The 72,089-nt window shown below is 39.8% G+C and overlaps 1 pseudogene; it reads right to left on the bottom strand.

The window, feature by feature from the left end:
* Positions 1–16,525: 16,525 nt before the first annotated feature.
* On the bottom strand, positions 16,526–31,226 carry LOC107781679 (importin beta-like SAD2; annotated as a pseudogene).
* Positions 31,227–72,089: the final 40,863 nt, after the last annotated feature.

Below are 72,089 nucleotides of genomic sequence, written 5' to 3' on the forward strand. Positions count from 1 at the left end.
AAAATTTTCTAAATGGAAGGAAAATTTTCTGCCCCAGTTTGATAATCTCCCTTGTGGCATGCATTTCCGTCATCAATGCCATTTCCTTTACCTGTTTCAAATCAAACAAAATTTGTTAGTTTAAAGCGCGGTGGTTGGTTGTGATACGTCATCAATGCATTCCCTTCTTTTGTGGCATAGCTCGGAAACTGGCATTTCCCCGACCTTTTAGTCTCGTATGAATTTCCCACACCATGCTCATTGCTCTCTTTGCTTTGTCCATGGGCCTCGGCCTTGAGGTTTATAACCTTTGATTTCGGCAAGGATATCCCTTTTGACACTCGTCAATCCTTTTGTCAATTCCCTTTTGCTGGGGATATCTTTTTTTTTTGACACTGGCCTCGCGCTTGTTCCTTGCTGACTATACCACTTGGATGTACTAGTCAGATCTCATCTTGTATGATTGGAAAGTTGATGGCCTATTTTGAAGTCATTTCTCACTTGTTCTGACCAAACAGACTCTACTGGGGAATTTTCTATGAAAGGAGAAAGATAAAAAGGAACATAATAAAAGACAAAGGAAAAAGATGACTCTTTAACAAAAGAAACTATAAATAAAAACCTATCAAACGGAGATACCGACTCTAATGGTCATGACATGCATATGTGGCCTATCCTCCGCCGTCCAAGATCTTCCCTTGACGATTCCCCATCTGATTCCCAATCTTATTCGACTTGTAGTGCCCGAAGGGTTTTCACTATCAAGCCTCTCTTATTTTGGTTTTTCTCTCAGCTTTCATCGCCTTGTGGTGTCCGTAAAGATTTTCACCGATAAGACTCTCTCATTTGTATCACTTTCCAGCTGGGGATTTGGAGTGTTGCCGGTATGACTCTCTCTGCTGGAGATTAGAGTCCTTTCTATTGTGGAACAGAGTGTTATGTTCACCGATAAGACTCTCATTTGTCTGACTTGTCATCCTTTGAAGACTGATCAGAAGGTCTTTCTTTGGACCGTAATGTGGGTTTTTGGATAGGCTAGAAAGAAAGGGTATTAAAGGCCCAAAAACAAATCAATTTGGGATTCAAAATTACAACCTTCGGAACTATATTTGTTTACACTATGCACACTATGCACATTATGCACCCTATGACAGAGCCGTGAGGCGCCTACGTATCCTCTTTGAGGAATCAGGTCAAACGTAGTTCCCAATTCCTCCGTTTTCTTCTGACTTTTTTTTTTGTTTTTTTTTTTCTCTTCTCTTTTTTTTTCTCATTTCTCCTTTCTTTTTGTCGTTTTTTTTCTTCTTCTTTTCTTTCTCCTTCTTTTTTTCTTTTCTTCTTCTTTACCTTCCAGGCTCGTATTTCCTAGTCATTGCTATTGATTCCGAACAAGGGGTACGAAAAAAAAACAAATAAGGCTCAAAAGGGTTAACAAAGGATAAAGTGTTTAGGTATCAGAACAAAATGCCTTCGTCATTCCAGCCTTCAAAACATGCCAAGTGCAAACAACACAATTAAACAGAGATTTGTAGCCTCTTCTGACGGTGCTGGACTTGACAATTATATTCACACATTTGCTTTTTCATTTGTCATTTCTAAAGCACCGTTTGGCAACACTCTCACTCTCATTATCATGAACGACCCTCATGTCAATTTGGCGAATCTTGCTTTTAACGGTTTTCTTTGTGTTTTACTTGCCCTAGTTCCACATGACTCGAGCTCTGAATAATCTCAAACCGTCCTTATTTTCTTTAAATGTTCTGATCACCTCTCCAGGGTTTTATGATTAACTTTTAAGATTAGGCCCAAACTGTGTGCGCATGTCATGTCACTAGAATCGGTGCTGAACAAAAATGATAAAAGGACTAAACAAAGAGATGACTGGAAATAATAAAAGACCGGATTTTGCATTAGACTACCGGTGAAATGGTTTGAATAACAAAATAAACAAAAACAAACCAGAATAAAATCCTAAAACAACCTGGACAATCTTAAACAAACCGCTATGACAAAACGGAAAGATAAGACAGTTTGACACAAGACAATATCCGAATTACAACCCTAATAATCCGAACAACAGAAATGACAACAAAATAAGCCACCACAAGCTTCTCTCTTGCTAACCAAGGAACGGAGCGTCCTCCTACTTTATCAAAATTGACATCTTAGCCACTGAGCTTCGCATCAATATTGTCCAGACCATTGCCAACTTCAATATCATCAACCTTAGTCAACAATTCCCCAATAGGATTCGAGTGCTTCTGTCATCAGGCATGATCCCCGCAAAGTGTGTATCATGATATGCAGGTAAAGGATCCCGCGCGATATTTTGGGTGTCATTGTCCGGCTTACCACAAACCAACCACCTTAACTTTCTTTGCGATTTAAAACAAAACAGGTTAGAATGGACTCAGTCGGTCCTCATTATTAACATTTTTTTTTTCCTTTTTTTTCTTTTTTTTTCTTCGATTTTTTCATTTTTTTTTTCATTTTTTTCATTTTTTCATTCTTTTTCATTTTTTTCTTTTTTTTTTCATTCTTTTTCATTTTTTTTCCTTTTTGTCGTGGTCGAATCTTATGGAGATTGCCTACGTATCATGACCCCGCATGAATCAGACCTTGCATAGTTCGGACCAATAAAAGATAAACAATACTAAACATTTTTTTTTCAATTTTCATATTAAAACAAACTGGGTTTCAAAGGTTTGAAGATGACCTACAAACTCGAAAATCAAACAACCCACATATTCTAATAAAAAGATTAACAAACTCCAAAAACAAATGGCCAGCTTCCTTTCTCTGTTTGACAAATGCAACCGAACGGTTATTTTTGCAAACGTTGCCTCTTCTAAATGTCACATGAATTTTGAGGCCGGGGAGGATTATTTTATGACACTTTACAAACTTGTCCGTTCTTTTACGAAAATAGCCTTTCGACAACTGAAAGATACTCTAAGGCTATTTCGGCAAGAACGGTTAAGACGCGGCCGAAGCTGGCTCGGCATATTTTTGACTAAAAATCCAAACGGTATTCACCTGACCGCTGACTCTTTGTTTTTTTTTTCAAATTACAATAAAACGTGGTGTTGCAAACACGGCCCTTCAGCGCCTCGGGGACGAAGATTTTTAAGGCTGTGTGGGTCAACTGGACCAAAATCCTAAAAAAATGACCCAAGGTGGCTGTTTATACAAAGTCAGCCTTCCGGCGTCCCTTTCGGGAACATTCAGCTATTTTTGACAAAAACAACATCACCCGACTTATTTATGACCCTTTTTATCGTTTTTCAAAATGGAAAACTCAATGTTGCAAACACGGCCTTTCAATGCCTCGGGAACGAAGATTTTTAAGGCTGTGGGGGTCAACTGGACCAAATCTTAAACATGACCCAAAAGTGGCTGTTTATGCAAAGTCAGCCTTCCGGCGTCCCTTTCGGGAACATTCGGCTATTTTTGACAAAACAGCATCACCCGACTTACTTTATGACAAAATTAAAATTTTGACATGTTTTTTTTTATTTATTTGTTTGTTTTTGGTTATTTTAGCAAAAAGGGAGGTTGGACCCGATGAGGGTTGCCTACGTATCTCACATCCGGTGAGAATCAAACCCGCGTAGTTCGGGAAATTAAACAAACTATTTTAAAAACGACTTTTTTTTTATTTTTAGCATTTCAAGCAAAATAAATGAATAAAATAAAAAAGACTATTTTAAAAAAAAAAACATATTTTTGCTTCCGTTGGCAAATAAACTATTTTGAAACAAACTCAAGACTCTTTTTCTTTTCCCATAAGAGAACAAACTATTTTCTTTTTTCTATTTTTTGAAAACGAGACAGAACAACATTTTTTGTTCTATTTTTCCTTTGTTTTTAGTAAAACAAATTAAAACAACATTTTTTATTATTATTTTCACAAATTTTCGGCAGAGTTCGACGGTATTTGGGCATTGGGTTTCCAAAAAATAAACAATTAACTCCCTAACCGCTATTTCCCGCTATTTTTCGATTTCACAATATTCATAATATTCAAACACCGGTCAGCGAGACAAAATAAATGCACGGAAAACAAATAGGATGCATTAGGATGGTCTTTTCATATCAGGTTGCTAGTCCTAGACGGACCCAACCCTTGTGTTGAGTCCCCTAAGTCAAATGCAACGTGATGCAAATAAGCGTTCCTACTAGGGATCCGGCATGAAGTCACGTTATTCTATGTTCAAAACCTGGGTCGGTGTTCTAGACAGTGTACCCGAGCGGACAACTCGAGTTGAGGAAGGAGCTCCTTTCCGGGAACCAAAAGGCCAGCCGGCTTAGAAACTTTCCGAGCCTCTTTTATTTAGGGTATGACACTAACAGAATAGGGAGTCTCAACCAGTAAGCACATCCCCGGAGGTAAGAAGAGAAAGGTTTCGGCACAATTTATATACAGTTCAGATAATATCAAAGCGGTAAAAGCAGCTTTTAGCACATTAGGCTCAAAACATGTAAAAATCAGATAAAGCCAAATATAACAATTTATCTAAGCTCGAATTTCTAACCCTGAACCAGTGGTTCTGGGTTATCTATCCCCAGCAGAGTCGCCAGAGCTGTCACACCTCCTTTTTCCGCCCCCGCGGGGGGTGAAGGAGTTTTTCCAGTTAAAGGACAATCGAAACGGGATTTGTTTGTTTATTTCAGAGTCGCCACTTGGGAGATTTAGGGTGTCCCAAGTCACCAATTTAATCCCGAATCGAGGAAAAGAATGACTCCATATTACAGTCTGCGCACCAGAAATCCGGATAAGGAATTCTGTTAACCCGGGAGAAGGTGTTAGGCATTCCTGAGTTCTGTGGTTCTAGCACGGTCGCTCAACTGTCATATTCGGCTTGATTATCTGATTTTATATAAATATGAACTTATGTGCAAATTTTAACTTGTTACCGCTTTCATAATTATCATTATTATTTTTACAAGGAATTGCAACGTTGTGAAAATGTATCTCGAACCGCGTCACAATCAATGTACCCATGGTCGTCGACACACTTTGACTCCGTTGAGATTTGGATTTGGGTCACATAAATGTGCACCCGAGTTTAAGGTAATTAAATTATTAAAGGCGCGCCTAAAGTGACTAGCATATCATTTACTTTGGGTAGGGCCGTGGAATTTTGCTAAACGGTCCATCCCGAAGTCTAAGAAATTTTAAAGCAAATATTTACTGAGGGCCCCGCAATTTTGTATTTTATTTGGCGAGGCTCGTCTCATTTTATTTAAAAGGATAAACCTATAGTGACTACATTTCTTCTATCAAGTTCATCTCTAAAAATAAAAGGAAGTCCCTCAATTAATTACATGCTGAAAAAGTCGAACTTATTAGTTATTAGTTTACGGCTAATGCAAATGGAAAATTGCAATCGAGTTTGTACAGAGAGAGATTGCTTCCGTTCTATATTCTATTATTTAATAACATTGGAACATGAGATTGACGCACAATAATATCAAAACAGATTACCTGTTCTTCGATTAATTTAAACTAACATTATTAGATGAAGAAGTTATACATATGCAACCTCATTACTCATTAATCAGTCAACTGCATTTTTATACAAAGAAAGGAAAATTATATTCAAACACAAATCTAAACAGGAGGAATTCAACAGGAACAAAGCCTGATTAATATTTCATTTCGCTTCAAGCCAAGAGTGTACAAATGTGTACCTAGAAATGGCAGTACAAGAACAAAAGAAGGAGAAGTCAGCAGCAATAATAACACAGCAACAGCAGGTTCAGCAACACCGCAAAACCAGTAGCGACCAGTAGAATAACCCAGTAACAGATTGAAAAATCAGCAATACTAAAATGCAATCGCAGTCAAAGCAGAAGAGAGACGGATACAAGATGCAGTAGTTTACTGATTTTTGAATAACACTCAAGGAAAGACAAACGGAAATTATTCAAGTAAAAGTTCAACTTGTCTTTCTCTTTTACTCTCAAATTCTGATTTCTCAAAATTCTTTCAAGTTCAAATCTCTTCTCTCCTCTCAAGTCTTGACTCTTATCTAAGTCTTACCCTTTCAAGTGTCAAAGTCCTCCTAAAATGTTCAAGTCAAAAAACTCCCTCCAGAAAATAATCCTCCTAATCCTAATCTTCTCCCTCCTTATGTCAAGAATCACTCTTATTTATAGCAAGACTCTTGTCTTGAACCTCTAACCCGAAATATTCCCCCAATGGCATGCTTTGTCCCCACTAATTAATGTTTTCTTTATTTTAAACCTTTGTCCCCCATACCTACATGCTTTGTCTCCCACTACATTAAATAAATATATCAATCCCAACCCATTACATTTTGTCCCCCATGCCTAATGTCACACCTCCTTTTCACTTACACCCACAAGGGCGTAAATGAGTTTTTCCATTTAAAGGACAATCAGAACGGGATTTAATTATTAATTATTCAGAGTCGCCACTTGAGAGATTAATGGTGTCCCAAGTCACCGGTTGAATCCCGAACCGAGGAAATTTATGACTCTGTTAACAGTCCGCATACCAGAAATCCGAGTAAGGAATTCTGTTAACCCGGGAGAAGGTGTTAGGCATTCCAGGGCTCCGTGGTTCTAGCACGGTCGCTTAACTGTTGTATTTGATTTTATCTGATTTTAATACATGCTAGCTTATGCGCCTTCTATTCATAAATCGCTTTTATCATTATTTATTTTATAAGAATTACGATGTCGTGAAAACGCGTTTGGAACCCCGTCGCAATCAATGCGCCCGTGGTTGCTGACACATTTCGACTTCATCGAGATTTGGATTTGGGTCGCATCAATGCGCACCCAAATTTAAGAAAGTAATTTAATTAAATCGTGCCTAAAGAAGCTAACGTAGTATTATTTTGGGGAAAAACCATGAAGTTTGCTAAATGGCCATTCCAAATTCTAATCATTTCGGTAATTATTTATTGAGGGCCCCACATTTATTTATTTGTGCGGTGAGGCTCGTCTCAATTTGTGAACCTCTTTTCTATCATTATTTATTTTTAAGAATTACGACGTCATGAAAACACGTTTCGAACCACGTCACAATCAATGCACCCGTGGTTGTCAACACATTTTGACTTTGTCGAGATTTAGATTTGGGTCACATCAATGCACACCCGAGTTTTAAGAAGGTATTTTAATTAACATCGCGCTTAAAGATTCTAACGCATTGTTATTTTGAGGAGGGTGGCGAAATTCACTAACACAACCTTTCCAACTTTAGACGGTAAGATAATTATGCTATTAAGCACTTAAGGATTCTAATTGATTAAAGCCAGTACTTTGTTGAATTTGAATTTGAACATCCAGGTAGAAATGCTGAGCAAATGGGCTCTGAGCCCATAAGGCCCAAATCATGTCATTGCACATGCTGCAGGCACAGGCCCTTAGAGCGCTAGGCGTCGGGTATAAAGCAGGCCCAAAATTTTAACTTGCAGTCGTACAGCCCAGGGATCGAATCCTTGGGCACCTTTTGATTTAACTAATTTCTCAAGCCTTAATGCACCTAGGCCCTAATTCGATTTATCACCTAACCAAAATCTGGGCTACCTGCTAGTACGCCAGGCCCAAAACTGGCCCGGTATGAAGCTATTGATTGTACAATTCATATTAGCCCAAAATTAAAAGCAGTCATGTGTATTGAACTCAAAATCAATTACAACTTTGCAGACTTAACTTCAGCAGACTGTGGAGCTTAAACAAACTGAAAACTACAATTGCATAAACATGAAATGCACAGTCTAAACAGTCCACAGCCCTGATTACATACATGAATCTAAATACCAGAGTGCCCACTTACTAATAAAAATGATCAAACTCATGCTTGACAGTTCATCAGTCCCAATTATACAAACCAAACCAGGATTAATCTAGTACCTAAAGGACATGAGTGAGCTAACTGTTTTATATACTAAGTTAAACAAAAAAAACATAAAAAAAAATCAGAGATCAACTTCAGACAGCATGTTTACTTCAATTCCATAAACTTGAGAGTTACAGAACAAGTACCTGGAAATTGAAATGTAAATAGAGAAAAAGAGAGGAATCAGCTACTTTCAACAGCAACAACAACAAACTCAGCAATGTTACACCACAGAAATACAAGCAGATTGCTTTGAAAACCAGAAATATAAGCAGACTCCACAGATCAGTTTAACATACTTCAAATATACTCCTGACCCTCACAGCTGCACCTAAGCACCTCTGTAATAATGCTAAACCCAAAACCCAAAACTGAAATCCAAGACTAGTGATGAAACTGTGAAGTTGTTTCGGATTTCTCCATTTTTGATGTTTTTTTTGAATAATCTTAGAATTAAAATGCTAACTGAAATCAAAAGCAGGAATGAAAGCTCAAATTGAAACTCAGGGCTGAAGGCAGAAGAAGAGAGAAGAACCCCCTTTCCCAAGGAATTTCATGCCCTTTTATAGGCAACCCCAAAGAGAATAGATCAGATTCTGATTTTCCAATCAGTCCCTCCCTATTTTCAGTTTGGTCCCTCTATTCTTAACTTGCTAAACAAGTAAATGCATTACAATTATTAAAATCTACATTTGCACCCCATTCTAGAAGGCCCTAAGGTATTCCTCTACCCATACAATACCTATACTGCCCTTCCATATACCTTGATATTTTTATTCCTATCAGAACTACCCTTTTCCATACCCAGATTACCCCTGAAAGCCTCTCAAAATTACTGAACCTACCCTCATCCTTAACAACTATACCCAATACCCTAACCCAATCTAAAACTAACTAAAATTAATTAATTATCATTCAAAAACTAACTAATCAAACTGACCAAAACCAATTTTGTCCAATTATACCAACTCAATCAAGCTAAATGAAATTAACTGAGATTAGGCTAACATGATCAATATTAAGTGAACTTAAACTAATTCTTAAACCATGAACTTACGATCATTCAAACAAATATCAAACTCAGAATCAACAGTAATTGACAGAACTTAAACTAATACAATTAAATCATAAAATCAACAGAAAAATTAATGAAACAAAACTGTAAATAACACTTCAAACATGCGAGTAAAAGGAAGCAGTAAAAACTCACAGAGGCACCAGGGACTCCGGCCAGTCAGAAACATCTGAATCCTTTCAGATTTTTGACGCGTAACATCCCTAACCATGTGTTCTTACAAGAGAACACATGGTTAAGGATACTACGGTTCGAAATCAAAAGGATTTGGTTTTAGGGTTTGGCCAGAAATTCTTAGATCTAAGATTCGGGCCGTTTCACGGTGACTTGAAGGAAAATAGCCATGGATTAGTGTTGAGGAAGGACCAGGGGTTGTGGGGTGTGATTTTAGACTGATTTGGATGAACTTGTCACTTGGCCGGAAAACTTCAAACTAAGATTCGAAGAGTTCCGGCCTTGTTCGAGGTGGGCCAGTGGGTGCAATGGAAAGAGGAGAGTGAGGGGGATCTGTGGTGTTAATCTCGGAGTGAACGACGTAGTTTGTGTTCACCGCCGGCGAGGGGTTTGATGGCGGCGCGGATTAGGGTTTGTTGAGGAGGGGTAGGGTAAGGAAGACGAGGCAAATGGGGGTGGGGGGAGTTTCGGACACTTATATATAGGTAACCTAGTTAGATCCGGACCGTTGGATTGATGAGATCCAGCGGTCCTGATTCAGAGACCCCGAAACGACACTGTTTTGTTTAGAAGGGGGGCAGATCGGGTAGGGGATTTGGGCTGGACTGATTTGCAATGATCTTGAGGCGTTTGGGCCTGAGAAATTCCCTTAATTTGGCCCAAATTTGGGTCTTTTATTAAGACCCAATTTCTAATCTTATTTCCTTTTTTGTTTTCTTTTCCCATTTTTTACAATTTTTATAATTTTTCTAATTTTTATGGAAATGTAAAACTAATATGTAATCCTAACTATTTCAAAACAAAGACTGATTAATTACTAAAATTGTTCAAAAGCTATTTCATGACAAGTTTCATAGTAATTTTTAAAAAACAATTAACCCTTAATTGATACTAAAACCTAAACGCAAAAGAAATGCGTATTTTTGTACTTTATAGAATTAACATGCGCAAATAGAATGCAACAATTATCAGAAAATGACGCCAAAATTGCACAAAAATTGTAAAAAAATAAAGGAAAATTATTTTGTTTGGGATTTTGGGAATAATCATATTTTAGGGCAAAATCACGTGCTCACACCTAACATAAATAATTACAATATTCCCCCCCACTACATTATGTCTTGTCCCCCATTATATTAAACAATTATATCAAACCTCACCCCATTACATCTTGTCCCCCATGCTTAACATAAAGAATTATCCAAAATATTCAATTCCCAAACTACCCCTCCGACCTTATTGCAATTACCATTTTACCTCTAAATGTACTGCAATTTACCAAACTACTCCATCAGCTATAACCAATTCACCTAATCAATCTCAACCAAAATATAGCCAATATGACCAATTTCTAAACAAATTCAACAACAAATCATATGAACACAGATGAATCATACAACTTCAAATTAATGGAAATAAATTAACCATATTGGGAACCAATCCTGGTTAACTTAGACAAAAAATGGATGAGCAAGGAAACAACAATATTAACAATACAATACATGATTCAAACTAAATCAACAAATCAAAAACCAAAACATAAACTCACATTAAATCACTGGATTAAAAACGAACTTCAAACAAAGATGAACATGAATTAAATCTATCTTAAACAACAAACATGACGGATTCAAACGATTAAACCAACATATTTTCCTATTACAACTAAATTCTTTTAGACAAATAAATAAAAAAATAAAATCGAAGAAGAAACAATTATGAACTTAAACTTGAATCTATCAACATTAACAATTTCTGAAAAATACATAAAACATGAAACAAACTGAAGAAATAATTAATTAAACTTCAACTTGATTCTAACAAACATTAAACTAACAATTTCACATGAACAAACTGAAAAATTAACAAAATGATGAACACGAAACAAAACAAAAAATCAAACCGATTTTATATTCGAGAATATCAAAAACAAAATACGGACAAAAAATGAAACTCAAAACCCACTAACTGGATCGAAACGATGAAGAACTTGAATGAAACAAATCTGCCCGGAAAGAATTATCGTGCCAAGACTGCCAACGACTTAACAGATCTTGAATTTAACGATGAACTCACCATTCTTTTAACCTTGACGAACTCAAAACAACGATCGACGACATCGACCAAAACTCGAATAACGAAATGGTGGCAGCAAAACCGCAGGTGCGGCTGGTTTTGTACGTGAAGCAGAAGCGAAGAAGACGAAGATGAGGCAACAGTGACAAGCATCATCGATGAAGCTGGAAGAAGCAGCAGCGACAGCAGCCATGACAGCGACAGCTGGAAGATGAAGGCAGACGCGGCGGCATGGAGGAGCTGGAAGAAGGGGTCGTTTGCAGTGGGGTTTCAGCCATGGGAGGGCAGCTATGGCGGTTGTGGATGGTGGTTGACGACGAAGACGCAGCAGTGGCAGCACGGAGGAGAAGAAATAGCAGCAGCATAGACTGAAGAAGCAGACGACGCAGCAGCACGGAGGAGAAGAAATAGCAGCAGCATGGACTGAAGAAGCAGACGACGCAGCAGCACGGAGGAGCTGGAAGGAGGGGTCGTTCATGGCGAGGTTCTGTTCGAAGAAGAAGATGAGGAGGGGGAGGTCGTGTGAGGGTGGTCGACGTTGGGCAACATGGTAGAAGCAACGGGGGGGGGGGGGGGAAGCCATGGTTGCTTGGGGTGTTTGGGATTTTGGGGATTTTGGGGCGGATGAGTTTTCTCAAGTTTTTAGGGTTTTGTTTTCTTTTTGTTTTGTTTTGTTTTTTTGGAAAAAATGAAAAATGAAGAGGGGTTAGGTATTGGGGTTATGGGGCGGACCGAGTCGACCCGTGTGGAGATGGACCGGGTCATGGGAAAGGTTGGGTATTTTTGGGCTTTTAGCTTGAATTAGAAGAAGAGGCCCAATTCCGATTTTTTTTGTATTTTTGCTCTCTTTTCTTCTTTTATTTTTCTAAAACTACATTATAAAAATACTTAAATTATTATTAAGTTATAAAAGCGCAAATTAACTCCCAATAACAATTAACGCATAATTAAGTAATAATTAAGCATATTGTACATTTGGACATTAAATGCTAAAAACGCAAAAGATACCTATTTTTGTAATTTTCAATTTTTGTAAAACAAACTTAATTAGTAACAATTGAAGAATTAAATTCTACATGCCAAATGCGACATATTTTTTGTATTTTTTATTAATTTAACAAATAAACATGCACAGACAAATACAAATAATTATCCAAAAATGTCACAAAAAATCTCAAAATTGCACACCAAGAAAAATCATTTTATTTTGAATTTTTTTGGGAGTAATTCTTTCATAGGGCAAAATCACGTGCTTACAATATTCCTAAAACTGCCTTCAAAACTTATCATGGCCACTTTGAGTTCTTAGTTATGCCATCTGGGCTTACCAATGCCCCATCTACTTTTCAGAGTTTGATGAACAAAATCTTCTAATATTATCTCAGGAAATTCATCCTTGTGTTCTTTGATGATATCCTGATTTCCAGTGCTTCCTAGGAAGATCATCTACAACATCTAAAGCTGGATTTTGAGGTTCTGAGATCTCACACCTTGTTTGTTAAGAAAAGCAAGTGTGCATTTAGTGAGATTCAAGTTGACTATTTGGGACATTTAATCTCTGCAGATGGTGTTTCTATGGATCCAAGCAAAGTAAGTGCAGTACTCAACTGGCCTATGCCCAAGACAGTCAAAACCTTGAAAGGGTTCCTTGGTTTAACTGGCTATTACAGGAGATTTGTGAAGGGGTATGACACCATTGCCAGACCACTCACTGATTTACTCAAAAAGGAAAATTTCAATAATGATGCTACCACTCAAGCTGTTGAAAAGCTAAAGGAACTCATTACTTCAGCTCCTATTTTAGCACTACCAGACTACACTAAGGAATTTGTAGTTGAGACAGACTCTTCAGGAGATGGAATAGGAGCAATATTGACGCAGGAGGGAAGTCCTATAACATTCTACAGTAAGGGCCTATCTGCTAAGAACAAAGCCCTATCTGTTTATGAAAGGGAGCTGTTGGCACTGGTAAGCTCAGTGCAGAAGTGGAGACCTTACTTGTTGGGTAGACCTTTCATTATTAAGACTGATCATCATAGCCTTAAGTACCTGTTAGAGTAGAGGATCACTACTCCAAGCCAGTAGAAATGGTTGGTCAAATTATTGGGGTATGACTACACCATATCTTACTAAAAGCAAAGAAAATACAGTTGTTGATGCTCTTTCTAGGAGGGAGGAGTCAGTTCAACTGTACAACATTTCTGGATCTCAAGTGGAATTATTGGAGGAAGTCAAACACTCTTGGCAAGTAGATCCTACATTAACGGCCCTCATTGACAAATTACAATCTGGCTCCCCTGTTAAGGCTCACTACAAATGGCATAATGGCATTCTGAGCAGGAAAGGCAAAATGATGGTCGGTGCTGATGAACAGCTGAGGAAAAAGGTAGTAGATTCCTATCACAGTAGCTCCATAGGAGGTCACTCAGGCATTTTAACTACCTTGCATAGGCTGAAGCAAGATTTTTACTGGAAAAGAATGAAGCAGAATGTATATGCCTTCATCAGGAAATGTGACACATGTCAAAGGTGTAAACATGAGAATGTAGCTTACCCAGGCCTGCTACAACCCCTTCCCATTCCATCAAAGGTATGACAGGATATTTCTATGGACTTCATTGAAGGCCTGCCTAAAGCTAGAGGCAAGTATGTCATTTATGTAGTGGTGGACAGACTAAGCAAGGCTGCATATTTCATTCGTTTAAAGCACCCATACTCAGCCTTAGAAGTAGCACATGCATTCATGGACAACATTTTCAAGCTGCATGGTATGCCTAAATCCATAGTGTCAGACAGAGATGTGATCTTTACAAGCAGATTCTGGAAAGAATTATTCAAGCTGCAGAAAGTTGAATTGCTCACTTCTACTGCTTACCATCCTCAAACAGATGGTCAAACTGAAGTACTCAACAGATGTTTGGAATGCTATCTGAGGTGTATGACATTTGACATACCAAAGGATTGGCCTCAGTGGTTATCCCTAGCTGAATGGTGGTACAACACTTTTTACCACACTGCCACAAAGATGACTCCTTATGAGATTGTCTATGGCCAGCCACCTCCACCTCTACTTCCCTACATGCCCTTCGACTCTCAAATAGAAGCTGTGGATAGAAGCTTGCAGGCAAGAGAAGCTACTTTGAGAGTTGTAAAAGCTCACTTACTCAGAGCTCAAGATCGAATGAAGGCTAATGCTGATACAGGAAGAACTGACAGAACTTATGCAGTTGGGGACTGGGTGTATGTCAAATTACAGCCTTATAGGCAGCTCTCCTTGAAAGATCACTCTTTCAGAAGTTCTCTGCCAAATTCTATGGACCGTTCCAAATTACTCACAAAGTTGATGTTGTTGCCTACACTCTAGCCCTACCAGAGCACTCAAAAATTCACCCAACATTCCACATATCCCAGCTCAAAAGGAAGGTTGGCAATCACCTTGTTTCCCCAGTTCTACCTGTTGTTCACACTGAACATGGCTATGTTTTGATGGCTCCTGAAGCTATTTTGGATAGACGTCTGGCTCAAAAACATGGGCGAGCAACTACACAGGTTCTTATCAAATGGCTCAACACAGGACCAGAGGACAACACTTGGAAGGATTTACATGACTTTCAGCTTCGATTCCCTCATTTCAATCCTTGAGGACAAGGATTGTTTGAAGGGGAGGGTAGTTGTTATGATTCAATTGTAATAGAGATAAAAATTAGTTGGATCAGCTGGGTTAGTTAGAAGGTAACAGCTGAGTTAGTTAGAAATTAGTTAGAGTTGTAGGGCCAATCACGTGAGGGGCACATGTTTCCCAAAGTTAGTTATAACTAACTTTCCCTCCAAGCTTCCCCTCCCAGATTTCCCTTCCTATATCAGTAGAATCATTGATTATGGTACACATGTTTTTTCTGTTAATGATCAACAATAATTCTCTCTCTATATCTCTTTCAATATTTCCAGTTCTCGAGTGATTGTTCAAGAGCAATTCTCCTTATTTTGCTCTTTAGGTCTCTCGATCTAGTCTTCGATTGTGGAGATTGCATCATAATAGTAAAAATAGCACGGTATAGCCAGTTTTCAGACTGGTCATTCAAAAATAGTCAGCGTTTATGAAGTCAATAAAAACTAGCCACTATTTTGCTACAACAGAGACCGGTCCAGCATAATATATTAGAGTATGGTGCACCTGTGTATGAACTCCAACATATTATGCTGGACCGGTATACTTTGCTGACTCCAGTATAATATACTGGAGACTGGAGCACCGGTGCTCCAAACTCCAGTATATTATACTGGACAATTATACTTGCTGGAACTCCAGTATATTATGCTGGAGTTCTAGTGTACTTATGCTGGAACTCCATCATATTATGCTGGAGTTCCAGCATACTTATCCTGGAACTCCAGTATAATATGCTGGAGTTCAAGCATACTTATGCTTGAACTCTAGCATATTATACTGGCGTATTTTTTGGGTTTTGAACAATATTTTCGCTCAGTTTTATCTTTACAATGAAAAGTGGCTAAATTTCGATTACTTTTGAAACTAGTCTATTTTTGAACGACCAGTTGAAAATCTGGCTATTTTTGAATTTCTCCCGTAGTAATAGCCACTTTTAAGCCTGCTATTTAAAATATATCTGTAATTGCTCAAACTCCTGAATTTGGAAATTCAAGATTGACTTACTATCCTGAATTTTTGAGCTGCTAATTTGAAATTAAGGACTAAGTGTCCTGAATTTTTAAATTACTAATTTAAAATTCAGGACGTAAGATTCGAACTTCTGGACACAATTTTCGATCTTTAGGATATGATGTACTCAAGTTTGAACTTTGAGGTTTAAACTCTGGGACGTCATGTACTGAAATTTAAGCAAAATTGGCTAATCTTTAAATACATTATAAACTGTAAATATATTTTAAACTGAAATTTTAAATAAGAGGCGAAGAGGTTACACCTCTTAAATATTTGCATTATTAACCTACCACTCTTGTTTGGATTTCCATGTAACAATTATTTTAACTTATTTATTCGGGATTATTAATATAAAATAATTACGAGCTGACTAATTTGTCTTTTCTATGTTTTTCATAAAATTAATTAACTAATCACAGAAGTGCAAAATTAGAAAGGATTAATGATAAATAAATTAAGAAAAATGTTATTAGTGTTCATTTTAAACTTTACTTTTGAGTCAGTATTGGAATAAAATTGGCAATCCCCAGCTTTTTATCCAAACTCCAGCCAAATCTAGACTCAGAAATGGTCAGTATGATCAACTTTAAGGAATTTATGGAGTCTAAGAGGAAAAAAGAGTGCATTTGAAAGGGCAAAATCAAAGAACTATTCAAAATAAGGAACAAATAAAACTATGATTTTCCTCATGAATTAACATCAAATAATATGAAATGTTTTTTTTATAACAATAAGCAGCAGTGCTAATTGCACAAAACCTCTGACATGAGAAACACCTACTAACCCAAAAATTGACCAATAAACAAGAACGGGATGACAGCTGCAAAGAGGCATATCTTTCTTGGTAGGCCAAATTACCCGGTACCTATGCTGATAGACATAACGGGTAACTGATGGAATAGCCAAGGTGGACGCAAACTGGCCCTGACACCAAACTTCGCCTCATAGCCCAAAGAACCACAATGTATAAATGGATATGATATCAGACTAACCACCAAACCACTCGAAACATACAGAGTTGGCAACTCATTCAAGCCTCTTTCCAATAGTTTTTGAATGAATGGAACAACCAAAGAACTTGAAGCAAATTGAATTTTCATGAAGCAACGGTTGTTGATTCCTTCAACATTTTTTCCTTCTCAATCTCTACTCTTCTCTGCTCAGCATGCTGAGCAACATCATCTGCCAGCGCTTGATAATAGAAGTCTAAATTTTGGGTGAGGCTCTGGTACCTCAATTGATCAGATGCTTGCATTGCTGGATTCAGACGTCGAGGGAGGGGTAGAAATCAAGTCAGTACATTGCCTAATACCAACCTAAAAGCACTCCTGATATCAGTTAAGCAGCGGAGAAGCAGCATCATACCTTTGATAGTTTCCACAAAGAGAATGAAGGGATCCTCGTCAATAGCACGAAAAGCCTTTTTCTGCAAAGCATGTCAAGCGCAGAAGAGGTGATAACCCTAACAGGATAACGTTTTTATCGCAGTTCAGGTATTCAGGACACCGACATGAAATTAAATTTCCTAAAGGTAATTGAACTCCTCTCCATGCTCTAAGGCAAAAGCTGTAATTTTATGCAACTCTAATCACTAACGATGAAGGAACATTGGAATTTGGATAGTCCTTCAACACAGGAAAGTTGCATTTAATTCATGTAAATAGAAATACTGTGTACATGCAAGAACTCAATATTAACTGGCCATGAAAAGCACAGCAATAGTACTCACACCTTTAAAGGATTGCAAAAGCACAGGTCTATTATTATTCTTTGTTCAACATAACAAGACAGTCAAGTCATAGCCTACTACAAGCCCAAAAGCAAATATCGATACTCTATTTTTAAAAAATAGATATTCTAAATAGAGGACAAAGATACCTATACTTTTTAAGAGCACCATTTTAAAGGCACTAACCTTTACAGCCAATTTTATAATCCTATTGCTGTCAGCTTCATCTCCTTCCTCAGTTTGCAATCCTCCATCCATGTCATCATCATCTTCAGCTTCCTCTTTGTTAGCAGCTTCCGAAAACAATCATAAACTAATTAGAAGAATGTGGACCGCAAGATTCAACGATATTATGTGGAAGGTGGGAGGTAATAGAGGTTTAACCTGCTACTTTATCCTTATAGGCAACAAGAAGATCAAGAATCGCTTTGAAAATACGCCCTAAGGTTTCCTCTGGCAGTTGATCTGCCGGAAGAGAGAGTAAAGATAGCAAGCCCAAGCAGCAAACCTTCTTGTCATGTCCCCTGCAAAACCAATATAACAGGTGTTAGCAGCCCTGTTCTCCTCCATTTTGCAATATCTCTCCTTTCCATCCAAACAGAAAGCAACAAGGCTTACCTTTTAAAGTTAACCCGCACTCCACTTTTTTTAGTTTGTCCCAACATCTCAAACCAAAGATTAAAAATCTCTGTAGCAACACCAAGCTTTTGAAGTATGTTGAGTGTCATGGATCCATTGTAATAAAGAGTAACAGCAATATGCCAAAGGAAAATCATCACACAATGGAACATTAGCAACCTGTGAAAAGTGAAAACAAATAGTAAGAATAATTTAACTTAAGTGATCTACTACACACGGTTCTTGTTTTGTGCTTGGCCATAAACCTTTACTCCCTATACTTGAATACTTCACCTCTTATTATATACAATCAGAAGCAGAGTGCAGTCAAGTGCAGAAGAGGCGATAACTCCAATAACATCTTTACACTTCCCAACATTTAAGTAAGTAAAAACTTATCTATTACCTGCATTCGGCTCAGTTAATATAGACTCATATATGCACCCGAAGAAACCATCCAAAGTCTTGATCATTTTTATCTTAAGATCATGTAGAAATTAACAAGTCAGTGCAGGGCCTCATTTGGAAATTCCTCGGTTTAGATGAATTGTATTACCACTTGGATCAAGAGGCACTTCAGATATGGTTTCTCAGCTCGACGAAGACGCTCGATTGTTATTCTGATATATGGCTCAACCCAATGATCTACCTGTCCCTTGCTGTTCTGGAATAAAACTTGGATAAGCTTCGATGCTGGCTCAATGATCCCAGCCTCCAAACTCTCATCTCCCATGACCTGTTCAAAAATTTAAAGCAGTATTAGATATTTTAACCTGCCTCACTCGAGCAGGGCCAAACTGTGGTGTCAATATTCCACTTACAGATGAAATCATATTCCAAAGACTTTGTTGGTTGTCTGGATCTTTGCTTGTTAGGAAGTGGGCAGTGCTCCTGGATATATAGTTGTCTAAAGAAACCAGAATATCTGCAAAAATATAAATCCAAAAACAGTCAAGGGAACTAGATCAGGTAATGGAAGAAGAACTGTACTTTTCAGTTGCATATAAATGATAAAGCATTTACTATCCAGTGAAAAGACAAAGAACATGCCGCATTCTGCAGCACCAAGCATCTCTAACAGAAGAATTCACCAAAATATGTTAAGCACCACAGTATTGGTGCATCAGCAACACAAGAACATAATGACAAAAGCCTTTGGAGAAATTTCAGTTAGCAGCCAAGCCAGATATGTTGTTTTTGTAAAGTGACAAGCAGCTCTGACAGTTGTTTCATGTGAAAAAGTCAAAGTCGGAAAGTGTGTGGAATTTAGAAAAGCAAAATGCTTGACCTAACATATATAAATTACACATTCTCAAAGGATAATATAGCAATAATTGGGTTTTCATTTTCGGTAAAAGCATAAAGGATGATGAGCAAAGCAAGGGTCTCATCTGCTTTATAATTCTTATGACTCAAACCATTTAAAAGAATGACATTGATTTCAAAAGGAAAAAGCTCAAGAAGTGTCTGCCTTAGGATATCAATTTAGCCTCGAGTGGTCTAGTGCAATATTTCTAAAATCGAGAAGGGCAAAAAAACAACAAGATCCATGGAACTTGAAGCAAAAAGCATGTTTTTTGAAGTGAAGTGCATAATTTACTATAAAGTAAAAATTAAAAGTACCAGACATGAATTTAGTACTATAATCTTATAAAAAAGAAGCACTACTATAATAATCAAGTTGTAATTAAATTAACTAGTTTCGGCATTCAACATATATAATGCCGATATTAATCCAACTCCTCAAAGTTAGGATGCAAAGTACGATCACTTCTTGTTTGGATCACTTTTCGCATCATTGTTTGAAGTGCACCCTTCTCTAGAGTGCATTGTTTCACACATGAACTGATAACCGCTATCTTCGCATCACTTCATCATTTTGATCAACGAAGAGACAACCTTTAATAATACTGATCTAACAGTTGATGAATCTTCAACGGAGATCATGGGAGACCAGTGTCTGGATTCTAGAAGAGGGAAAAAAGGTGATCGTTTCCCGTCTGCCTAAGTCTTGGTGGGCGGATTTACCAATACTTGTCCTGGTGGGAGTATGCATCACTGGTGAATAATCGAGCTCCGAGCAAGCTGGACAGTGCTTAGTTCTAAAACTGTGACATCACGCTTCTAAAATTAGGGAGAATAAGAGGTGCCCGCCTAGATGACCCTTCCTTGAAAGGGTGCTGAAACAGCAAATACCGAACCATCTATTATGAATTGCAGTTGCTTGCATCACCAACACCCTTCACAACCCATAAATTAACAGGAGGAAAGCCAAAAAGAAAAAAAGTAGAAAGAGGAGGGAGAAGAGTACAAATAAGATATATGAAAGCTACCAATCCGACAAAATAGAAAATATCCCCCCACCCAACAACAAAGTACAAGTGATATGCTTTGGACATACTTGGAAAGAAGTCAATAGCCCAGTCTACAAGTGCTTCCATCATTAATGGCCAAAGACTCCACATTTCCATGGATATTGTTGGCGGGAAAAATGTCATATATGAAACAATCTCCATAACTTCTTTGAAGATCTCTGCAGGAACATGAATCAGTGAGAAGGGAAACATACTTTTTCCCTAGAGGTTTACAGAAGTATCTAATTTGTTTCAAGATGAGGACTCATAGCTCAACTGCATTCTGCAAACATATATTACTTAGGATACACTCAGTCTAGCAATTGCATTTGTCACCTTTTTACTAAAATTTCGCCGAACAAATAAGAAAGCAGAGAAAGATTGATTCACCATGTTCTCCTAAGCACATATAGTGGGAATGAAGGAATGCTCACTTATACCTTAGTTAAACTAACAACAACAACAACAACAACCAAGTAGAATCCCACCAGCGAGGTCTGGGGGAGGGTAGAGTGTACGCAGACCTTACCCCAATTATTTTCTTAATTGGAAAAGCTTTTAGCAGGGGCAGCCCGACAAATTTTGTGGCCTAAAGCCAAACTTTATGAGGGGCCTTAACTTTTTAATTTTTTTAATTATTTATTTGAAGTCTATTTTTTTTTTTTAGCTTTTCTTAGATACAAAGTTATAGTAATAATTTTCTTATAATTAATTACTCAAGTATTTCTCATTTGACAATATAGCTAATCCATTTAACCTTTCTTGTGACATTGTTGTTCTTAGGTAAGATTTTATCAATTTTAATTTTGAAAACTTCTTTCCGCTGAAGCAACAGTAACATGAGTTATGAACACTATTCCATAAGCAATTTAGGCATTTGGAAAAGAATTAAATATCAAATTGATTATTATACTTTAAGGAACATTCAAGATTAAGGCAATATATTTTTCAAATTTCCAACATCTAGTGATCTTAGTTGTAACTGCCAAATAGAAAACCAAAAATATTTTCATATGTTTCGAATTGTTCAAATCTATTGTGAAATGAAAAAATAGCCTTGTCTATTATGTATAAAAGTAATCAACTCTAAAGAACTCCTCGAAAGATTTTGAGATTTATGGAAGGGCCGCCCCTGGCTTTTAGCTTTCACATTCTATCCTTCAAATAAATAATGAACTTTTGGCATGATTTTTGTAGTCATTCCAGAGATTAACATTTAAAAAATGTAATTTTAAACACATAAAAAGTAAACAGAACTTTTCCACTTCCCCTTCATTTTACATAGAGGAAGTGAAAAGAAAGAAGAGAGCAAAATCACTTTCATATTGACCCTCTTATCTTAAGAAATAGGACAGAACTTTTCATATCCTCTTTGCTTTCTCTCAAACCAAAACAAAGGAAAGAAAATGCACTTCTTGAACTTTCCCCTCCATTTTCCTTCTATTTGCCTTCGCCCTAACAAAAAAACGAAGTTTGGCTGATGACATCAGCTAATGTCACAGCACGACTTCAAGGACAATGGATTTTGTCCATTATACAATGTAGGACATATTGCTGAAATCTAACTTACAGAATTAGGAAACTTTAACTTCAACTAAATGCTTTTGTCCTACTAAATAGCAAAAAGTTAAACAAGCTCAACAAAGACTAAAGCACCTTGTCCATCAGTAGTCAGCATCCTACGCATTATTGGGACAAGTGTCGGCTCAATGTGAACAAAGAGGTGTGGCAGATGGCTAATTGACTCAATGATTATGCCTATGGCTCGCAAACATCCAAATGAAACCGGAGAACCAGGATCATCACCATCTTCATCATCTTCAGCCGTGTTAATATATTTCCAAAATGCAGCAGCCTAAAAAGAACAACTTCTATTAGATTCCACTGAGCAAGATATCTATTGCATTCAAATCCCTCTAATAACATATACTCTCACCAGATTATGGCATAACCCATGAGCATAAGGAGCCATCTCCACACCAAAGTTGTACACAATAGTCTCAAGAGTAAATACAACATCTTCATTCTCAACTTCATTCATTAGTTTGTAAATTTCTGAATGCGCTTGTTGTGAAAAGATTGTTTAACGAAATCCATCAAGAGATGCTTAAATTTTTTATTTTTTAAGAAATGAAATAAAAATCTAGCACATACCATCTAGTAGTTGAGGAAGAATGGGCCGGATTTCATTCAAATCTGCGAGGATAAACACATGACCAAGTCTAAACAGGGCTCAGTGAGATAAATATAAGAGATGATAATGTCAACTAAATGTCACCTCTGCACGCATCAACAAAAGTACGTAAAGCACAAACAGAATCAACACGAACTGGGAGGTCAGGGTCATGCACTCCAGCCACCACAAAGTGTAACGCTTTCCGGAAGTTATTTGGATCTGAGAAGTTTAATGCTGCCTAATGTGGTAGAAAGATTAAATAGCTTAATCCAGTGACGCTACATCCAAATCAGTTTCAAAATTTAGAAGGAAAAAGTAGGAAATGGCATACACCTATCTGAAATAAGAAATTGTTCAAAGATGAGGAATTAAGTCAAGCATCAACCTTCGTTCATAAATTGAAAAAGGAGCAGCTACCAATATTTAAATGAGTTAATTAGTGTACATTGGTTCCTTGAGCTATCGAGGCTTTGTAAATATTTTACAATCAGACAAACAAAGAACAATGGAGTCAACATTGCTTGAAATAGATATCAAGATAGTTAAGCTGTATAAAAGGACGGCATTGAACACAGATCATATGCTATTCATTTCACCATAAAACTCATCACATCGGATTCGAGGATCGGTGAAGATAAGAAAGTATATGTTATCGTTCAGTATGTGCCTCTCAATTAACTAAGGGAATCAGAAAGTGACAGAACGAACAACTTATCAAGGAGGATACAAAGTGCATGTTAATCAAGAATTAGGCAACATATCCTACACACCTTGGCTCGAAGATGTCCCACGGGACTGCTGAACTCCGGGAAAATGCTGTACAAGCATAAGCTCAAGATCAAACTTGTATGGCTCAGTATGTTTTAGTTTGTAACATAGAGTTCCAATTGCAAAAAGGGCTCCATCTTTCTGCCTATAGGGCTGGTATTCTGGAGCTGCCTCCTCATATCTAAATTATGAAATTGTCAAAAGACAAATGCAAAGGTCTGTTGTCATGAAACTTAGTATAAATGAAGGAATGTTGAAATATACATGTAAAGTATGAAATTGTCAAAATACATAAGATTTGTTATCATCACATATTAGACTGAGTTAAATAAAAATACTGAAACATATCTCTTAAAAATTTCCACAATGAACACCATAAATTTTTGAAGGTTCTTTATACCACGCTTTCTCACTAACTCGGTTACAAAATCCCTGGCAGCAGCTCTAGGACTATATGAATCCTCAATTATATCTGCAGAATTGTAGTGAGGAAAGTCATTGTATAATGACAAAACTCAGTCATGTTCTGCTGAGATAGTGGTAGATAGTGGTATATATCAGAAAAAAATCAATTACCATAACTCTTCCCCACATATTCATGAGGATCTTCCTCCCAAAGCTTTTGATCATTATCATTGAAGCACATAAGTGGAAATATGATCTCAAAAAGAACAATATCAAGTCGTGGTTGCAACAAGATGTACATGTTACTCTTTGAGATGCTGCCAGTAAAAAGCAGACTGAAATAAGCATGCAAAGGAATGTAAAAGCAATAGTCTCCTATCAGATACCGAAACTACAAAGCAGAAAAAATATCCAGAAACTTAGACAGGCGAAAAAGATAGTGCCAGAGAAACCAAAAATGAAGTGACAGAACAGCGGCAGTAGCATGTCCCTAAAACTAAAAACTAAAACCAAGGCCTCATTTCAGTGATGAAATACCTATTAGAAACCTAAAGCCATAGAGATAATTTACAAAACTGAAGAAGTGACAAATTTGGCATATGGTGGTAAAAGAGCAAAAACATAATTTTCCAAAAATACCAGGTCTAAAATTTTCCAAAGAACCATGATGTACTTCCAAGCACAAAATCATATTAAACAATGCCTCTAACATGCAGGGTGTTCTGAAATTATGTTCCAGTTTAGGAACCACAAGCTAGTTTTCTCAGAATCCAATACATTACAAAGTGACTAACGGACTTAGAGAGTTGTATATTCTTGTCAAGAACTCACCTATCAAAGACCTCCCCATCCATAAATTTGGGATTGATGTAGTTTGACTAAAAACAAAGTTGAAATAAAGTAATATGCCTTTTGCGCTGCATCAATTAATGTGCAAAAACACATTAATTAATGTCCAGTAAGTTTTTTTATTTGTTTATTATAAAGAAAGGAAACAAAGTTGACTAACGTCCGGTAGGTTAGTCTGATAGGAAGAACATTACTTGACTGTCTAGCGGAAGATAAGTAAGTGTAGTGAGACAAAATATCTCATTATCTTTTATTAGTTTAAATGCATTTAAATGCTTGATAGAAATGAAAATGGATAAATTAATTTGTGGATGTATGTTAATCATTTTAAGATGTCCCAAAATGTAAACTGGTGAAGGCGTATCTGATCTCTCAGTACTAGTGTTACAATCGTGGAGATTTCCTTGGTAGAAACCTTGGGTAGAGAAACCCTTTCTAGACTAATTTGTATCCTTTTTTCTTGATAAAGAAACTAATTTGTGTCCCTTTGTATTACATTCTCATTGACTAGGGTCTCTCTCTAAATCACAACTGAAGAATCTCAAAGAAGTAGCTTTACTCAATCAAATGAGTTCTTTGTCATTTCTTAAGACCTACACCTGATCACCACATCTTATATTTTTCTTCCTGAAAAATCAACACCGGAGCACTCAATTTTAAACATTGACTAGTAGAAGTATAAAGAAATGGATATTTACTTTACTTTTTCTGTAAAGGTAAATAAATGAATATTTCCTTACTATACTTGAAACCTACAATAGACAACATGGTGTGGCTCACAGCAAAGCTAGATGTAAAAGCTAGAAATCGAATCATGTTACGAGCATTTGATGCCATTGTCTCCTTTCCTCAATAAAAAGACTATCTTTGTTTATAACAGTGGTGTCCGGGCCAACTTGCGCGCACCTCGACTAATTCCACGGGATACATGCTACCTCCTATCTGTTGACCAGCAACAGGTACCAGCTAACTCTAGTAACGAAAATTTGGACATATGGGAAAAAATCACGTAGTATTTTTTGCCCTGAGATCTCATGGTTCTAAATCCACTTCATTGACCACTAGGCCATATGTAAAAAGACTCTCTTACCAAGGGGAATAATCAAGGAGGGTTTTTCAGATGGGCATGTGTTATATAGTTAACTGTGGTTCATAAACCAAGAAGCAGTTGCACAAACCTATTGCTTAGATATTGCAAAACGAGGTGAGTCACTCTATCAGGCAAATAACAACCGCCACATAAAACCTTCAACAAATTAAGGTGACATTCAAAACTTTTCCCAGCATAATTCTCCTGAAACGTTTCAGCTTCGTTGTCTGGGGTTTGAAGTTTCACATCTCCAAACCTGGTATATACAGAAAAAAATTTTTGGAAGAGTTAGGAAACAAAAGGTGTGAGATAATATTAGCAGCAAGCCATAAATTGCAGTGTCAAGTAAGTGTCATTCTACCACAAGGAAAGTCGATTTAATATGCGAACAATCCACCTTTTCACCTTCCACCATCCCCATAATTTCCTTATCTCGGGATCAGTTGGTTGGCCTTCCAAAGGAACAGGCCTCTCCAATATATCCAGAAAAAGAACCATCCAAGCATTGGATACATTTGGATCATACAACTTCTTTGGAATCTCCAACTGAGAACGGTTTAAGATGGAAAAGATAAGAATTCCCGGGAGCCAATTTAGCTATCTCATCAGCACTGAAATCAATAACCAGAACTCACATTGTTTATGCAAGCCAGGTTAATTCTGTCTATTATTAGCCAGATCAAAAATATATCATGAAAAACTACCTTAAGAAGTGAAATAAATTGCAAATTGAAACAAACGTCCTACAACGATCACATGCTTCTTCAGTCGGGACATCACAAAACAGCAAGAAACATCAACCATAGTGTCCTTGTATCAGAACTGAAACACATCCAATTTGATGGATTAAAAAATTGAATAGAAGGAAGACCGACCCGCTTCTCTACAAATATATTCAGTAAAGTTGATACAATTAGCACTGCAGAAAACCGTGAACTAATAGGAATGATGAGCTTAAAACATTTTAACCCAAACATACATATATAGATGACCAGAATATTTTGCAGATGAGCTTGATCAAGTCCGCTACTTCAATTGACGGATTCGCTATCTGAACAAGCCTGTTAAATATATTATGAAGATGTGGAAATGTTTCCTCAACAATGTGATAAATGGGTGTCCTTTCCTGATCTAATCTGCATCTGGTAAATAGAGACAAAACATGAGAACAACAGAAGAGACAACATACTTTCACCAACTCAATAAAGGAGGGTTAAGAAAAACGTTTCACAGAATTTGCCCACACAACAGAACCCACTAAATAGTCCCCCCCCCCCCCCCCCGACCACCACAAAATCCGAAAAAATATACTCTCATATATATGTGTGTGTGTTTCATTGAAATAAAATATGTACGGACATGCAATTCTTATGGTTTCTAACACCAGTGCCTGCAGAAATAAAACATAGGTGCTTACACAGTAAGAACTGCATACCCAGTGTATCCGTGAGCTACCTCGAAGATTTGATATATTTCTTTCCCTCCATCCTCCTTCCCTCCCTCTCTCTCGTAGGACGAAGTGTAGCCGATAATACAAATTAAGAAGTTGTTTGACCAAACACAAAACATTGTAAAGGGCGAGCAACCACCAACCTCATATTTAGGGTTTACCTAGTCGATTTTATGGAGAGGGAAAAAACATTACAGCTTATATATAAACTCCAAGAACTTGTGAATGGCATAAATTTCTCATCGAACTTGTTGCCAATTCCAAAAAGGTATGTGTTATATTGGAAATACTCTATGAGGGAAACAGTTTACTTTCATCACTTCACAACAAGGTATTTGGTTTTTCCACATTCCTATAGCTACAAATTTTTCCCTCCCCTTGAGCTGAAATTGAGATACACATGTTCGAATATTAAAAAGGGCAGCCAGGTGCACAAAGCATCACGCATTCACGCAAGTTCCGGGGAAGGGCCGCACCCCAAGGGGTGTGAGGTAGACAGTCTACCTTAATGCAAACTTTAGTGGCTGCTTCCACGGCTCGAACCCATGACCTATACACATGTTCGAACATTCTAATTTATAAATAACTACGACAAAGGCAAAAAAGATTTCATCACAGAATTGAAATGACAATGGAAGACTTTGGAACAAAGAAATCAACTCAAAATTCAAATACAGCAAACCATCAACAACCCCCCACCCAACCCAAAAAAGAAAAGATAAAAAGAAGATAAAAAACATATGAACCTATACCATGTTTTGTTGTTGTCCAGTTCAATGGATTGTTAAAAGATGTAACTACTGAGTAGCCGATCACATCCAAGAAATTAAAGAGTTACTTTTATAGGTTCGCTACCTGCAACCTAAACTCTATATATTTTAACTCAATATATTTTTACTACAGTGCAAAGGTAATTGCCACTATAAGGAATGTGCTTTGCAGCCTATGTTCTAGCTTCCATTTTGTTTTGCAGAACTTAATAATATGAAATGTTCCACCAAAAATGTAGGACTAACTTTACTATTCTTGCAGAGAACTGCAAATTGCATATTTTGTTGGGCTTTTGTAGAGAGAAATAGTAACATGCATATGTACCTATATACATGAAATAGTAACATGCATATGTACATACACGAACATTATTCCATGAAAACTTGAGAATACAAAGGAAGAGAGATTCAAAAACATGAAAACCATTTCCTGAAGCACAGACTTCACCGGGTTTTGAATCAGCAGAAAAGTACAGTTTGCATTAATAGCTTTTACACTGGCAAAAGGAAAGATAACAGAGATTATAAAGAAAGTGAACTCATTTGTATCACAGACTCACGCGTATTTCCTAGAAAGAATTCTCAGGACAAACAAGATGCCATAAACTTGCTGGTCCAGTAAATTATGCTTCACCCAACGCAAAAGCGTAGGCCACTGCTCTGGATAGTCTGCATATATCATTGTCTTTAGGGATTCTCCCAACTGTACTCTGGGCACAATAACGAACAATGTCAATAACAAAAGATTCACGCTTAGTCTCATCATATAGGAACTGTATGCCACATAATAATTGCAGTTAAAATACTTGGAGCATACAATCCCACATGCATATAGACGCATCAGATGTCACATTATCAAATTAACAACTCATAGGCTATATCATTAGAGTGCTAGAATAAGAACATACAAAAAGAAAATATACAGAACAATACATAAATGAGCCAACATACCTTAGCAATGAGGGAACTTGTGCAACAGAAATGAGAACATTTTGCCTTACCATTTCTTTATCACCTGGCAGAATTTTTGATTGCTCACCTACATTGACACAATTTCTTAGTAAGTATGAGTTAAGCTGCCACTTAAATGTAGCTTGACAAATGCCAGAAAATTCGAAATTGCATGTAAAATCGAAACATCTTCACATGCAGACAAAAGATTCCTATTCAAAGGTTTTAGAATAGATCATTACCAGTATCACGAGGCGACCAATTCTTCGTGATGAAGTTCTTAAAATGAATGCTAGCCACCTCCCGGACAGCCATGTCACTAGACCCATCTACTATGATTTGCAGCAGTCTCACCAAATGTTGGGGAGTGTATTGGAACTGCAAATAGAAGAGCATTCACTAATAGATACATATTACCTTCCGATGTCTGTCTAATTACTACAGATTTAAATACCACGATCGTAGACTCCTATTACTCAAAGCTCTAAGATTGTGAAACACTGATCAATTCAACCTCAAAAAGAAAGAAATGAAGAATAGTTTAAATTAAGCATTAAAGCGCAATTTTCCAACTTAACTAGCTGCAATAATTGTTGAAATGAACTCTTTGACAAAAGGTTAATGGAATCAGTGGCAGATGGAGCGTACAATCAACAAGTTCAACTAAACTCAACATTTTCATCATGGAGGGATTACAGATATATATGTGAAAAGATCACCAAAACTTCAAAAAATATTAAATTTGAGCCCATAATTTTAAAAGTGTAATTGGTTCAATGGTAAGAATCTAAATGTTGAACCTATTAAATTTAAATCTTGGATCCGCCTTGAACGGGATGTGCAAGCTTGAAGTGGGAATCCAATTACATAGCTCACTCTCAGCAAATTCTAAACACTGAGCTTCTCTTTTTTAAAGTAATCAAAATATGCATTTTTCAACAAAAGACACAATCAAGAAAATTGATAAACTCATTAACAAAGCAAATATAAGTTCACAAAACACTCAATTCACAATATTTCGAAACTACAACTTGGAACTTTGATCCAATATTTGATACTAAATTGGCCCACACCCATGATCATGATTGCCAACTATTTGCATCCCTTCTCAATTTAGAAACTATCATTTCATAATTAGAATGCATTTTATGACTATGTGAGCTTCCTATTGATACGACCTGAATTACTAGAGCCTTTGCAAGTAGCTGGAAAAGAAGTGATCCGTCGTGTACGCAAGCTAATTAACGTGAATGTCCATTCAGCACACAAGTTTTTACTCTCAAGTTAGCACTGGCAGTAACGACTTATGTTAAAGGAGCATACCCCCTTATAAAGTTATAAGTCATTGCCTATCCTTTTAAGTAATGAAATAGTCATAGTTTTTTAGCTTAGCTCTAGTCTCTATCTGTTTTTCCCTTCTCAATTATGTTAGCTTGAGGAGAATTTATATTGCCTCGGACTCTCCGAAAATGTCGGCGGGTGCGTGTCGGATCCTCCGAAAGTAGTATATTTTTGGAGGATCCGACACGGGTGCGGCAGCATTTTAGCTTAGCTCCTAGTCTCTCTTTGTTTTTACCTTCTCTATTGTGTTAGCCATGATTTGAACTTTATGAGTTCGAGTTTGAAATTCTACAACAACTGGTTTGATTTACTGGGTTAGGAATCTATTATTTGTACTTATTTAGTGGACTTTTAACACATATGCAGAGCCAAAGCTACTGAGTACTGATGAATACATAACTTGTAAACTAGGTTTGCCCCTGACTTAAATTGGCCTCAAATAGAGCAATATATAAAGAATTCATATCACCAACTCCAACTAGCTTGCAATTGAGGCGTAGTCGATTGATTAATTGAATTATAACACAACAAATCCAATTTTATTGAATACAGATTACATCAAGCAACTCAAAGCTCAATTTTACACCTTAATAGATTAAACAGGCAAGAAGCAATAAAGCCCAAATTTTGAAAAGAAAAAAAAATAGATAAAAATTACACCTGATTAAGACTCTCTTCAGCAGCTTTACGTTCATCGCTGTTGGGACTAAGTGCTCCGCGAAGAATTATGACCAAACTCTGAATATCCATAATTCTAAAGAAAAAATGAAAATATGAGGAAAAAGTCGTTAAGACTTAAGAGAGACGAAAGTGATGTGTGTGTGTCAGTTAAGTCATCGGCATTTAGGTGGCGCGAAGTGATAGTAGGACAAGAGAAGTGTAGTTTAATTGGCTGGTTTTTGTTTTAAAGAAAATACCTATGACTTTTACCAAACATAAAAAAAAAAATTAAAAGCTAAAGCCTAAATAGACCTTCTTTTTTTGTCAAAGGGAAATTATACATATTAAGAGCTACAATACTGTGTACTAGTTAGATCGGGTACTATAATCCCCCTAAAACGGATATGTTTTATTCTACTTTATCAATATTACATGCCAAAAATGTCTAGTTACTTCAGTTCCTACGATGTTTGCCCAAAAGACATTATTTACAACTACCGGAAGAATTGCTAGCATGGTAGTTCTTCCCAAAAAAATTTATTTTGTTGCTTCCTTTGCCAGTGCGTCGACCACTCTATTTTGTTCCCTGTAACTGTGTTGCACCACCACATTGTCTATCCTTTGGATCAACAACCTGCATTCACAAATAATAGGATCATAAATTATATTGCATGTGAGTAGCATTCGTATAACCACCTGTCGAGTCTGCAGTTATTTCTAGAGATATCCATCCATTTTGTTCAGCAATTTGGAGGCCCTTTAACGAAGCTTTTAATTTTATCATTGTGTTGGTGGTGTGTGGTATATTTTTCATATACCCAGGATCCAGTCTTCATTATGAGTCCTAAATACCCCACCAATTCCCCCAATGCCTGGATTGGCCTTAGCTGCCCCATCAATGTTGAGTTTATAGTGCCCGTCATGGGGGGCTCCCATTTAACTCTGGCAGGAAAGAGCTTCCTAGTCACACTTTTTTAGGCCAATGTGTAGTACTCAATAGATTTGGCAATGGTGTTGTTTAATAGAGATGGTCTTTTTTTTATTATTAAAAAGATTGTGATTTCTAGCTAGCTAAATGTGCCAGAAGCAAAAAGGGAGGATGATATCCTAAGAGACAATGTTATTAAAGGACAGTTTCCTTAACTTGTTCCAAGTGATTGGCTAAAGTTGGGCTATGAAGATAGGATTCAATTGTTGGATTTTAATAGTTCCTTTGACCATTAGGTCATGCCAGAATTGGGTTGCGTTAAGGCATTTGAAGAAGATGTGGTCACTAATTTCAGGAGTGTTTGAGCAAAAATAGCATGTAGGGTTGTAATTGACTCCAATTCCATGCAGGAAAGCTCCAGTAGGGAGCATGTCCTATGCAAGTAGCCAGATAAAGGTTTTAACTTTATTTCGGACTTTTAGCTTTCATATCCAACTGAAGTTACCCTCTACCTCTCATCAGAATCTTATTAGTGCTGCTAAGGAAGGTATATGCTAATTTGGTAGTAAAGGACTCGTTTGGAGTCAGCCCCAGGATTGGCTTGTCTTCCTTGGCAGAGTTAGTAGGTATGAAGGTTGATTTGATTAGATCAGTAATATCCTTAGGAAGGTTCATGGAGATGGCTGATGTATCTCAGTTTCCTACATTGTAGATAGTGTCCACTTTTGGTAGCAATGTTATTTGGGGCAAGTGGACCCTCAATCATGTCCCTAAGCTGGGTGATTTGGAATCCATGCATCATTGATAAAGCTCACCATGTTTCCTTTGTGGACAAACCATTTACTAGCCTTATTACAAGTATCCCAACCTTTAAAAATACATTGCCAGATTGGGGATTTGGGCTTCTTGGGGGTATGGTTCTAGTTACAGTATTTAGAGATTAGGAATCTAGCCCACAGACTGGAGGTGTTATTGGAAAATCCTCCTGGCCACCCCAGTATAAGAGGCTTTATTCTTGCATTCTGCTTTCTGTAGACCCAGCCCACCATAAGATTTCTTCCTAGTGACTTTGTCCCAGCTAACCAGGTGCATTTTCTTCTTATTTAGTGTAGTACCCCATATGAAATTCCTTTAAATTCTATCAATTTGGTTGGTATTCTTGGGGGGCAATTTGATATATTGCATGACATGGCTTGGAATGCTGCTAAAGAGGCTTTGGCTAGAATGATTCTTCCAGTCATATTTAGGCAATTTGTTTTCTAGCCAGATAGCTTGGATTTCATATTGTCTAGTATGAACTAGAAGTCACTATTGAAGGTTCTCTTATGGAACATTGGGAATCCAAAGTACCTACCAAAAAATGCAGTAGCTTGAATGGAAAGGGTATTTGTAAGGTCATCCATTATGCCAGGATTTATGTTAGAGGAGAATAGCACCCTAGACTTAGTAACATTGATTTTTCTGACCAGAGGCTTCATTGAAAGACTGCATGATAGAGTAGATTGTGTTGCAGTTTCTGATATTTGCCTTTGCAAATAGTGTAAGATCGTCAGCAAAGAAGAGGTAGGAAATCTTTGGACAAGAACTACTAATACTGATTGGAAGCCATTGCTTATCCTGAACAGCTCTATCAATGAGCTTGGAGATCCTCTCCATGCACATAATGAACAGTTAGGGGGACATGGGGTCTCCCTTCCTAATTCCTCTAGAAGGCTTGAAGGTATCGGTTTTACCCCTATTAACTAGGATTGAGATGTTTGATAAGCTAATTCAAGATAGGAATAACTTAGTTAGCCCAGGTGAGATGTTGAAGGCCTGTAGAGTGTCTCTAATGAAAGATCACTCCAGCATGTCAAAGGTTTTTTCTAAGTCAATTTTGAAGTTCATGTGAGCAGGATTCCCTTTTATTTTCCCAAAGTGGGTGATGTACTTTTGGACAATGATGGTATTGTCTGAGGCCCTTCTGTTGGATAAGAAACTTGCTTGGCTAGGGCCAATTATGTCAAGGAGGAGAGGCTTGATTCTGTTAATAATGACCTCTGTGATAATCTTGTAGATGGTATTACACAGTCAAATAGGTCTGAAGGTTTTGAGCATAGTAGCTTGGGGACACTTGGGGATGAGGCAAAAAAGAGTTTGATTCATGGTTTCATCTATGGAGTGTGTGTCAAAACAGAACCTACAAAAGTCTAGCACTAACTTTCCCACAATGCTCCAATATCTTTGGTAAAAGAAGGAGTGAAGCCCATCCGGACTAGGAGCCTTAAAAGGTTTAAAAGAGAAAATATCCAATTTGATTTCACTATCCTCAACAGGGCTATCCAAACTATCTCTTTGGCAGTTTAAGAGAGTGGGGTCATGTCCAGGTTATTGGTAGTGAGAATAGGGTGTAGGAGGATGTGTAAAGGCTTCTGAAGAAGTGCATAATGGAGATCTTAATATTTCTTTGGTCATAGAGCCAGTTCCTACTATCATCTTTGAGCAACAAGATTATGTTCCTCCTTCTCCTATTGAGGGTTAAGGTATGGAAAAACCTGGTGTTCGCATCTCCTTTAGTTAGCCAATTGACCATTAACTTGAGTTTCCAAAAGTCTTCCTCATTCTTGAGGATGGAGTCTAGCTCTCCAATCAGGCTACTTTCCAAATTCAGCAAGAAGTTCTAAACTGGTAGTTGGAAGATTTTTGGATTTCGGTAATCCTGGCCAGGATCCTCCTCTTTTTGTGGAAGATATTATCAAAAGTATGCATGTTCCACTGGGTTACAAGGTTTTTGAAGTTGTTGGTTGTTTGGATTAAAGGGGAGTTTGGGGTGAAGGCCTCATTGATGATACTAGGAAAAGATGGGCGGCTAGTCCATATTAATTCAAACCTAAAGAGCCTATTAGTATTATTAGTAATATCCTCCTTAGTATTATTTACACAAGGCAGTGGTCTGAGTGGGTCCTAGGGAGATGGTTTACACTAGCCTCAAGGTACTGTGAAATCTAATAGTCATTAGAAAAATATCTATCTATCATTTCTATAATTAGGCTACTTCTATTTTTGTATCTTTTGTCAAGTGTATTTACTGCCCTTGTATCCTAAATCAACTAACTTGCATTTATTAAGGCAGTTCCAAAAAAGATTGTTGCGATTTGGGTTAATGGGGTTACCCCAAAATTTATCCCTAGCCTTTAAGACTTCATTGAAGTCTCCACCTACAAACCAATTTCCAATATTGCTTCTAGATATAGTAACTAAATTATCCCATAATAATTTTTTATCAGCTAATATGGTGCTAGCATAAATGGCTAAAAATAGTAGGGAGTATAGAATGGAAGTACCTCCACCATGGCATGAATGCCTTGATGGATAGTGTACACCTTATCAACTTGCACATAATACGCCTTCCATATCATAACAATCTCACCTGACAATCCCACCTCCGGAGACTGGATGAGTATGTCAAAATGCAAATCCTTAGTTAGCTTCTTATGGCCAGCTATTTGTGTTTCTAGAAGTACCAACATTGCTGGTTTGTGGAGTTGGACCATGTCAAGGCAGTGTCTCCTGAACTCTGCGTTGTTTTTACCCTAACATTCCATATGATGTAATTCATTAGGGATTGTTGGCAGGTGGTGGACTGGTTTCTGTGGGCCTTCTCCATTCCCTAAGGAGGTGTCATTGGTTTCTTTTGAATCTTGCTTCTCATGCTCAGAATTGGGGTTAGATTCAAAAGTGGTTTTTACACTCCTTGACTGTGATGAGAGACCAAACTCGATCCACATTTTGTCAGATTCCTAGTACATAGTAGCACAAGAATCTCGTTGTTCTCCACACTGAACTATAGTACCCTGACTGAGTCCAATAAGAGGGAGTCCGTGCGTAACGGTCCATAACATGCTCCCTCTATTTTCAAAGGATTTTTCCATTTCTGGAGGTCCAAGGCTCTGTTGATCTTCCTTGTAATATTCCCTAAAGGCGATGACTGACTCTTCTCAACAAGAGTAAAAGACGATGGAGTTTGTTGGGATTGGGGCTCTATAGTCACAAAGATTGGAGACACTGTTGGGTCCTCCGCTACTAAGTCTAGGAAGAAGGGGATTGATTGGAAAGCTTATGAGATGAAGTTGTTGATCAGTGTTGGGTCTAGATTGGGTTGCATGTTGCCATTGAGTCATCGCCTGCTAGAGGCTTGGGCCAAAAGCTGCCAAAGCCCTGTTTAGGACCTCCACCATTACCCTTGTTAGATGCGTTGGTTTTTGCTCGATTAAGGTGACCAGCTAGTTCCCCATGGTGAAATTATAAGCTAGCCCCTGGCCATGTAACACCATCTTTAGCCACATTACTAGTGAGTGGTCCGGTGGCAGTGGGAAAAGCGTCACTATAATGGGTGGTTGTTGGGTTTTTTTCTATTTTTGTGTTTTTTTGCTTTTCTTCTTTGGGTAAAGATGGGAGTTACATTTGTGGGGTGGGGGGGGGGGGGTTCATAATGGTGTCGTTTGGTGTCAAATCTTGATCAGTGGAAAGGTCATCGGTAATTGCATCTGATAACTTAGACTTAGAATTAATGGAGTATCTGTTGGAGTGGACGAAAGGTGTCATGTCACCTGAGTTTGGGTGATTTCTCAGGTGAGCCACTTGAGTGTCCATGGATTGTGGTGAGTTTCCCCATTAGAGCATTCCACTAGGAGGGGATTAGAGGCCACGTAGTTATTGGGGTAGGGATATTTATTTGGGTTGGGCGGATCCGATTGGGTATGGACCCCATTGGCTAATTTGTTTGAGGGGTGGTGGCCCAAATTTGCATCACTATCTGGGTGTAGGTTTGAGGTCAAGATACTAATGGGATTCTCTTTTGAGGCTGCTTGAGAGGACCCAACATATTTGTCCGTATCAGTTTCACCGAGCCCTGTCCCTGCCTTTCTTTTAGAAATGTACTTGGGCTGGGGCCATGTGGGTTGGGCTACTGGGGAGTGGGGGTGGGCATATGTTTATTCTTTGGGCCACTGGGCATGTTGTAATTATTTATTTGTGCATTATTAGATTTTGAATTGTATTGAAAGGTTTTGGTTTATATTAACTTGCCAGAATTTGTATCGAACATCTTTACCTGGATTTTTTGTGCTTTTTGTGCATGATGTTGTTCATTTTCCTTTCCTGCTCCACTATTCCTATCCTTTGTAGTTTGGTGGCTAGATTTCTTTCATCTAGGAAAGGTTACTGTCTTCTATCCATCATCCTCCTCCTTTTTGGTGTGCATTTCTAAACTTTCAGGGACTTCTTGTGATGATGTTGGTGCAACTTTTATGAATTTGCAATTTTCTGTTATGTGACCAATCCTTTCAAACATTGTACACAAAGTACATTCTCCTTCATATATCATTGTCTGCTTGTGATCACCTATGATGACTGATGTTTCCACCGGTATTTTAAGCGGGACTTGGATACAAATGCGTGCATACCTTCCTTTTAGTGTGGAAGATATGCATGAAGCCGATTTTTAATAATTTTCCAAGATTTCTCCCAAATTTTTCTACTATTTCTTTATCATCAAATTCAGTTGGTAGTTGTGGTAGATGAATCTAAATAGCCGTAGAAGATAGTGTAGCTTCTTGTGGGACGAATTTTGGTTCCCATTTCCATACTGATAGGAAATTCCCTGAAATGAACCATGGGCCTAGGTGTAGTGCCTTAGCCATATTTTCCTATAAAGCGGATTTGACAATGAAGAAATCTCATCCTATGTCAATTAAGATTAATTGTTCGGATGGTTTCCATAGGTCAATCAGTTTAGATCAAAGATAACGGTGGGGCATTCTACGACCAAAGATCTTTATGATTACTGAAAAGCGCCATGGTTGGTATATGCATTTTTCGTTTTCCTGTGAGAGTGCAATTGAGCCTTCAATACCTTTTCCTTTATCGTCTTTGATGATTGGGGAGGGTTCCTCATCGTAATACTTTGTTTGGCTTATTGCATGTTTCTCGAGTAACATTTCCTTGTAGGATTGTGTTGGTGCCTCTTTCACATCCATTTGTTTATATTTATCTGGTGGTTCCGGTGGGATAATTGGTGGTGTGGTGGTTGTATCTGTTGTACCCTATTTTGCACTAGTCAAAATAAGATTCAACTTGTGATTTCTATGTTGCTGATAAAAGAGAGTCACCACCTAATATTTAAAGGCATACCAGGGAACCTATTTAATTACTAAAGGTCACAATCTTTATTAGTTTGCTAACCGGTGAGATTATAGGTAAGGGTTCTTGTTCTTTTAAGGGGAAGGTGCTAGACATCTCTTAAAACTACCTGAAGTAACTCCATAGGACTTAGACTAGATTTAGGATTAATTACTTGTACTATGCTTTAACTAGTGTTCCACAGAGTGTAGCTTACCATATATTAGCGCGTAATACCTATAAAGAAGGAGTGCAGTTTAAAGGGGTATGGGTTTAAACAAGAATCTTAGAAAAATAATGTTAGTATATATACATGCTTGAAAAGAGGTTTGAAATATAGGATGATTGTATGAAAATATTTAAAAGAGAAGCTAAGTTAAAACACTTTGTTTCCTAAAAGCATAGAAATTCATATTACTCTAATGAGATGTTATGAGAGAAAGGCTAAAATATACCTTGGTTCTTAAATATTAGACTTGAGGAGATTATTTGAACACCTTTTTTGGACGGCAACGCCTTGTTGTTTTCGAAAAAAGTTGATTTCCTTTTAGAAAATTAAGCACGCGACTCAGTACTGGTTTTTCTTTAAAGGGGGACTGTCGCCTTTTGTTAGGCCTTTGGGCTTCAAAATCTTTAAGAAAGACTTAGCAAGGCATAATGAATTAATAATAACTCATGATTAGCGGATGTAGAATTAATTGCTAACTAAGGCTTCTTTTAATCCTAGGTTCTTTAAAACTTGCCTAAGTTGTTTTATGAATTAAGAGATAAAATAAAGCATTCAATCCAATATATGCATGTCATATACATGTGAGATAAAACAATGGGAACTCAGTAAAGAATTGTCACGACCCCGGTTCGCCCTCCGTGAACTATCATGACGACACCTAGTTTCTATGACTAAGTAAGCCTAACAATGCAGAAAATAAACTAATTTGCGAAAGAAATAATTAAAAACCGAAATAGTGAAATAAAACGGTATTTTAAAGGGAATCAGCGATAACCAATCTCATTTCAACAGTTAACTTCACATAATAGCCCTCTACTTGAGTCAATACTCAACAATGCTCAATTACCAAGAAATATCATAAGTATTGTTCAACATGGATAATCATCAATTTAAGCATGGACAATGCATAATGAGAGTCACAACGATGATGGTATAAGACTCACGGGCATGCTTGACACCAACGTATAGATACTCGTCACCACACATATATGTCGTACTCAACACTAACACGTAGCAAATAAGACCACAACACCTATTCCCTCAAGCTAAGGTCAGGCCAAACACTTACCTCGATTCCACGGTTAAAAATCAAGCCTCAAATACTGCTTTACCTCTCGGTTCCACCTCTAATCCGTTTGTATCTAGTCATAAATTACTTAATAACATCAATAAAGACTAAATAAACCAATTCTAATGCATGAATATAGATTTCCCAATATTTTCCCCCAAAAAGTCAAAAAATCAACCTCGGGGCCGCTTAGTCCAAACCCAGAATTCGGACCAAAACCCGATTACCCATTCACCCCCGAGCCCGAATATACAATTGGTTTTGGAATCCGACCTCAATTTGAGGTCTAAATCCCCAAATTTCAACATTCCTAAGTTCTACCCAAAATTCCCAATTCCACCATGAAAACCCTAGATTCTAGGATGAAATCTTGTAAAAAGAAGTTAAGGAGTGAAATAAACGAGTTTAAAATCACTTACATATGATTTAGGGAAGAAAGAGTATTTAAATAATCGCCTCTTATGCTTTAGGGTTTGAAAAAATAAAAATGGATGAAAAGTCTCGCTTATATAGCCCTCGCAGATCCTCCGAACGTTGACCGCGGAAAAAGGACCGCGGCCACGAAGCTCACCACTGACCGTGAAATATCGGGCGCGGCCGCGAAAACTCTGGCCTTGCCCACCGCTGACCGCAAAACCCCACCGCGGCAGTGGAATCCCCAGCGCGTCCACGAAAATTCACCGCAGACTGCGAGACCCCGGTTCAGAGAACTGCAACTTTCTGAAATTATGCAACACAAGTCTTTTCCTAAGTCTATACACACCGAAGCTTATCTGTAACTCACCCGAGCCCATGTGGCTCCAAACCAAACATGCACGCAAGTCCAAAAATATCATACAGACTTGCTCGTGCGATCAAATCATCAAAATAACATCAACAACTATGAATTTAGCATCAAAGGCAATAAAATTCTCAAGAACACCTAAAGTTACTATATTCACAATCGAGAGTCCGATTTATATCAAATCAACTCCGATTCTCACCAAATTTTACAGATTCGACTTAAACATCATTTTAAACATGTATCAAGCTCCAGAACCAACATACGGGTCAGATACCATCATATTCAAACATTATTCAATTTCCAAACTTCTTATATTTTTCTGTTAAACAATTTTCTTTAAAAATTTATTTCTCGGGCTAGGGACATCGGAATCCAATTCCGGGCATATGGCCAAGTCCTATATTTTTCTACGGATCCTCTGGGACTGTCAAATCACGGGTCCGAATCCGTTTACCTAAAATATTGACCGAAGTCAACTTAAATTCAAATTTAAAGGTAAAAATTGGCATTCGTCTCAAATTTTCACATAAGGGATTTCCAGAAGCGCACCCGGACTGCGCACGTAAATCGAGGAGAAATAAGATAAGGTCTTGAAGGTCTCGGAACCCCGGATTGGATTCTAAAATACGAGATGACCTTTTGGGTCATCACATCATTGCTTTTTCTCTTATTTCCTTTTTGCTAATAAAAGCTTGGAACTTTATTGTGTATACTTGGGTGAAGTCCAGTTTCGCGTATTAATACCTTTTCTTGAGAAAGAAAATTAAGAAAATTAGATGCAATGAGCTTATGAAATAAAGTTTTTTTCTAAAATTGATCTATCAAATGGATATGGATGAAAGGGGATAAGATTGAAAACAAACGAAGAAATTTTAAAAAGTGGCAAATGTAGTGGAAAGTAGTGTTTCTTGTATGATCATTTATGTGAACTTGATTAAGCTTGCTGCTTTACTATACTCATAGAAAGAGTGGTGGGAAGAGAGGAAAGTCTGAGCTGAACCATGAATGGAGAAATAGACTCACATGAGTGATTCCAAGTTAATGGATTAAGGTTTAAGTGGTTTAGTTTCATTCATCTGGTCATGATAGTTCTATTTAACTATGTATCTACGGGTGTTTATCTTGTTTACACACTTTAGGTTGTCTTGACATTGGATGGACTTCACAAAAGTTAGGCCTTGGCCTCGATAGTTTGAATTTTTCATTGATCCCCTATCCTGTATTGTTTTGTCGTTGCTTTTTCCCTCATATTTGGCATTGGTTTATAAAGCCAATAATAGAATGGTTAAAAGTTGTTATTAGTTGTTGTTTAGGGTCATGATCTAACTTTTGTTTGTATCTACTGATTTATAAAAATCATTCTCTAGCTAACTAGAGCTGAAGTAAAGCTTTTCTCAGACAACTAGGAACATCCTGTAATATCTCTGCATATATAATCAAAGCTGAGAAAGTTTTTAACTAGAAAGTATAGGAGAGTCTGTACAGTATTTGTGCGGTGTGGGTGAAAGGTGTGATTGTCTATAATGCATTCTGACTGAGGTAACTATACTTGTTCTCGTTCATAATGGAATCTTAGATGAATATTTGGGATATGCATGTCTAAGTATATATCTAGTTCCCTATTGAGGTATTTGATAAAGATGTTAATGTTTATAATATAGCGATGCATGCATTTACCATCGTGATATGGCCGGTCGGGCAGTTACCACCGGTTGGGCAGTTATATATCATTATTTACCATCGGTTGGGCAATCATGCATATTCATTTACCACCAAGCTACGGTCGGTCGGGCAGTCATGCATTTACCACCGAGCTACGACCAGTTGGGTAGTTATATATTTACTACCGAGCTATGGCCACTCGGTCAGTTATGCATTTACCACCGTGCTACGGCCGGTCGGGCAGTTACCACTGATCAGTTGGGCAGTTAACGCCAGGAGAATGATGTAATCAGAAATACTATATCGTAGTTTTATTTATATATATACGAATGGGTTTTATTCTACATGTTACGACCCTCAGCGGCAAGTCAGAAGTTATAAGTTGACTCTTATCTCTCCCCGAGATAGTATCTTATTATTATTACGTTTCATTTTTGCCTTACATACTCAATACATTCTTCGTACTGACGTCCCTTTTCCTGGGGCACTGTGTTTCATACCACGCAGGTGTAGATAGGCGAGGTGAATACCACCCACTGTAGGTTGCCTCTAGATATCAGCTTTTGATTAGTGAGCTCCACATCTTCCTGGAGTATTGTCGAGTCACGTTCTATATATGTTACTTTGTTTTATGAAGCCTTCGGGGACCTTGTCCTGACTTATATATTATGATCATGTTTTCTTAGAGATTTTGCAGACAATGTCCCGTGTATAGCTTTAGGTATGACATCTCAACGGCCTTGTCGGCACCTATGTATCTATATAAATCTTTTTGAATTAGATATGTGAGTTAAGTTCTAATATTGTTAATTATATATATAGATGTGGCCTATCAATGTCGTGACAAGTCTAATAGAAAAAAATAATAAGGTACGTGGCGCTCGGTTGAGTAGGCACCGGGTGCCTATCGTGGCCCTCTGATTCGGGCTGTGACAGGGTCCTAGTCTTATAGACTATCTCAACCGTATTGTTGATTCATAATTTCTGGCAGACGCATTCATTAAACGGGTGACCTTATTTCTTCTCATACTCAGATCAATATTTTCACCCTTCGTCGTTTTTCGCAAACTGATTCGATTTCATATATTCTGCGTCTCGACCTTCACTCCCCTAATCCCACCAACCAATTGGATTACCCCCTAATTTATCTTCCCTTCTTGAGTCATACACTGATGTTTTTCAACCTCCAACTTCACTGTCCCAATCTAGAGGTCAAGACCATCATATCCCGTTATACTAGTCCAATCAATGTACGCCCATATCGGTACCCCACTTTCAAAAGGCTAAAATTGAGCACCAAGTCTCCAAAATGCTGCAAAGCGATGTCATCCACCCTAGCTTGAGTCCATATTTATCCCTTGTTCTCTTGATTCGGAAGAAAGACTGGACATGGCGCTGTTGTGTAGACTATCGGGCTTTAAATTCAATCAGTTAAAGATAGATTACCTATCCCAACTGTGGGACATATTTTGTCTTTGAGGGGTCTTCCGGTTGATCCAGAAAAAATAGCTGCAATTCTTTCTTGGCTGATACCTTCCTAAGTTAAGGATGTACGTGGATTTTTGGGATTGACTGGCTACTACAGTTATTTTGTCAAAGGATATGCATAATTAGCCTCCCCTTTCACCGACTTTTTGAAGAAATATTCCTTCATATGGGATGATGTTGCCTTGACTGCCTTCAACATGCTCATGCAGACTTTGAGTTCAGTTCCCGTCCTCTCTCTTCCTGCTTTCTCCAAGATATTCACAATTGAAACAGATGTCTCGGGACAGGTATTAGTACAGTGATCTTACATGAGGGGCATCCTGTGAGCACGTGATTTTTTCCCTATGAAAGAATTACTCCCAAAAAATTCAAAAATAAAATGATTTTCCTTGGTGTGCAATTTTGTGATATTTTGTGATATTTTTGGATAATTATCTGTATTTGTTTGTGCATGTTTATTTGTTAAATTAATAAAAAAATACAAAAATATGTCGCATTTTGCATGTAGGATTTAATTACACAATTGTTAGTAATTAAGTTTGTTTTTACAAAAACTGAAAATTACAAAAATAGGCATCTTTTGCATTTTTAGCATTTAATGTCCAATTGTACAATTTTATGCTTAATTATTACTTAATTGTGCGTTAATTGTTATTGGGAGTTAATTTGCGCTTTTATAACTTAATTTAGTTCTTAATAATAATTTAAGTATTTTTATAACTTAGTTTTAGAAAAATAAAAAAAGGAGCAAAAATACAAAAAATCGGAATTTGGCCTCTTCTTCAATTTCAAACCACAAGCCCAAATAATTGACCAACCTTCCCCATGACCCGGTCCATTTCAAACCGGGTCGACCCGGTCCATAATCCCAACAACCCAACACCCCCTATCTTGCATTTCAAAAACAAAACAAAACAAAACAAAACAAAAAGAAAAAAAAAACCTAAAAAACCCTAAAGAGAGCCCCCCCTCTCATTTTCTTCTCCTTCTCCAAACCAAGCTCCCTCCCATGGCTGCCCCTTCCCCTCCACGAAACCCCACAACCTCCCCCTCCTCCGTGGTCCGCCATTGACGAGCAGCAGCGCTGCTGTAAGCACGTGATTTTTGCTTCACGGACAATCGCTCCAAAAGAAAATAAAAATAGTGACAAATGACTTTGCTGTACAATTTTTCGCGTTTTCCGTGACATGTGTTGTTAGTCATTTGTGGGTCTGTCCATTTTGCATTTAATCATTATCAAACAAAATACAAAAAATATGTATGCATTTCTAGGTTGTAATTTAACCATTTAAAAGTTTTTATATATATATGTGTGTGAATAATTGTGTTAAGTATTGATTAATGGGTATTTCAAATTCATTTTTAATTTAGTTGTATTTCAAAAATTAGAAAACAAAATAAAAAGTGCAAGAAATCGGATTGGGCCTATGATATTTCAAAATTTTGAAGGCCCAAAACCAGCCCAAGTCAGCCAACCCAAGACCCATCCGCAGGTCATCGAAACGATGTCGTCCAATACCAAGACTACGTCGTTTCAAGGACGGCTCATCTCAGCCGTTCCAACCAATCCAATCCAACGGCCCAGGCTCCCTGTCAGTAACCCGTTTCCAAACCCGACCTGTTTAGCCGGTCTAACCCAACCCACCACTTAAACCCAAACGACCCTGTTCTAATGCCAAACGACCTCGTCTCACCCCTCACCATCAGATCCCAGCCGTTGAGATCAGATGATCTAACGGACTGGATTCAATCCTCTACGCCGTATATAAACCTTCCCTCACACCCCACGCCCCCTATCCGAACCCCCCCCCCCCCCTTCGCTCGTCTCCTTCCCCAAGCCTTGAACCCCAAACCCTAGCAGCCGCCCTGATATCCCTTTCACCAGAACCCAGCGGCATGAACGCCGATGACCACCTCCTGAACACCCTAGGACCCCCTAACTCTCCTGAACATGGATCTATTACCCTCTAGCCTCGAATCCCCTTCCTTCATCTCGAATCTTCATTTGAAGATTCGAGTTGAACCCGGACCTATACCAAACCTCACCATCTTCACACCAGACATTCCCCTGACCCCCCTCGTGACCAAACCAGGCTTGGTTTGGTCCGAATCTACCCACAACTTCTAAAAAACCAGATCTGAAAATCCAGACCCTAGAACACATGAACCTGTGGAATCCGGCCGGTCTTGACAGGGGTTTGAGGTCTAATAGACCTTAACCAAGGTGTTCTCATGAGAGAACACCCTGGTTAAAGTTTGTTTGGCCTCAAATGGTCAAAGTTGAGTCAGATTTGGGTCAGTTTGGATTAAACATTTTTCGGTAAGTTTTCTTTTCCTTTTTGTTTTATTCAACTGCTAGTTAAGTTGTTAGCATGTTTCGTTGTGTATGTTTGTTATTTTTTGTTATTTTCCATTCGGATTTCTTCCATCTATGTCAAAGACCTTTTATTTGGTCAGTTGATTTTCTGTGTGTTCTGAATGTATTCTGTGGTATACATGATCGTCAATTAAATTAGTCGTCAAATGAGTTAATTCATATAGGTTCCCAGTGATTGAACAAAGTTGTCTGAAGTCATTCGGGACTCTGTACGTGTTGTTTATATGAACGATTGATTGTTATATGTTACGATTAATATAGTCGAGTCGATATATGTCGTCAATTAGTTTCAGTCATTAATGGTAACAACTTGATTCGTGTTGTTTATTTCTGTTGTGATCGTATTTGAATCCCATTAGGAACTGAATTGTATTGCCTATTGATTTTGTTCAATTTGAATTATAGAACATCTAGGGGGAAGGTTATAATGGCAGTTCAGACTTTGATTTTAAATATGATGCCATGTTTATTTGGTTCAGACCGTGGGCAGCATGTGTATGGTTAGCTTTAAGGAATTAAAATAATTGGAGAGCATGTACTGTCAGATTATATTCCTGTTGCCCGTACTTTGGTTAAATAAACAAGAGATTAGGACACTTTAACAACAAAAAGAGAGAGGGGCTGTCCGGGATTTCATGGGAGTTTTGTTATTTAAAATGAGTGAGTGGAAAAACAACAGGGAGGGGGAATTTTGAGTGGTCAAACAGACTGTAAAGTGTTAAGGTTAGGCTATAAAAGTGGCAGACTTTCCATTAGAAGGGGGATTCTTTTGGAGCCTAAAAGAGGAGGTTCTTCTAGAAAAAAAAAATTTAGTCTTGAGAGAGGTCTTGTGAGTTAAAGGAAACTGAAAAAAATATAAGGAAATTTCCAGAAACACTGTAACCAAACACTGTCTGAAAACTACAGAAGAATTCATATTGGTCAAGCTGTCTTGGCCAAGTTCTGTTGTTTGCCCTGATTGAGCTGCTTGTGATTGTTGAACTGCTGGTGTTGCTGCATCGAATACTCTGTTATTTCTTTTGTTTCACTACTCTTTTCTGGGATTGCTTGTTTGGTGCTCGACCATCTGTTGGTTTTCTTTGTTCTAGAAACTATCGCTGGTTGTCTGTGGAATGTGGAAAACTCTTGTGGTTGTTGGTTTGTTGCTGTGTTGTTGCTGTGTATCTGCTGTTGCTGTGTTTGTTGTATACTACCCAGCTGATCATTCCTTTCTTCTTTTGTTCTCTATACCAGGTACACAACCAATACACTGTCAAATGTAATTGGAAAATTGAGCATGAATACAAAAAGAAAAGACCTGAAGTTGACTTTCATACATAGATTGTTACATTAGATATCATGTACTGTAATAATTTTCATTCCTGTGTTGACAATAGAAGTAGCATGTATGCCCAGTGTATATCAATGTAGATTAGCTGAATGATAGTATATATATGTATGCTGATAGGTGAAAATATTCCCAATGTAATAGGTTGTATCTTAGACTCAGTTTAACTTTGTAGTATGTCCTTTAATGTAGGCCAAGCATGAAAATCGTACACTACTAGTTAAGTTCTTTCCTTTCTGATAAACTGCTTCAATATAACTGGTAAACCATGTTTTAAGACAAAGAACACGGAGTCTGCAATCTCAACCTCACGAAGGTCGAGCCCAGGTCGAAACAGACCAAGCAGGCCTGCATCGAACAAATAATGGCCCAGGTCTGGTCCATCACGTATGGGCTGGAATTGGGCCCTTAATTTTGCTCGGCTGACTGTGTACGTGGCCGTGCTTCTGATTTTGTGCAAGCACTCGGAATTCTGTATAGATAACTTGCAAGCATGTAATTAACTAGGGCTATCTACTGTTTTCAATTAGTAGAGACAAACGCGACAAGAAACGTAGTTGCTATAGGATATCCTTTTAAAATAAGGACGAGATGAGCCTCGACAAAAAATGAAGAAAAACGCACAAATTGCGGGGCCCTCGTTAAATGTATATATTGAAGCATTCAGTCCCTAAGGTGGGTCGTTTAGCAAATCTCACGACCCTCCCGGAATAATAACGCAATAGCCTCTTTAAGCGCGTATTTAATAATTTTACCTTCTTAAATTCGGGTGCGCATTTATGTGACCCAAATCCAAATCTCGACGGATTTGAGATGTGTTTATAATCACGGGTACATTGATTGTGACGTGGTTCGAGATGCATGTCCATGACGTCGCAAGTTCCTTTTTAAAAGTAAGAATGAGACGAGCCTCGACAAACAAAAATGTGCAAAGCTGCGGGGCCATCTAAATGTATGTATATATTAAAAATACTTAGAATCCGGGACATGCCGTTTAGCAAATTTTACGGCCTTTCCCAAAAATAACAATACGTTAGTTGCTTTAGGCGCGCCTTTAACAATTTATTTTCCTTAATTCGGGTGCACAGTTATGTGACCCAAATCCAAATCTCAACGGAGTCAAAGTGTGTCGACGACCACGGGTACATTGATTGTAACGTGGTTCGAGATACATTTTTATAACGTTGCAATTCTTGTAAAAATTTTAATAATAACGATAAAAGCGGTTGAAAGATAAAATTTGCACATAAGTTCATATGCGTATAAAATCAGATAATCAAGCCAAATATAACAGTTGAGCGACCGTGCTAGAACCACGGAACTCGGGAATGCCTAACACCTTATCCCGGGTTAACAGAATTCCTTATCCGGATCTCTGGTACGCAGACTATAATACAAAGTCATTCTTTCCTCGATTCGGGATTAAAATTGGTGACTTGGGACACCCTAAATCTCCCAAGTGGCGACTCTGAAATAATTAAACCAATCCCGTTTCGATTGTCCTTTAATTGGAAAAAACTCCCTTGTACCCCCTCGGGTGCGTAAAAAGGAGGTGTGACAGCTCTGGCGACTCTGCTGGGGATGCTTGTAAAACCCAGAACTACTGGTTCAGGGTTGTGAATTCGAGCTTAGAATAATTGTTATTATTTGGCTTTGTTTATTATCTGATTTTATTACATGTTTTGAGCCTAATGTGCTAAATGCTGCTTTTACCGCTTTGATATTATTTGAACTGTACATATAAACTGTGCCGAAACCCTTCTCTTCTTACCTCCGGGGAGAAGCTCGCTGGTCGAGACTCCCTATTCTGTTAGTGTCATACCCTGAAATAAGAAAGAGGTCGGACAAGTTACAAAGCCGGACGATCTCGCGGGTCCCCGGTACGTAGCCCCCTCCTCGACTCGAGTTGTCCGCTCAGGTACACAGTCTAGAACAAATACCCAGGTTGTGAACCTAGTATAACAAAACTTCATGCCGGATCCCTAGTAGGAACGCTTATTTGCATCATGTTGCATTTGACTTAGGGGACTCAACACAGGGGTTGGGTCCGTCTAGGACTAGCAACCTGAAATGAAAAGACCATCCTGCTGCATATTATTTGTTTTGCGCATCTATTTGCTTCAGTTCCGCATGCTGACCGGTTTCTAAAAAATAAAAGGGAAAAATAGCAGCGTAGGGAGATAATTACTTCTTTTGGAAAAACCAATGTCCGAGTAGTGTCGAAAATAATATAAAAATTACTTCTAGTTGGATTTTTTTTAAAAAATATATATATATATAAAAAATTTCTTTTTATCATTTTCAAAATCAAAAGAAAAAAGAGAAGGTATTTATTTAAAAGTAAAAAAAAAACGGAAAATTCATAATTCAAAAATGTTGTTTCTTTCGTAGTACCCCTTTTATAAACTCAGACTAATAGTCCAAATATTTCCTAAAAAATAAATATTTTCTTTAGTCTTTATCTCTTTTCAAAAGAAAAAAAAATATAATAAAAAATATATATTCTCGTTTTCTAGGTTTATTTGATTTTCTCTATTCACGATATCCCGAACTACGCCGGTTTGATTCTCACCGGATGTGAGATACGTAGGCGACCCTAGTCGGGTTCAACCCCATTTTTGCTAAAATAGCCAAAATCAATAAATAAATATAAAAAAAAAAGATGTGTCAAATTTTAAAAGAGTCATAAATAAGTCAGGTGATGCTGTTTTGTCATAAATAGCCGAATGTTCCCGAAAAGGGACGCCGGAAGGCTGACTTTGCATAAACAGCCACCTTTGGGTCTTGTTTAGCATTTTGTCTAGCTGACCCACACAGCCTTAAAATCTTCGTCCCCGAAGTGTTTAAAGGCCGTGTTCAAAACTTGATCCCCTTTGTAAAATATTTTTGAGTCAAGTCATTTTGTTAAAATTACCTTAATAAATGTGCAGGATGAGCACGATGCAAAATGAATATTTTTCAATAATGACCAAAATCCCTGTCAAGTTACGGCTATGGTGGAATGATCTAGGTGTTGAAGGACAAAATGAGGTCAAGAAATATCTGAAAGGTCTCGTGGGTTTGTTGGAAATCCAGCCTCGGGGAGATATCATAAGAGCTTTGGTTACCTACTGGGACCCGACACACAATGTTTTCCATTTCTCTGATTTTGAACTCACCCCGACTTTGGAAGAAATGGCCGGGTACATCGGGAATGCTGAACTTCCGTTGAGGCAAAAATACTTGGTCGCCCCAAGAGTTGTCTCGGTACATCGGTTCCTAGATTCATTGAAGATACCCAGAACGGTCCACAACCCGGATCTGGCAGCCGGATTTTGTACTCCATGCTTCATATATGATAGGTACGGTCATGAGGGGGGATTCAATAATCCAATCAACAAACTGTGCAGCAAAGGTGTTCGTCAGAAGTGGGACAAACACAGACGGGTAGCTTTCATGATGATGTTCTTGGGCCTTCTGGTATTTCCAAGGAAAGACGGAAACATTGATTTGAAGATATCCGGGGTCGTCAGCACTTTACTCACGCAAAATGACAGTACTCTCTCACCTATGGTGGTATCTGACATCTTTCGAGCTCTTACAGCTTGTAAAGCTGGGGGAAATTTCTTCGAAGGTTGTAACTTGCTCCTACAAATATGGATGACCGAGCACCTCTGCCATCATTCCGAGATTTTGAGCCATGGTTCCCCAGAAAAGACTTGCATAGAAGAATTTTACACGAGAACCAAAGAGATTAGTTTGCCCAAAGGAGTCCTGGCATGGACCTCGTTCTTTCAAGCTCTTACTGCCAGCCAAATACAATGGACGCTAGGATGGTTGCCTGTTGAGGAGATCCTATATATGTCGGCAGCTAAAACTCATTTCTTACTGATGGGGCTTAAGAGCATTCAACCTTACACACCCTGCCGAGTTTTGAGACAGTTCGGAAGATGCCAGACAGTACCTCATGAGGAGGATCTTAGCACTCAAGCAGTTGAGATAAGTCCTAACGGACAATTCCCAGAAGCGAAGATTCGCCAAATCTGGAGTGAGTGTCAATATTTGAAATCAGATACTTGCGTGCGGGATCGAGCCAAAGGAGAGATGGCGCCAGGTTACCTTGCATGGTATAGAAGGGAATTTGAGCATGAAAGGCCGGCTAAGAGACCCCACATCTGGAATTTCACCGAATCATCGCAAAAGCAGTGGGATTGGTTAGCGAAGGAAAGAGGCTATTGCGCCGAAATCAGCAGGTTGAAGCAACAAGTGGAAAGCTTGAAATATGAGCACAATGTGCAAGTTGCTACCAATCTGGGAAAGCGGAACAGGTTAATTCAGGAAAATGAAATGCTCAGAGCCCAGATCAAACAGATAAGGGTGGATGCGGATAAACAGCCAAGGCGTCAATCAGACGAGCAGTTGATAAAAAGGCTAAAAAGTGAAATCAGGGAATGGCAAGATGGTTTGGAGAAATCCGAAAACGTCATAGCAAAGCTCAGGGCACAGTGGGATACAAGAGCAGATAAGCATCGCCGATACCTGAATCAATTGGAAGGCGACCACGAGAAAACTGTTGCTAAAATGAAGAGAGAGATGGCTACACTTGAAATCAAAGCAGCTAATCAGGCCAAGGATCTCCAAATTGAGAGCAGATACTGGTACGACTTGTTGGCCCGAATGAAGTTAGAAGTACGGCAACTGAAGAATCAGCATATCCAGGATGCTCAGGTATTCAAGATGTGCAGCGATCAGATACTTATAGAGAAGAAGCAAACCAGAAATAGGATCAAGGCCATTGCCCATGCCATCACCCGACGATGTCTACGATGTGAGAACATGACCAGCGTTACCATCCTCTCGGCGGTGATGAGTTATGTCAAGCAGACCATGCATGAGCTGGAGCAACTTGAGAGGGATCTCGCACCTAGGACCGCGGCAAGCCCGAACGACGCCCCGCGGACACCAATTTTCAAAACCATAATGTACTCATAAGTCAAAGTCTATATCTTAGCACTTTTTGCTTGTTTTTTTATCAGGGTGATTTCTGGTCTATTTTTGAGTCTAGGCTTATTTTCAAAGTTTGCTCTTTCATTTGCAAAATGTAGTTTGTAATAGGCCATTTCAACAATAAAAGGTTGTTTGGTTTTACGCTCATTTGTGCAGAACTACGCCTGGTTTGACTCGCGCGGGGACGTGATGCGTAGGCAATCCCCATAAGATTCTACCGCTCTTAATAAAGAAAGAAGAGAAGATACAAAAATAAATAAAAAGGGAACAAATGAGCAAAACGGGATGACGCATGTTGTTCGAAGCGAAGCATGTAGAAACGGTTAACTGCCTAGGAGCATTGCATCCTCTATGTGTTGTGATCAAATCTGTTAAGCTCTAACGCTAACAAAGTTTGTTGTTGTCTGATCCAGACAAGTTAGTTGTTAAAGAAATCTGGCAACACACTCCTATCAAACTAGATCCAAAGGACCGATAGCAACAAGCATGACTACTTCAGAGAATAGTAATGAGGAAGAGAGGCTGATGAGCCAGTTGTTAAAAGAAGCGATGGAAAAAATTGAAAGGATGGGACTAGAGATGAATGCAATGCAGCTAGCCATAGCCAAAACACAAAAGGGCCCTGAAACACTGGGACACATGCCGGAATACCCTCACTCCGGCCCTTCCACAAGCCGTCCAAATCCCCTTTATCATCAAGAAAGAAGCCCTCATGATTCCCAAGCTCCACCACCCCATCAACCTCTCCCAACACCCAATATTCCCATTTTTGTGGGACCAACGTCAGCCCCTTTGCAAAGAACGACCAGTGAGCCATTGTTTCAGGCTCACGATACATAATACTATCCCCTCGAGCTTACGTTTCACGCTCCCGAGCCACAGGCTTACAATCCACACTTGGAAGTGCCGGCAGAGATTGAGAAGCCGGTCAAGGCCCTTGAACAGGATGAGGTATTGAGAAAGTTCAAAAGCCTGGAGCAGTCTTTCAGGAACTTGCACGGGCTGGGCAACCAAGTCAGCGTAGCATACAAAGATCTGTGCCCTTTCCTAGACGTCCAACTCCCGGCTGGGTTCAAGATGCCTAAGTTTGATTTATATGAAGGGCATGGTGATCCCATGGCATATTTGCGGGGATTCTGTGGCAAAATGAGAGGGGCAGGCGGCAAGGATGAGCTGCTGATAGCTTATTTCGGCCAAAGTCTGAGCGGATCTGCACTAGAATGGTATACCAGGCAGGATTCCAGCAGGTGGTACACGTGGGATGATCTGGCGCAGGCTTTTGCAGGTCATTTCCAGTACAATCTCGAGATAGTCCCTGACCGTCTCACATTATTGCGAACTGGGAAGAAACCCAGGGAAAGCTTTTACGAGTTCGGATTCCGTTGGAGAGAACAAGCAGCTAGAGTCGATCCTCCCATGAGAGAGGGAGAGATGGTGGACTATTTCTTACAAACATTGGATCCAACCTACTTTGGCCACTTGGTGACAACATTTGGAAAATCTTTCAACGAGGTGGTCAAGATAGGGGTCATGATAGAAGAGGGTCTGAGGTCTGACAAAATCTTGAACTATTCGGCACTCAAGGCCACAACCCAGGCTATTCAAAGCGGCACGGGAGATGCGCTGAGAAGAAAGAAAGAAGAGGTTGCCACGATCGAGACAGGCAGTTGGTCCAGGGCTGGCCGGCCACACTACAACCAACCCAGTCCTCACAGGTCAAACTACCCATACAACCCACCACAAAATTTCTATCCACTTCGAGAACCACATTGTTCCGTACACCAGGCCCAAGCATACACTCAGCCTCCGGTTCGCCCGTAATGGCGCGCGCCAGCTCCCCAGAACATATATGCACCACCACAAAACACCTACCCTCCACCGAGGGAGTATAGAAACCCTTCAGGGGCAGGCTTTCGGGGAAATCCAGATGCTAGGAATGACAGATTGCGGAAACAGAGAACTTTCATGGAGTTGGGAGAAACCTACACTGCTTTGTTCCACAAGCTAAGGCAATTGGGTTTGGTTAGTCCTGTCCAGACTCGAGAACCAAATCCCCCACCTCAGAATTTGGATCGATCAATAAGTTGTGAATACTGCTCAGGGATGCTCGGGCACGATACCGAGAAGTGTTGGAAATTGAGGCATGCCATACAGGATCTTATTGACACCAATAAGATCGAGGTCCAGACACCGGAGGCTCCTAACATCAACCAGAACCCACTACCAGCGCACCACGAGACTCACATGATTGAGTTGGTATATGAGGGAGGAGAGTTGAGAAAACCCTCACAAACAGTGATGATGATCCAGGCCGCCCCGAAAGAAGTCTCAACCAGTGGAGGAATGAGTGTACAGTCGCAGGGAGAAGGCGTCAAGCCGGTAGTGATATTGGGAAAGAGCCCGTCCGCCATAACAAGCAAACCCGAGCCAAACAAGCTGGTAATATCAGGGATTCCGCCAACACCTGCTGTTGTGTTAAAGGGGGCACATAGAGAACTGGTCACCATAAAGCCTGTAGTCCAACTGCCGATGATTGATAGCAAGGCTGTACCTTGGAAATATGAAAAGGCGGTGGTGATGTACAAAGGAAAACAGGTGGAAGAAGTCAGTTGTGAAGCGCAAGGGCTGACTCGATCAGGTCGTTGTTTTGCTCCGGTGGAGCTAAGAAGAACCAACCCAGTTGCAACCAAGAAACCTGTGTCTGAAGAAGAAGCTGAGGAGTTCCTGAGGAAGATGAAAGTGCAGGACTACTCCGTGGTCGAGCAGCTGAGAAAAACACCGGCCCAGATCTCACTGCTGTCATTACTGATCCATTCTGAGGAGCATCGACGGGCTTTGATGAAGATATTGAACGAAGCTCATGTACCCAACGTGATTTCTGTAAACCACCTGGAAACCATTGCCAACAAGATTTTCGAGGTAAACAGGGTAACATTCTCAGATGATGATCTGCCGGTGGAAGGTACGGAGCATAATAAAGCTCTATACCTAGCTGTCAAATGTGAAGACTCGGTGGTAACTCGAGTATTGGTGGATAACGGCTCAAGCGCCAATATTTTTCCACTATCTACCCTGAACCAGTTAAAGATCGACCACGAAAGGATCCACAAGAACAGTATCTGTGTCCGAGGGTTCGACGGAAATGGAATAGCCACTGTGGGGGATGTTGTACTTGAACTGACTATTGGTCCAGTCTTGTTTACCATGGAATTCCAGGTGTTAGACGCCACAGTATCTTATAACCTGCTGTTGGGACGACCATGGATTCATGCAGCCAAAGCGGTGCCCTCCACCCTACATCAGATGGTGAAGTTCGAGTGGGAAAGACAAGAAGTCGTGTTACACGGCGAGGATACAACATGCACCACGGGCGGAGCCATTGTACCTTTCATAGAGACCGCTGATGACAAAGGTCCTTGGGTCTACCAGATTTTCGATACAGGGTCGGCCGACAAAATTTCTGAAGGAGAAATCATCCCGCACCCTAGGGTAGCTGCCGCGACAATCATGATGGTCTCAGAAATGCTGGGTAATGGATTCGTGCCGGGAAAGGGCCTAGGAGTCAAGCTTCAGGGGATTGTCCAACCTATCACCTTGCCTAAAAATCTGGAAACTTTCGGATTGGGGTTCAAACCAACCGCAGCAGATAGGAAGCAAGCGCGAGAAATGAAGAAGAGGGTTTGGTTTCTGCCTAAGCCGGTGCCACGTCTCTCAAAGTCTTTTGTCAAAGCAAGTGCCAAGGGGTTGCCAGTCTCGAAGATCCTACGACCGTTGATTGGTATGGATAGGGACCTGAATCAGAGTTTTGAGAGGCTATTCGCTGATGTCAGTGTGGTAGAAGCTGGAGAAGGTTCCAGCAGAACAGAGATACAGTTTGTGGGGCCTGAGGCCAAGACCAACAATTGGACAGTTACTCCTCTTCCTGTCCGAGGGGAGTCTTGGTAGTAGGCTTTGATTTATGTTTTGTGTGTTTTGTTTTGTCCGGATTATTTCAGGGTGTAATCCAAATTTTACTTTTGTTTTGTAAATGTGTGAACCCTTTTATCCCCCAAATTTAATAAAGTTCTCTCCTTTTGCCTATTTTAATTTTGTTTTGTTCTTTTCCTTTCTGAACAGTTCTCTTTTTACTGGTTCTAATGACATGGCATACACAGCGTATCTTCGACCTAGTCTAATAAATCAATCTGAATCTGACTCAATGATGCAAGAGGTCGTTTGTGAGGATGAATCTGAATGTGATGAAGGTGAAGCCTTCGAAGAGATAAACCGAGAACTATGCCAATTTGAAGAAAAACCTAAGTCTAACCTAAATGACACTGAGGCTGTAAATCTAGGAGACGCTGATAACGTCCAAGAAACCAAAATCAGCATCCACATTGAGCCGAAGGTCAGGGAAGAATTGATCAAAACCCTCATGGAATTCAAGGATGTTTTTGCATGGTCATATGACGATATGCCTGGATTAAGCACCAATTTAGTGGTTCACAAATTGCCCACTGACCCGACATACCCCCCGGTCAAGCAAAGACTAAGGAAATTTAAAACAGAAATGAGTGTAAAAATCAAAGAAGAGGTGATTAAGCAGTTGCAGGCAAAGGTCATTCGGGTCACTCGATATCCCGAGTGGTTGGCCAATGTGGTACCAGTCCCAAAGAAGGATGGAAAAATCAGGGTGTGCGTCGACTACCGCAACCTCAACAAAGCAAGTCCCAAGGACAATTTTCCGTTACCCAAAATTCACATCCTGATCGATAATTGAGCTAGGCGCGAGATCGGATCCTTTGTGGATTGCTATGCGGGTTATCATCAGATCCTAATGGACGAGGAGGATGCGGAGAAGACAGCGTTTATTACGCCATGGGGAACTTACTGCTATCGGGTAATGCCGTTCGGATTGAAGAACGCCGGGGCAACGTACATGCGAGCAATGACTGTTGTGTTTCATGACATGATACACAAAGAAATCGAGGTGTACGTCGATGATGTGATCATAAAGTCTTGGCGTCAGGAGGACCATGTAGATGACCTAAGGAGATTTTTCCAAAGACTCCGAAGGTATGATATCAAGCTCAACCCGGCCAAATGCGCATACGGGGTTCCATCAGGAAAGCTGCTAGGATTCATCGTCAGTCGACGGGGGATTGAGTTAGACCCATCCAAAATTGAATCCATCCGAGATTTGCCACCGCCAAGGAACAAAACAGAGGTAATGAGTTTGCTGGGTAGACTCAATTACATCAGCAGGTTCATCTCTCAACTCACAGCAACTTGTGAGCCCATATTCCGGCTGCTGAGAAAGGATGCTACGGTAGGTTGGACGACAGAGTATCAGGAGGCCTTCGACCAAATCAAAGGGTATCTGTCTAATCCACCCGTATTGGTCCCGCCTAAGCTAGGGAAGCCCTTAATTCTTTATCTGACGGTCCTGGAAAATTCATTTGGTTGTGTGCTGGGGCAACATGACGACACAGGAAGGAAGGAGCAGGCCATCTACTATCTTAGCAAGAAATTCACAGTACATGAGGTCAAGTACGCTCAACTCGAGAAAACATGTTGCGCCCTAACTTGGGTAGCTCAGAAGTTGAAGCACTACCTGTCTTCATATACTACTTATCTCATATCTCGTTTGGACCCATTGAAGTATATCTTTCAGAAACCTATGCCCACGGGAAGATTAGCAAAATGGAAAATTCTGCTCACAGAGTTTGATATCGTCTATGTAACGAGGACAGCCATGAAAGCCCAGGCATTGGCCGACCATTTGGCAGAGAATCCCATTGATGAAAAGTACGAGCCCTTAAGAACGTACTTTCCCGACGAGGAGGTAATGCATACAAATGAGATGGAATTAACTGAGGAACCGGGTTGGAAGCTTTTCTTCGATGGAGCTGCAAACGCGAAAGGGGTTGGAATAGGAGCAGTACTCATTTCTGAAACAGGACGCCATTATCCTGTTACGGCTCAACTACGCTTCTATTGCACCAATAATATGGCCGAGTATGAAGCTTGCATTTTGGGTCTGCGCTTAGCTGCGGACATGGATGTCCAAGACGTCTTGGTCTTGGGAGACTCGGACCTCTTGGTACATCAAATTCAGGGTGAATGGGAAACACGAGATCTAAAGCTCATACCGTACCGACAATGCTTGCATGATCTGAACAAGCGATTTCGATCGGTGAAGTTCAAACATATCCCGAGAGTTCACAATGAGGTTGCGGATGCCTTGGCCACCTTAGCATCAATGCTGTACCATCCTGACAAAATGTATGCTGATCCTCTGCACATACAGGTCCGTGATCAGCACGCTTATTGCAACACCGTAGAAGAGGAACCAGATGGCGAACCCTGGTTTCATGATATCAAGGAATACCTCAGAATGGGGATATATCCAGAACAGGCCACTGGAGACCAAAAAGAGCCCTTCGGCGTTTGTCGAATGGTTTCTTCCTCAGCGGAGGAGTGTTGTACAAAAGAACCCCGGATTTGGGATTGTTGAGATGCATAGATGCCAGTCAAGCCACAACGGTTATGGTAGAGGTACATGCTGGAGTTTGTGGGCCACACATGAGCGAATATGTATTGGCAAGGAAAATCCTTCGAACAGGGTGTTATTGGCTCACCATGGAACACGACTGTATCACTTTCGTAAGGAAATGCCATCAGTGCCAGATACATGGAGATCTGATCCATTCTCCGCCAACAGAGTTACATACGATGACAGCACCCTGGCCGTTTGTAGCATGGGGCATGGATGTCATTGGACCTATCGAACCAGCAGCATCCAACGGCCACAGGTTCATTCTTGTGACCATTGATTACTTCACCAAATGGGTTGAGGCTAAAACCTTCAAGTCGGTAACCAAAAAGGCAGTGGTGGACTTTGTTCACTCCCATATCATCTGCAGATTTGGAATCCCAAAAGTGATCATCACGGATAACGGTGCGAATCTTAACAGCAGCCTGATGAGAGAGATATGCCAACAATTCAAGATTACCCACCGCAATTCCACCCCATATCGTCCCAAGGCGAATGGAGCGGTCGAAGCAGCCAATAAGAATATCAAGAAGATACTGCGAAAGATGGTGGAAGGGTCCAGACAATGGCACGAGAGATTACCCTTTGCTTTGTTGGGTTACCGCACTACCGTCCGAACTTCCATAGGCACAACTCCTTATTTGTTGGTGTATGGAACTGAGGCCGTAATACCAGCGGAAGTCGAAATTCTGTCCCTCCGAATTGTCGCTGAAGCCGAGATTGATGATAATGAATGGGTCAAAGCTCGATTGGAACAGTTAAGCTTGATATACGAGAAAAGATTGGCGGCAGTGTGCCATGGTCAGTTGTACCAGAAGAGAATGGCAAGAACATATAATAAGAAGGTGCGCCCTAGGAAGTTTGAAGTAGGGCAGCAGGTATTGAAGAAGATCCTCCCACATCAGGTCGAGGCAAAAGGCAAATTTGCCCCAAATTGGCAAGGGCCTTATATCGTGACCAGAGTATTGTCCAACGGTGCTTTGTGTTTGACAGATATCGAGGGGAGATGTGTCGACATGGCTATCAATTCTGATGCAGTCAAGAGATATTATGCGTAATTTCTTTAATTATGGCAATTATTGGTTCGTTTGTTTGTATTTGGCATTTATTGGATAATGAGATGACGGAGGCAATTCTTTCTTCTATCCAAACACTTTTAACCCTTGCTTCCCCTTTTGAGCCTTAAGTTATTCTTTCATACCCCTCTTTTGGAATCACTAATGGAAAAGACATGGAAAAAAAAAGAAAAAAAAAGAGGAAGAAGAAAAAAAAAAGAGAAAAAGAAAAGAAAAAATCTTTGAAGGAAAATGAAAAGAAGGAAAAATAAAAGAAAAAAGAAAACAAAGAAAAAAGAAGATAAAATCATAAGAAATGCAAAACCGTGGGAACTACGTTTGACCTGATTCCTCAAAGAGGATACGTAGGCGCCTCACAGCTCGGTCATAGTGTGCATCATAGTATATATAGGATGCATAATGTACATAGTGTGCATAATAGGCACAGTGTGCGTAACGCACGTAGCTCAACACAAGTATAAAAAAAAATTCCCCAAGCAAGAAAACTGGGGCAGAGGTTATGTTTTAAGTTCCAACAAAGGTTTGATTCCGAAAGTTGTAGCAGATCACCCATCAAATTATTTCATTTTTTTATAGCATTTCTTTAGCCCCACACCAAAACCAACATCAACGTCCAAAAGACCTCCTGATCAATGTCCAAGAGATGCCAAGTCAGGCAAATAAGGCCGAGAATAATACACCGATCCCCAGCAAAGAAGAGGATCGTAAGACTGGGAATGAATTGATGGTCAAAGGAATCTCCAGAAGAGAGGGTCGTATCAACAACACCCCGATTCCTCGATGAAGAAATAAAATGAGAGAGTTTTATCGGTGAAAACCTTCACAGGCACCGAAAGGCGACATAAGATGAGGGATATCAAAATGAGAGAGTCTTATCGGTGAAAACCTTCACAGGCACCGAAACGCGACATAAGATGAGGGAAATAAAGTGAGAGAGTCTTATCGGTGAAAACCTTCACAGGCACCGAAAGGCGACATAAGATGAGGGATATAAAATGAGAGAGTCTTATTGGTGAAAACCTTCACAGGCACCATAAGGCGCCGGGAGATGAGAGAGAAGAGAGAGTCTCATTAGTGAAAACCCCTCGAAGGGCACTATGAGGCGACAAGACAGATCAACAAAAAGCGACCACATTCGCAACGAAATGGACACTCATTTATCATCCCCAGCAAGTCAGACCATCGGGCAAATCAATTGATACGAATAGACTGGGTCAGGAATCTATGGTGCACGTCATGATCACGGGGACCAGTCATGTCCTCCAGATAAGTTCCTCTGAGTTTCTTCTCCCACCAAATATTGGTTCAGAAAGATTTTCTCCTTTTTCTATCTTTTATTTCTCTTCCTAAAAATTTGTCTTGAAAAGGATTTTTCAAAGCTTACTACCAGAGACCGAAGGGGAATTCATCCAATGCAGGATAACACAAACAGTCTTAAAGGCCGGCCCCAGGCAATGCAATGATCGTGCCTTGCAGTTTTGGAGGAAGTAAGCTCCTAAAGGGAGTGGTTTCGGGAGTAAAAGCAGACTCCCACAGCATGTGCTTAAAGAGAAAGCAGAAAAGGGGATAAATTGAAAACCAGCCCCAGCAGGCTAGAAACCCCCAGCAAGCAATTTTGTCCACCAACCAATTATGGGGACATAGAGCAAGAAAAGGGGAAAAGAGGAAAAATCATCCGCCGGAAAGGTACCTTCTACCACCACGATTAAAACTAACTAAATCCTTTTGTCTGCTGCAGGAAAACAAAGGATTGATGATGGCATCAAGACGCAACGCCAGGGAAATCACCAAAAAACCGAGGCAGAAAATTTTCTGCCGATTGTCGGAAATTTTCTCGGAAGAACGGGGAAACAATTTCAATACATTTATGTTCTAGGTCGCCCACCAGTATAATGCGGGAGTACATTTAAGTTCTAGGTCGCCCACCAGTATAATGCGGGAGTACTTTTAAGTTCTAGGTCGCCCACCAGTATAATGCGGGAATACTTTTAAGTTCTAGGTCGCCCACCAGTAAAATGCGGGAATACATTTAAGTTCTAGGTCGCCCACCAGTATAACGTGGGAATACATTTAAGTTCTAGGTCGCCCACCAGTATAATGCGGGAGTACATTTAAGTTCTAGGTCGCCCACCAGTATAATGCGGAAATACTTTTAAGTTCTAGGTCGCCCACCAGTATAATGCGGGAATACTTTTAAGTTCTAGGTCGCCCACCAGTAAAATGCGGGAATACATTTAAGTTCTAGGTCGCCCATCAGTATAATGCGGGAATACATTTAAGTTCTAGGTCGCCCACCAGTATAATGCGGGAATACATTTATGTTCTAGGTCGTCCACCAGTAAAATGCGGGAATACATTTAAGTTCTAGGTCGCCCACCAGTATAATGCGGGAATACTTTAAAGTTCTAGGTCGCCCACCAGTATAATGCGGGAATACTTTTAAGTTCTAGGTCGCCCACCAGTATAATGCGGGAATACTTTTAAGTTCTAGGTCGCCCACCAGTATAATGCGGGAATACTTTTAAGTTCTAGGTCGCCCACCAGTATAATGCGGGAATACTTTTAAGTTCTAGGTCGCCCACCAGTATAATGCGGGAATACTTTTAAGTTCTAGGTCGTCCACCAGTATAATGCGGGAATACATTTAAGTTCTAGGTCGCCCACCAGTAAAATGCGGGAATACATTTAAGTTCTAGGTCGCCCACCAGTAAAATGCGGGAATACATTTAAGTTCTAGGTCGCCCACCAGTATAATGCGGGAATACTTTTAAGTTCTAGGTCGCCCACCAGTATAATGCGGGAATACTTTTAAGTTCTTAGGTCGCCCACCAGTATAATGCGGGAATATTTTTAAGTTCTAGGTCGCCCACCAGTATAATGCGGGAATACTTTTAAGTTCTAGGTCGCCCACCAGTATAATGCGGGAATACTTTTAAGTTCTAGGTCGCCCACCAGTATAATGCGGGAATACTTTTAAGTTCTAGGTCGCCCACCAGTATAATGCGGGAATACATTTAAGTTCTAGGTCGCCCACCAGTATAATGCGGGAATACATTTAAGTTCTAGGTCGCCCACCAGTATAATGCGGGAATACTTTTAAGTTCTAGGTCGCCCACCAGTATAATGCGGGAATACTTTTAAGTTCTAGGTCGCCCACCAGTATAATGCGGGAATACTTTTAAGTTCTAGGTCGCCCACCAGTATAATGCGGGAATACTTTTAAGTTCTAGGTCGCCCACCAGTATAATGCGGGAATACTTTTAAGTTCTAGGTTGCCCACCAGTATAATGCGGGAATACTTTTAAGTTCTAGGTCGCCCACCAGTATAATGCGGGAATACTTTTAAGTTCTAGGTCGCCCACCAGTATAATGCGGGAATACTTTTAAGTTCTAGGTCGCCCACCAGTATAATGCGGGAATACTTTTAAGTTCTAGGTCGCCCACCAGTAAAATGCGGGAATACATTTAAGTTCTAGGTCGCCCACCAGTATAATGCGGGAATACATTTAAGTTCTAGGTCGCCCACCAGTATAATGCGGGAATACATTTAGGTTCTAGGTCGCCCACCAGTAAAATGCGGGAATACATTTAAGTTCTAGGTCGCCCACCAGTATAATGCGGGAATACATTTAAGTTCTAGGTTGCCCACCAGTATAATGCGGGAATACTTTTAAGTTCTAGGTCGCCCACCAGTAAAATGCGGGAATACATTTAAGTTCTAGGTCGCCCACCAGTAGAATGCGGGAATACTTTTCAGCTCTAGATTTTGAAATCAGTAACCCCACCTAAAAGCGGAAGGTTACAACAAAGACCCCCAAGCAGGAAACAATAAAATCCCCAGCACCAAGGAGCAAAAGGCTGCAAAAGCAAGCGCGCGATTCAAAAGGAAGAAGGAACGCGTCTCAGAAGAAGCAGTTGGGAACGTTATAGCATGCCCAACATAACGATTTTGATGAAAAAAGCCATACCACTGAAGAAACCATTGAAAGGCTTAAAGAAGAGGGCCATGTTCCCAGCAGATCAAGCGAAGGGATGAAAACTGGCATTCAGAAAAGGCGAAGGACCAGTATCATCCCCCAAGTTCACAAAATAAAGGCATTAGAGGAAAGCGTTAGCCGACAAGAAAGCAAGGCAACAAGAACAAGTTGAAGATAGATGAGACCTCATGATTAGCTTCTTGTTTTTCCTTTCAGAACAATGTAACAGGGAGATCGGTTGAGCGGTAGCATCCTACAGCAGCATGAAACAGCGCACAACAGCAGCGATCACTACAATCACACGGTAGTCCCAGCTACCAAAATTTTCCCGAACTACATTGACCTGATTCTTGTTCAGCCCAGGATATGTAGGAAACCTTTGAAGCAAAGGTTCGGTCAAATCTTTTTCAAAAATGCTTCACACGGAGTACTCGGACGAGCAAAAATCGCCCGCTTTATGTTTGCGCGAAAACCCTTCGTGTCTTCGTGCAAAGAGGGGCAGCTGTAAGCACGTGATTTTTGCTTCACGGACAATCGCTCCAAAAGAAAATAAAAATAGTGACAAATGACTTCGCTGTACAATTTTTCGAGTTTTCCGTGACATGTGTTGTTAGTCATTTGTGGGTCTGTCCATTTTACATTTAATCATTATCAAACAAAATACAAAAAATATGTATGCATTTCTAGGTTGTAATTTAACCATTTAAAAGTTTATATATATATATATATATATGTGTGTGAATAATTGTGTTAAGTATTGATTAATGTGTATTTCAAATTCATTTTTAATTTAGTTGTATTTCAAAAATTAGAAAACAAAATAAAAAGTGCAAGAAATCGGATTGGGCCTATGATATTTCAAAATTTTGAAGGCCCAAAACCAGCCCAAGTCAGCCAACCCAAGACCCATCCGCAGGTCATCGAAACGATGTCGTCCAATACCAAGACTACGTCGTTTCAAGGACGGCTCATCTCAGCCGTTCCAACCAATCCAATCCAACGGCCCAGGCTCCCTGTCAGTAACCCGTTTCCAAACCCGACCTGTTTAGCCGGTCTAACCCAACCCACCACTTAAATCCAAACGACCCCGTTCTAATGCCAAACGACCTCGTCTCACCCCTCACCATCAGATCCCAGCCGTTGAGATCAGATGATCTAACGGCCTGGATTCAATCCTCTACGCCGTATATAAACCTTCCCTCACACCCCACGCCCCCTATCTGAACCCCCCCCCCCTTCACTCATCTCCTTCCCCAAGCCTTGAACCCCCAAACCCTAGCAGCCGCCCTGATATCCCTTTCACCAGAACCCGGCGGCATGAACGCCGATGACCACCTCCTGAACACCCTAGGACCCCCTCACTCTCCTGAACATGGATCTATTACCCCCTAGCCTCGAATCCCCTTCCTTCATCTCGAATCTTCATTTGAAGATTCGAGTCGAACCCGGACCTATACCAAACCTCACCATCTTCACACCAGACATTCCCCTGACCCCCTCGTGACCAAACCAGGCTTGGTTTGGTCCGAATCTACCCACAACTTCTAAAAAACCATATCTGAAAATCCAAACCCTAGAACACATGAACCTGTGGAATCCGGCCGGTCTTGACAGGGGTTTGAGGTCTAATAGACCTTAACCAAGGTGTTCTCATGAGAGAACACCCTGTCACACCTCCTTTTTCCGCGCCCGAGGGGGCGCAGGGGGAGTTTTTCCAATTAAAGGACAATCGAAACGGGATTTGTTTATTTATTTCAGAGTCGCCACTTGGGAGATTTAGGGTGTCCCAAGTCACCAATTTTAATCCCGAATCGAGGAAAATAATGACTCTATATTACAGTCTGCGTGCCAGAAATCCGGATAAGGAATTCTGTTAACCCGGGAGAAGGTGTTAGGCATTCCCGAGTTCCGTGGTTCTAGCACGGTCGCTCAACTGTTATATTCGGCTTGATTATCTGATTTTATACAAATATGAACTAATGTGCCAATTTTAACTTTTTACTGCTTCATTATTATTATTTTTAAGGAATGTGAACATCGCTTAAAACATATCTTTGGACTGCGTCACATGAAATGCACTCACAATCCGAAACATATTTTATTTGATGTTTTGGGATTTGGATTTGGGTCGCATGAAATGCACACCCAATTTTAAGAAAGTAGATTATTAAACACGCGCTTAAAGAGACTATCGTGTTATTATTTTGGGGAAAGCCGTGAAATTCGCTAGACGACCCTCCTGAATTCTAAGTAATTTTAAACAAGTATTTACTGAGGGCCCCGCAATTTGCATTTTTTGTTTGTCGAGGCTCGTCCCATTTATTATTTCAAAAATGAATTTGCAACGTCATGGAAATGCATCTCAGACCACGTCACAGTCAATGTACCCGTGACTAGAGACATATTTGGACTCCGTTGAGATTTGGATTTGGGTCACATAAATGTGCACCCGAGTTTAGGAAAATTAAATTATTAAAGGCGCGCCTTAGAGCAACTAGCACATTATTATTTTGGATAGGGCCGTGAAATTTGCTAACGGCCCGTCCCGAAATCTAAGTTTTTAATATATACATTTAGAGGGCTTCGCAATCTGTACATCTTTATCTTTTTTTTTTTTTGCGAAGCTAGTCTCGTTTTTTTTTTTGTTTATTTATTATTTATTTTTTTATGTTTTTAAAAGGATGCCATTTTTACGCCTTTAACAATACTAAACCTTACGGCTTCTTTACAACTACAATCTCATAACTTGTCAAGATTTGATAAAAGAGGTTAAGCGAATGAGTGTTTCGGGCGTAGTAACAACACGTACTAATACTAATCTTGTCCAAACAAACTAAGACAATGAAGGGACGAGCGAATCAACGTCAAACTGTGTCTTAGGACTACTACTACAACTAAATCAAATGACGTCAAGTAAACAATAATAACATAACACAAAAATGAACTAAAATGCATACGGTGAAACATAAGCAGAATCTCAATTGATATATTGCAACTTCAAATATTGAACGTAAAATTTCTTTAATCCAATACATCGAGGCTTACTAACCTGAATAAACAGAAATGCATAGAGCTATGGACCGAACCTCAACATCGACTTCAACGAACAAACTCGACGCGCCGGACCTCGACGAACAAAGACGACCTCAACGAACTGCACGACAACAGTGAAAGAACCACGATAACATGAGCTGAAGCAGTGGTGGTCGCGTTTGGACGGTGGGGTTGCGGGCAGTGGTTGATGGGCCTGTTTGGTGATGGTTTTTGTTGGTTCCACAGGTGGTTTTTAGGCGATGGGGGAGGTGACAGACTGGTGGTTTTCGGACGTGAGGCTGGTGAAGCTGGTACGGGCAGCGTTGGTGGTCGACGGTGGGGTTGAGCTGGGTTGTTTGGTCGTCGGCTTGACAATGACGACGAGCAGGAGCTCGTGGGCTGGGGAGGGCGAAACAGTGGTGATTTGGGTGATGACGACGATGGTTTCGACTGGGAAGGTGAGGACGGTGGTCTGTCGATGGTTATGGCATTTTGACAGTGGTCGGCGATGGAGGAGTTGGGTGGTCGTTCATGGAGTGTTGATGGTGGGGGGGCTGTTCGGAGGTTGACGACGGGCCTGTTTGGTGGTCTAGCGTCGGGAAGGTGACGGGGAGGGGTCAGCTGGTGGTTATGGTGTCGTTTGGTTGGTGTTTGGACGTGGAGATCGATGGGGGAAGGTGATGGTTTGTAGGTGGTCGTCCTTGCTGCGACAGTAGGGGTCGTTAATGGTGGTTTACCGGAGGGGTCGTGACGGGGGGTGTTCGAGCGTGGGGAGGGGAGGTCCGACTGGTTGGGGTGATGGTTATGGCGTGGAGGTGACGGGGCGGTTTAATGGTGGTGTTCCGGAGAGGGGGAAGTGACGGGTCCTCTCTTTTTTGTAGGGTTTTTCTTCTTCTTCTTTATGAAGAAGAAGATGATGAACAGTACTATTTTTTCAAAATTTCCAAAAGTCCTCCCTTTTCCTTTGTCTTTCATCCGTGTATTTAGCATGGGTTTTGCCCAGAAAAATGAGCCCACGCGTGGTGGGGTTCGAGGCATATGTCCCCCACGCGTGGTGGAGTTCCCCATGTGTTCTGGACACAGTTTATTATGGGCTAGGTCCGAAAATTAGGCCTAAAACTGGGTAGTTTAAACCCGAATATTATTCTTTTGCCCGGACCCGAGAAATAGGAACACGTTGCTTAACTAGTCCTATGTATGCAAAATAACTACCAAAAATAAGACTAGTATTTAAACAAAACTATATCTTTTTAAATATTTTTCAAGGTTTAAAATAGCTACAAAAATATTAATAAAACTATTTTTTGTAATTTTCGTTTTTCAATATTAAGAGAAAATATGAAGTAATATTTTTGTATTTTTCAAAATTAAAAATGACTATAAAACCTTAATAGAACTATATTTTTTGTAATTTTCGAAATTATATAAAGTACAAAAATAAAGTGCAATTTTTTTTGTATTTTTCAAGTTTATGAGAAATACATAAACTAAAATTTATATATATATTTTTTGAAATTTTCTTTTTGCAACGAAATAAAGTAAAATAGTTAAAATAGCTATACTAGACCCAATTTCACATATTCACGCTAAAAATGTGAAAATTCTCGGGGAGGGTCAAAAATCACGTGCTTACAGCTGCCCTCTTTGACTGGAAACACGAAGAGTTTTCCGACAAAGAACGACTAGACGTGTTTTTGACCCGACCATTACTTGGACGGACTACACTAAGGAAAGGGAGGGAATGTGACCGAGCCCTGGTATCTGAGCTGCCTACATATCCTTGGTTATACAGGAATCGGGCCACGTGTAGTTCGGGATGAGAGAGATAGTGAAGTGTACCGAGGTGGAGAGCCGATCGAGGTGCCGTTCCGTTGAGGTTCCGGTCCGCGGTCCTGTCATTACAACAAAATGAAAACTGAAAAAGACTAACTAAGCCTATCAGCTACTAGTTACAAGGATTCCTATCTCTAAGTCTTCTGAAACTTGAACTTGAGTCTTGAATGGTGCTTCATACAGACTTTGGATTTGAACCTTGATACTTGCTAGTTGTAGGCGCTAGTTCTTGAGCAGATCACATCCGTTCTCCACTTTCTTGTTCTTTTTTTACCAGCCTTTTGTGAATGCTGGGGATTTTTATTGCTTCTTGCTGGGGATTCCTGTTGTATTCCTCTGCTTTATTGATTCTGAGTGTGCTCCTTTCTCATATGAGCGGGCTTTTGACTTCAATACTTCAATTGTATTTCCTTATTCTTCAGGTGGGTGCCTGATTTCTATTTCTTTTATCCTTGTTCTCCAGGTGGACGCCTGATTTCTTCCTTCCTTTGTCCTTATTCTCCAGGCGGACGCCTGATTACTTCTTCTCTTTGTCCTTGTTCTCCAGGTGGACGCCTGATTTCTATTTTTCTTTGTCCTTGTTCTCCAGGTGGACGCCTGATTTCTATTTTTCTTTGTCCTTGTTCTCCAGGTGGACGCCTGATTTCTATTTTTCTTTGTCCTTGTTCTCCAGGTGGACGCCTGATTTCTTCTATTCTTTGTCCTTGTTCTCCAAGTGGACGCCTGATTTCTATTTTTCTTTTTCCTTGTTCTCCAGGTGGACGCCTGATTTCTTCTTTTCTTTGTCCTTGTTCTCCAGGTGGACACCTGACTTCTATTTTCTTTGGCATACAACAACCTCCGTTCTACAGGCGGGTCCCTGACAATCAAAACAAACAAAATTTCCTAACTCGGTTTGTACTGGGAAGATTCGTGAGTTGTTAGCAAAATTGTAACTCATTTATACTACTGATGCAATGATGAGTAAACTAAAGACTAGGCTAGGATGTGCATCTCCTACGGGTAAAACAAAACTTTTGTTAGCAAATGCGTCTGCTAAAATAAAACCTCAATGACTAAAACAACTGCCTTCCCTCATTATACTGGTGCGCGACCTAGAGCTTAAATGTATTCCCGCATTATACTGGTGGGCGACCTAGAACTTAAATGTATTCCCGCGTTATACTGGTGGGCGACCTAGAACTTAAAAGTATTCCCGCATTATACTGGTGGGCGACCTAGAACTTGAATGTATTCCCGCATTATACTGGTGGGCGACCTAGAACTTAAATGTATTCCCGCATTATACTGGTGGGCGACCTAGAACTTAAATGTATTCCCGCATTATACTGGTGGGCGACCTAGAACTTAAATGTATTCCCGCATTATACTGGTGGGCGACCTAGAACTTAAAAGTATTCCCGCATTATACTGGTGGGCGACCTAGAACTTAAATGTATTCCCGCATTATACTGGTGGGCGACCTAGAACTTAAAAGTATTCCCGCATTATACTGGTGGGCGACCTAGAACTTAAATGTATTCCCGCATTATACTGGTGGGCGACCTAGAACTTAAATGTATTCCCGCATTATACTGGTGGGCGACCTAGAACTTAAATGTATTCCCGCATTATACTGGTGGGCGACCTAGAACTTAAATGTATTCCCGCATTATACTGGTGGGCGACCTAGAACTTAAATGTATTCCCGCATTATACTGGTGGGCGACCTAGAACTTAAATGTATTCCCGCATTATTTTGGTGGGCGACCTAGAACTTAAAAGTATTCCCGCATTATACTGGTGGGCGACCTAGAACTTAAAAGTATTCCCGCATTATACTGGTGGGCGACCTAGAACTTAAATGTATTCCCGCATTATACTGGTGGGCGACCTAGAACTTAAAAGTATTCCCACATTATACTGGTGGGCGACCTAGAACTTAAATGTATTCCCGCATTATACTGGTGGGCGACCTAGAACTTAAATGTATTCCCGCATTATTACTGGTGGGCGACCTAGAACCTAAATGTATTCCCGCATTATACTGGTGGGCGACCTAGAACTTAAATGTATTCCCGCATTATACTGGTGGGCGACCTAGAACTTAAATGTATTCCCGCATTATACTGGTGGGCGACCTAGAACTTAAATGTATTCCCGCATTATACTGGTGGGCGACCTAGAACTTAAATGTATTCCCGCATTATACTGGTGGACGACCTAGAACTTAAATGTATTCCCGCATTATACTGGTGGGCGACCTAGAACTTAAATGTATTCCCGCATTATACTGGTGGGCGACCTAGAACTTAAATGTATTCCCGCATTATACTGGTGGGCGACCTAGAACTTAAATGTATTCCCGCATTATACTGGAGGGCGACCTAGAACTTAAAGTATTCCCGCATTATACTGGTGGGCGACCTAGAACTTAAAATGTATTCCCGCATTATACTGGTGGGTGACCTAGAACAGAAATGAAAAGACAAAATGTATTCCTCTCGTTATTCAGGTGGGCGCCTGTCTTTAACAATAACTTTGAAAATAAGATCCTATTTGAGGGCGGACGAACCCGACATATCCTATTTGAGGGCGGATGAACCCAACATATCCTATTTGAGGGCGGATGAACCCAACAGATCCTATTTGAGGGCGGATTAACCCGACATATCCTATTTGAGGGCGGATGAACCCAACAGATCCTATTTGAGGGCGGATGAACCCGACATATCCTATTTGAGGGCGGATGAACCCAACAGATCCTATTTGAGGGCGGATGAACCCGACATATCCTATTTGAGGGCGGATGAACCCAACATATCCTATTTGAGGGCGGATGAACCCAACATATCCTATTTGAGGGCGGATGAACCCAACATATCCTATTTGAGGGCGGATGAACCCAACAGATCCTATTTGAGGGCGGATTAACCCGACATATCCTATTTGAGGGCGGATGAACCCAACATATCCTATTTGAGGGCGGATGAACCCAACATATCCTATTTGAGGGCGGATGAACCCGACATATCCTATTTGAGGGCGGATGAACCCAACATATCCTATTTGAGGGCGGATGAACCCAACAGATCCTATTTGAGGGCGGATTAACCCGACATATCCTATTTGAGGGCGGATGAACCCAACATATCCTATTTGAGGGCGGATGAACCCAACATATCTTTAAGACTTGAAAATGTCTTACCTCGAATACTTGCTGGGGATTGGGATGAATTTTCCTTTTCTACCTTCCCCAAATTTCCTATTTGAGGGCGGATGAACCCGACATATCCTATTTGAGGGCGGATGAACCCAACATATCCTATTTGAGGGCGGATGAACCCAATATATCCTATTTGAGGGCGGATGAACCCAACAGATCCTATTTGAGGGCGGATGAACCCAACATATCCTATTTGAGGGCGGATGAACCCAACAGATCCTATTTGAGGGCGGATGAACCCGACATATCCTATTTGAGGGCGGATGAACCCAACAGATCCTATTTGAGGGCGGATGAACCCGACATATCCTATTTGAGGGCGGATGAACCCAACAGATCCTATTTGAGGGCGGATTAACCCAACATATCCTATTTGAGGGCGGATGAACCCAACAT

Source organism: Nicotiana tabacum, chromosome 20 (assembly GCF_000715075.1).
Source record: "Nicotiana tabacum cultivar K326 chromosome 20, ASM71507v2, whole genome shotgun sequence".
Classification (NCBI taxonomy): domain Eukaryota; kingdom Viridiplantae; phylum Streptophyta; class Magnoliopsida; order Solanales; family Solanaceae; genus Nicotiana; species Nicotiana tabacum.